At 36.2% G+C, this 72089-nt stretch overlaps 4 protein-coding genes across 5 annotated transcripts; 1 reads left to right on the top strand and 3 right to left on the bottom strand.

Moving 5' to 3' along the window:
- Positions 1–2461: 2461 nt before the first annotated feature.
- LOC144962580 (fucolectin-like) lies at positions 2462–7784 on the bottom strand. The gene is made up of 3 exons (XM_078895638.1): positions 7698–7784; positions 7052–7202; positions 2462–4786 (listed from the first exon to the last, which is right to left on the bottom strand). Exons 2-3 carry the CDS (start codon positions 7191–7193, stop codon positions 4137–4139), a joined length of 792 nt encoding a protein of 263 aa, XP_078751764.1. The 5' UTR covers positions 7194–7202; positions 7698–7784; the 3' UTR covers positions 2462–4136.
- Positions 7785–20473: 12689 nt separating this feature from the next.
- Positions 20474–22126, bottom strand: LOC144961736 (uncharacterized). Its single transcript, XM_078894852.1, has one exon. The coding sequence runs from the start codon at positions 22124–22126 to the stop codon at positions 20474–20476; it is 1653 nt and encodes a 550-aa protein (XP_078750978.1).
- Positions 22127–37719: 15593 nt separating this feature from the next.
- On the bottom strand, positions 37720–45471 carry LOC144965035 (fucolectin-1-like). Its single transcript, XM_078899909.1, has 3 exons — positions 45307–45471; positions 41017–41183; positions 37720–39004 (listed from the first exon to the last, which is right to left on the bottom strand). The coding sequence occupies exons 2-3, from the start codon at positions 41156–41158 to the stop codon at positions 38355–38357; spliced, it is 792 nt and encodes a 263-aa protein (XP_078756035.1). The 5' UTR covers positions 41159–41183; positions 45307–45471; the 3' UTR covers positions 37720–38354.
- An 8965-nt stretch (positions 45472–54436) lies between these two features.
- Positions 54437–59770, top strand: LOC144965025 (uncharacterized). 2 transcript variants are annotated; one of them, XM_078899891.1, is made up of 3 exons: positions 54437–54613; positions 57328–57558; positions 59351–59770. In XM_078899891.1, the coding sequence occupies exons 1-3, from the start codon at positions 54475–54477 to the stop codon at positions 59404–59406; spliced, it is 426 nt and encodes a 141-aa protein (XP_078756017.1). In that variant the 5' UTR covers positions 54437–54474; the 3' UTR covers positions 59407–59770. The 2 variants fall into 2 exon arrangements, 1 of the variants encoding a protein (XP_078756017.1); XR_013643964.1 differs by lacking the exon at positions 57328–57558 and having other exon boundaries at positions 54482–54613; positions 59351–59394.
- The last annotated feature ends 12319 nt before the right edge of the window (positions 59771–72089 follow it).

Below are 72089 nucleotides of genomic sequence, written 5' to 3'. Positions count from 1 at the left end.
AAAATTACACTTTAAGATCATGTAATGACCAAACGAAAATTTCGGAAAAAAGATCAAGAACAAAATTTGGTGATAGATCGTTTGCTTGTTTCGGCCCCAAGATTTGGAATGAACTACCACGTGGTCTGAGGGAGTGCAAGTCTTTACCTACTTTTAAAAAGAATCTCAAGACACATTTTTACTGTATTTGTTTTTCTTGACTCTATATGAATCCTTGATTTGGCTATGAATTGTTATTGTTGTTATTATTTTATTTTTTTTTTTATTTTTTTCACTTAAAATTGATATTTATATTGTAAAGTGCCCAGAGCTTGTGTTTTACACGAGAATGAGCGCTATATAAATGTGTATTATTATTATTATTATTATTATTTACTACTACTATACTACACTACTACTACTACTAATATTATACTACTATACTACTAACTAACTACTATACTATATATACTAACTACTATACTACTATACTATACTACTAACTAACTATACTACTACTACTATACTACTACTACTACTCAATATACTACTACTACTACTACTACTACTACTACTACTACTAACTACTACTACTACTACTACTACTACTACTACTACTACTACTACTACTACTACTACTACTACTACTACTACTACTATACTACTACTACTACTAAACTACTACTATATACTACTACTACTACTACTACTACTACTACTACTACTACTACTACTACTACTACTACTACTACTACTACTACTACTACTACTACTACTACTACTACTACTACTACTACTACTACTACTACTACTACTACTACTACTACTACTACTACTACTACTACTACTACTACTACTACTACTACTACTACTACTACTACTACCTACTCCTACTACTACTACTACTACTACTACTACTACTACTACTACTACTACTACTACTATACTACTACTACTACTACTACTTACTACTACTACTACTACTACTACTACTACTACTACTACTACTACTACTACTACTACTACTACTAATTTACTACTACACTACTACTTACTACAATACATACTACTACTCTACTACTACTACTACTCTACTAACTACTACTACTACTACTACTACTACTATACTACTCCTACTACTACTTCTACTACTACTACTACTACTACTACTACTACTACTACTACTACTACTACGACTACGTGGCACGCAACAATTTCCTATTATTCTTGAAATCAACCCTTTTCCTATTGGTTGAGGTTATTATTGATGTTCTGGAATGGGGCCCCAAGTCTTCTGAATTATGAATGACTTCATTCAAAATGCAGACATATGAAAATAGGCTTGGGTTTGACTTGACCATACCGGGAAGGTTGCTTAATATCATAAGAAAAATTAATTGAGATTAAGATTCATACTCCCTTAATCATGTAATCAAAAACAACAACAACAAAAAAAGCTCAAGAGAAAGGTAGAGTATTTAACTACACATTTTATTAACAATCTCATTTATCACTTGTTTCTTCAAACTGTGCAGCTCTCGTTATTGGTTTGATGAAATTGTCACTATTTAAATTTCCTTACATATCCTGACATGGTGAGTGCTTTTATGAGTACATTTTAAACGAAAATAATACGAGTAATGCGAAGGATAGAAACCGGAATCTTATCATAACTCCAAAAGTTTTGATTACATCCACTCAATCTCACATATGCTTGAGAGTCACTTTCAAGTTTTTTCCATGAAGATTTACGCGGTTTTGCCAACATGAAATAGCAAATAGATAACTAACCTGGTTGTGTCCCTCGTACTATCGAAATTGGATTATTGTAATGCTCTGTTGTTTAGCGTTTCGCAATACAATCTGAAACGTCTTCAGATTTCCAAAACAGCGCTGCCAGACTAGTATTTATGAAGCGTAGGTGCGACTCTGCCGGACCTCTACTTCATGACCTGCATTGGCTGCCTGTTGAGAAAAGAATTAAATTCAAAGCTTGTGTTTTAGTGTATCGTTGTCTTGAAGGTACTGCCCCTTCCTACCTTTCAGAACTAATTGAAAGATATTCAAAACCCCGCCCCTTACGTTCGGCCAGTGATTCCACAAAACTAGTTGTCCCTCGAATTCGGAGAAATGCTGGAATGAGATCCTTTTCTCATTTCGGACCCTCTATTTGGAACGCCTTACCGCAGAGCATTCGTGAAAAAGAATCTTTGTCTATTTTTAAACGTTCGCTTAAAACATATTTGTTTCGATTTTAGTAGATGGTATGAGAAGCAAGATAGTTTTGGTTTGTGTTGTGTGTTGTGTTGTGTGTGTGTATGTGTGTGTGTGTGTGTGTGCTTGTGTGTGTGAATGAGTATGTTTCAGCCAAAGTAATTTGTAATTTAAGCGCTTAGAGTCTGGTGTCTCGGAGTTATAGCGCTATATAAGTTTTCAGCATTATTATTATTATTACTAACCAAATTGATTGTTTATCAATCTCTTTGAACTTCCTCAACAAGATATTCTTCTGTCTAGTACCTTTTCCCACTAAATGGTGCTTTAAGGGACAAAACAGGCAAAAGTCGGATGGTACCAGATCTAGACTGTGGTAATCAAATATTCCAGAAGATTAATTTTTGCTTCACAGTCCCCATCAGGTCCTACAATGAGATGTGTCTGGGCTACACCGTCTCGCTGACACCGATCCAGAAGGTTTTAGGAAACTTCCACTCTTTGAAGCGTGTTTTCTTCTGTTAAAATATTCAGAACCCGCCGGCACAGACTTCCTTACACCCCTATAAGCCAAAGACACGTCCATGAATAATCCTTCTTTGAATTTCAAAATTGACGACCTGAACTGAATAGCGTTCTGATTTTTTGTGTGACGCTTTTGGTTGACCAGAAACCCGTGTTTTAGAGTTGAGCCAAGAACATCACCAATAATCCTGAGAGTTAGACCTTGTATTCTCACCTTCTATTTTGATGCTTTCAAATTAAATTTCACAAGGTTGTCTTTCTTTTGTAAACAAAACTCGAACAATAGCTATGACTACCAACTTTGACCATTCTTTGATTGGAGTCCCCATAATAAAAAACAATAGCATCCAATATTGCCATCATTGATGGTGCTGAAATTTTACAAGGAAGAATATATAAAATTTTCTTTACTTGGTTTAAAATTATTCCCATTTTCAGTTTCTTTTCGCACGCGCATTGTAACATAACAACATAATGCTGAAAAATACTAGTCTCCTGTGTTATTGGGTTTGGAAATAAGTAACTAATCACAGATGAAGTGACTAAAAAGGTCCAGCACCATCATTCCTTCTCATGGATAATAATATATTAAACTACAAGGAACGGCCCAAGATTCTCTGAGTGATAAGAAAATTAATGAGCTGTGGATTTCAGGAGTGAATTATTTGCTGCTTAATACAAAATCTGTTTAGGAAGCCATCGATACTTGTGAATGAGTAAAATCATATCTGATTGTGTTGATATTCCAAAATGAAATATCTATGCCATAATCATTTATGATAAGCTTAATCAACAGACTTTATATAGCTTATATTTGATATGATAAGAATATCATTTATCGAACTTGAAATAAACGATTATCCAGAATCATATTTAGAAAATTGGATCCCACAATAATCACAATCTATATTGAGAACTCTGAACCTGTTGCCATTAATGTACGTTTCCGGATACATTGAAGGCTAGGGGTTGACTATCAACATATACATTCATCATGATCCTCTCCATGCTGAATTATAACAATCAGTCACTCTTAAATTCCCTGATCACCCAGCCACTATCGATTACCAAATCAGTACCCGTAGTCGTCAACAGACTTATGAATATATTGACAGCGAGGGGTTGACTATCAGCATATGAAACATTCATCATGATCCTCTCCATACTGAATTATAACAATCAGTTTGGGCTAACCCACACTGGAGACTGACTCCGACGACCCGGCACTGGCGTCTTCTGCCGTCTTCCGAGTAAAGACGTCGGGCACGGACAAAATACTAAGAATAAAGAGAAGAGTCGCTAGACCTACCCATACTAAGCACCCAACGTCCTCTGTCGTTTTTTTCCCTCGGGATTTTCAGTGGTTTCTTAAGAGCATCTACATTTATCGTGATCCTCTTCATACTGAATTATAACAATCAGTTACTCTTAAATTCCATAAGCACCCAGCTACTGTCAATTACAAAATCAGTACCTGTAGTCGTCATTGGGCTTTTCTCAATACACTCACACAAACCTGTTGATTCCTGAAAATTTACAACTGTCGAAACACGTTCTCTCCTTGACGTGCACGTTGCAGCACATTTCAATTTCGACCGGCTATTAATAGTTTTAGAATAAAACGGAGACAAGAAACTTTTTCGCCCTTCCTTTAGGGCTAAGGAGAAACTATTCCCTTTGTCTTTAATCCCCATAACTTCAACCTCGCATAAAGTCAACGCATGAGAATTTGGTTTAAATACGTAAACGTATCGTCCAGTTATAATTTCACTACAAGGAAAAGTATGAGGTCCACTACCGGGTAAACTACCAGGGTAATCAAAGCACACTTGACCAATGAGACCCCCGTCGGGCTGTGGTAGGGGCATTGGATTTTGTTTTGAAATATAGACCTTGAAGCCTGAAAGCCGATTGGTATTTGAAGCTCTATTTGTGATGGCAACGGAGTGGATTTGGTATGAGCCCAGAAGATCAACAATCCACCATCTGTTTGGTGCGTGTGAAGTGTGAGTGCAAGAGTTGGAAAAGTAACGTGGGCTCCTGTTTCCATCCACTGCCCTGTAAGCATCTGAAAAACAAAACAGTATTAAAGAAATAACATAGATAATAGATTTGCTAGGCTATATAGCCAAAATTTGGTTTCATTTACCGTACTGTAATAGTAATCTCTCTTTTCTTTTACAAGATCCAAGTGATATTTTCGTATCGAATATATAGAAAACGTGGGGTCACAATATCTCAGTTGGTAGAGAACTTGCTTCACAGGCAAAGGGACCGATTTCGATTCCGGATGCAGTCGATTTTTTTTTTCTGAACCATTGTCCAACCTGCAGGGATTGGGTAGTTGGATCTTTAGGTTTTCTCGCGGAAAGTACTTTGCGATCGATTAACGACCTATTCAAATGATAGCAAGCAAATGATATGGTCCATTTCACGCTATAGAAACCGGGATAAGCTCCGGTTCCATGGGCTTAACGGTTATAAAGAACTACTTTTTTACTATGTATAAAACGTAAAAAGAATTAAAAGCAACTGTGATGACTAGAGATTACTTTAAGCTTTAAACAACCTCATAACTTATCTCCATTGTAAAACAAATGGAAACATGCGATAAAGAAAATCTTGTTGGTGACGATTTGTGAGGAAGAAAATGAATCACACAAATTATGTTAAGAACAGAGCTATCTATGTAAATGTTGCTGCTCGAAGCTCGAAGAAATAAATAACAATGTGAAATTGAATGTAAGCTTCAATTTAACTACGAAAACAGATAAATTGGACGTTGTTAACAACGCCACTACCACATTATCTCATTCGTCTGTAGTTTTTCATTCATCCTGTTTTGTTGATAAAGGGAAATCCCGAAACGTCCATTTTATCTGTTCGTAATTAAATTGAAGCTTTCATTCAATTTCACATTGTTATTTATTAAGAATAGAGCTACAATTTAAGAGAATTAAATAATAGGAAATAAAAATACAGGCTCACTTTATGAACGATTAGGAAAATTCATAATGACCATTAAAAAACGCGTTTTTCCAGAGTACGACAGTTAACTTGTTAATCAAACGAGAGGGAAAAATGCCAGTCCTTCAGAGTGGAAATACTAACGAAAGAGTGACAATGGAGAGGCTTCGAATAGGAACGATACGGACAATGGACGTTTCGGGTACAAATCCTTCGTCAGCATAACAATACACAAATTAACGTGGAAAACAAATAAAATAAAAAGCAAAATAACGTGTATCGTCTGTACAGACGATACAAATAATTTGCATTTTATTCATTTTATTTGGGTTTGTATCCGAAACGTCCATTGTCTGTATCGTTCCTATACGAAGCCTCTCCATTTTCACTCTTTTGTTAGTATTTTCACGATCACAGGCTTCAGGCAGCCCCTACCGTGTGGACACTTTTCTTTGAAAGGAATCACAAAACTATTCTTATAGAGATAATATAGAAAATCATTTATTTTAGGAAATGTATCTTTGAGTTGTGATTAAACATATAAAACCTAAACGTAATAATAAAATGAGTAATTTGTAAATTTGAATAATTCTACAAAATTGTTCATAAACTACAATTCTTATAAAAATTGTAAAGTAAATTTTTAACACAACAGATGACTATGTTAATGTATAGCAGAAGTTAAAAACAAATCGTACCAAAAAAATAGGCGAACATCCTACGTGTACATAAATACAGGTCTGACTTCCGAACCCGCTTATGGGCCTAGTTTAACAGTGTTGTAATGGACAATATTTTGCGTCAGTTTTTGAGATTTCCATTACAACAACGAGCCCATAGGGAATTGGGTTATCAGACCTTCAAATTTGTGCACGCCGTGTTCACTCAATTGAATTCCAATTTGTAGGACAAGTGGGCCTAAATATGCGATGACATTATCCCTGTACTCACGTACTCCGTTGATATAATGTTGGCATGATTACTCGTCCTTCAAATATCAAATATTAGGGGCAGCAAAGTTCAGCGGTACGGTCTTTTCTTCGTACCCGAAAGGTAACGAGGTTGATCACCGCCGCTGCACTGTGTGGCCTTGATCAAGTCTCCTAGCCCTAGTTCAATTTGAGGCGCTGCACTGCACTGCACAGCAGCAGACGCCAGGGTTATTCCAATCTTCCCTTGCAATAGACCCTAGAGACAAATTATCCCTGTGGGATCATACCATGGTACTTTCTTAAAAATTCAAGTTTTAAGAGTTTTGAAAAGATGAGGGACATTTTTATCGATCAGTTTTTGAAGGACGAGTTTTCTATCCTAAACTTTTAAAACTTGTGTTTTCATTTCCAAAATACGGTAATATTATACTTACATCCATTCCAGGTGGTAGACGTTTGTTTCGCTGGTTTTCCTTTCGCCACATTTGAATAATCGGTTCCATCTATAACTTGAAGAAGACTGACCATGGACAAGACGCACAATGCAAATGTCCATGCCCTCCGTATCCAATCCATAATTCTACACTGTAAAGGTGTGTATGAAACAGTGCCAGATAAAGCAGAAATGTAAATTTTGCCGCTCGAAGCTCGAAGAAATAAATATCAATGCGAAATTGAATGAGAGCTTCAATTTAATATACGAAAACATATAATGTGGACGCTTCGGGTTTCCCCTTTATCAACAAAACAGGATGCATGAAACACTACAGACGAATGAGATAATGTGACAGTGGCGTTGTTACCACATTACCTCATTCGCCTGTAGTGTTTCATTCATCCTGTTTTGTTGATAAAGGGGAAATCCGAAATATTATCTGTTTTTGTGTATTAAATTGAATTTTGCATTCAAATTTGCATTGTTATTTATGACAAAGCAGAAAGCAAAGTTAAAAAAAAGCACACCCCCCCCCCCCCCCCCAAAAAAAAATCATCCTGCCCAGCCGAGTTTGGCTGACATTTTGGGATGGTTTTTTGTCGGTATTTTTCTATCTGTTATGACTGGCATTGTTTCATACATACCTTATCAAATGTTTCTCCTAACACCAGTACTTGATTCCTAATTCGTCATGTCTTAATTTTACACTGAACCATTCAACTAAAAGTGAACTTGTCTTAAGTTTAACCTAACTATTTCAATATAATGAGTTGTTTCACGTGTGAATTAGAACAACACCATACTAGTTTGACAAAGAAAAGGTTTTTTCTAACATTTCAGTTAAGAAACGATTACTTTATGATATCGATACATCGATCTAATCAAATAACTTACCAGTTTACCCCAAAAAACATGAAATCGAGACTTTAAATAAAGTATTCTCGGATTTTGAAATATTATTTTGATAAATCGAGGGTCTACAGAACAATCGACAAAACAGATACTTAATTTCTGGCCAAAATTTTAATAAGACGTTTTCAGTATTTGTTACGGTACATCTTTTTCTTTGTTTCCTTCGGTGGTTTGTTGAATTGCTACAGATATCGATTATTTAGCCCAAGTCCCGTTAATTAAATCAGTAAAAAAAAATAACAATAAACAATGTAAAACAGCTGCATTGTTCTCTGGGCGATGACGGAGATACTTTCGTACTTCTACAAAATACATTCGTGGCCGTCGTCTCAAATCGGTATGATGTCAGGGTGAACCCGGATTCTTCGAATTGAATTTTAAGCAAAACTTAAAACGTGTGAGTAAAGATAGAAGCTTTCCTTAAGGAGCGGGAGTTTTAATTAATCTTCAATATCTGATGATGATGATGATGATGATGCTGATGCTGATGATGATGATGATGATGATGATGATGAGAATAATGATGAGGATGATTTTGTCCATTATTATTATTATAATTATTATTGTTATTATTTGTTATTATTATTATTATTATTATTATTATTATTATTATTATTATTGTTATTATTATTATTATTGTTGTTATTATTATTATTATTATTATTATTATTATTATTATTATTATTATTATTATTATTATTATTATTATTATTATTATTATTATTATTATTATTATTATCATTATTATTATTATTATTACTATTATTATTATTATTATAATTATTATTATTATTATTATCATTATTATTATTAATGTTGATATGACACCGGTTTTGAAACTTTGAAACTAGATCATCAAAGTACATATTTTGTTTGTGGAAACTTCAGAGAAAAAAAACCCCCACAAACAGAGAACGGAAATTTCACCTGATACTCAAAGGTCCGCTTCGAAGAACAAAACAGGATTAGAAAAGATAATGGAGACAAACGTTCTTCTGCCAGCATTGTAAGTGTCTTAAATAATGTAAAATTTGTCTTATTTATCTGAGGTGACAAAATAAAGAGAAAAACCAAACTGAAACTGTACCATGTCTCTGTAAAACCGGTACTTCTGTATAACTGCGGCACTTGGGCGTTGACAAAATCCGAAGAAGAACATCTGGATGCCTTCCATCGCACACAGCTAAGAAGGGTACTGGACATCAAATACCCCAAAAAGATCTCAAATGAATCACTCTATAAGATCACAAAAGAAAGACCAATCTCCCTTGACATTTTACAACAACGATGGCAACTTTTCGGTCACATACTACGCAGGGACAAAAACATACCAGCAAACCAAGCCATGTCGGGATACTTCCAAAAACACGGGAACCTTTTCAGAGGAAGACCGATCACAACACTCCCCGTGATCCTAAACAAAAACCTCACAACACTTGGACAAAGCATTAGTCTCATAACGGCAGGGGACCTTGAAAATCTGAGAACCCTAGCAGAGGACCGGCAATATTGGAGACACCTCACACAGGAAATACTGGAAACAGCCAAGGCGACCCGATCTTTCGGTCGAGACGCGAAAGGCATCTAAGTAAGTAAGTATCTGAAATACACTTTTGTTTTGTTTATTTATGTTTTTTTTTCTTTTGTCTCTTCGTGTTTTTTGCTGTTGTTATTTTTAAAATGTTCAATTTGTGCGTAATTTGACAAGTCAATATCAAGTCATTTGATTTATCATGTGGCTATGGCATAATATTAAGGTTAATGTTAAGATAGAACAGTAAAGTTGGTGCAATAAAATAAACAACATCACGTGACCGGATATTTGACATCAAACGTGGCCCAGATTTTTTTATAAATGACCCGAACTATGCTGCAATTGACCTTTAGTAATGTCATGCGCATCCAACCAACTTTTTGTTTACATGTTGCTAAGGCAGCAAACTGAAGTTGGCGCGAATAAATTCAAGCTGTTTACTCCGAGTCTGAGATAGCTAGGGAGTCCACGATCATATTTTTTTTATCGCCAAAATACCCCTTCTTTTATTTTATAGGAAAACCATAATCATGGTTCCCCCTCCTCCCGTAAACAAAACCATATCTATGTCCAGGGAAACGAAGATGGTTGCTTGTCTTTGGTTCAGGCGGACCATACTTTTTTTTTACAGCGTATCAAATGATCAAAGTCAAAGCATACGGTCAATGTAATGAAGAGAGTAAATTCGAATCTATCTCCTATCTCTTCGCTCAGATGACCCTTTTGACAGAAGACAACTACTACTTCTACACTATAACTATAACTGCACTACCACTACTGTATTATAACCACTGATACCACAAAACTATAGACTTTTATACTATCTAGAACTAATGGACCGTATGGCTTAGCGGTACGGTTTTCGTCTTGTCACAAAAGTCGAGCAATGCCAATGCTAAGTGTGATCAGTAATAGGATGGGTGACTAATCGTGAAAAATTATACACACATTTCCCCACTCGATTGAATGAGTATCTGGCTACAGAAATGGCGGTTAGTGTAGTGACGGTTTAAGTACACAAGGGTCGCCTAACAGGCTGTATGACAAAGAAATATGGTTCCACACGGCTTGTTGAAGTGGGGGGATAAATATGAAACATTGTGAAGCACATTGCTCACGGCTATCTGTAGAAATGCGCTGTATAAATATTCATATTTATGTACTTGGTCCAACGGATACTATTACTATTTCTACTACAAGACCTCTACTACTACTACTACTACTACTACTACTACTATTACTAATAATAATAATAATAATAATAATAATAATAATAATAATAATAATAATAATAATAATAATAACAATATAATAATAATAACAATAAAAATTATTATTGTTGGTGTCAGCATCACCGTTTATTAATGATTTTAAAAAGTGTTAAAGATACTTGCAAAATGTTGGTGTTGTGTGTGTTGTAGTAATCCAGCGACGCAACTCTGTACTGTCTACAACTACAAGAGACGCACAAGACCGTGGCACTAAACATCCCTGGCATGCATTTAGTCAAACAACATGAAAGCAACATTCACGGTAGCGTTAACTACGTCAAAGTCAAAGTCAAAGACAAAACAATAGTGACATACAACCAGGACATGACAGTAAGTGAGGTGGAAATTCTCAGAATTGAAAGCAGACACTTCAATGTGATATTACTGTCAACAAACCTCCACCAACGCCATTCAGGTGGCCAGTTACATCCACCATTAGTGAGAAACCAATGATTGTGATAGGTGACTTTAACTGCCACAGCACCAAATGGGGATACAATGAGAACAACAAAGATGGAGATACTGTTGAGGAATGGGCTGACCAATATCATCTGACACTCTTCTATGACGCATGAAGCATCCTTTCCAAGCGCTTGCTGGAGAACAGGCTACAACCCAGACCTTGCATTTGTGTCTTCCAGATATGCCAAAAACTGTCGGCAACCCCATTCCAAAATCAGTATACAGACCTATCGCCATTGAGGTAGGATCAGTCATCTCTACGAGAACAAACAAATTATATGAACTGTGTTCGTGGACCTGGCAGCTGCCTATGACACAGTAAATCATAGGAAACTGCTCCTAAAGGTTGCAAGGGTAACTCGTAACACAAAAATAGTTGCAATAATAAAATTCCTTATGTCAAACCGTCACTTTTTTGTGGAAATGGATGGGAAGAAAAGCAGATCACAAAAGAACGGACTCCCTCAAGGATCGGTACTTGCACATATCCTTTTCAACGTTTATACCAACGACCAACCTCATTTTGAGAACATCAGGGGTTTCTATATGATCTGTGTCTTGTGTCCCAGGCCTCTGATTTCAAGACCATTGAGGAGAGACTAACGGATGTCCTGGAGCCACTCTCTGAGGCCACATTTAAAGAACTCACTTGCCAACCCAGGAAAAACTCAAGTGTGTGCTTTCCATTTAAAGAACCGCCAAGCCTAAAGAAAACAGGAAACTGAACATCTGGAATGGGAACATATTGGATAAAAACACATTTCCCATGTACTTCGGTGTTACCGTAGACCGCACAATGTCCTTTTCTCAGAACACAAAGAAAACAAAAGCAAAGGTGGCCACAAGAAACAACTTCCTAAGAAAAGAGGCAAAAACTTACACGCCATGGGGAGCAGATCCGAAAACAGTCAGGACAACCATAGTAGCCCTCTGCTATTCATCAGCCGAATAGGTCTCACCAGTCTGAGTAAGATCCTGCCATGTCAAAATAACACCTGCCGGATCATTAGAGTAACTTGAAACCGACTGCAGTTCCAGTCCTCCATCGGCTGGCTGGCATTGCACCTCCCTACATTCAAAGAGCCACTGATTCCAAAGCCCAGAAATATGAATAGAAAATGGACCCAAGGCACCCAAGGCACAGCCCATTGACAAGTAGACTGAAGTCGAGAAAGAGCTTCTCGATGGAAGAAAGCATCAACCCTGACCATGCAGCTGTATACAGGCGTTCCACGTTGAGAGAGTTGAACAATCATGCAAATGAAGCTGTTGGAGACCTAAGAGAAGAACTGTCCTACGGAACTGAGCTCCCCAGGAATGAATTGGTAACACTGAACAGAGCACAGGCAAAACTTGTGAGAACAACTGGAAGCATGAAAAAGTGGGGGCTGGCTGAGAGTAGCTTGTGTACATGTGGGTGCCCAGAGCAGACATCCTTAGAGAATGCCAGGATGCGCTCAGCTGCACTGACCATGACCCAAGAGTCTGCTCCCCAGATGCTGTGGAGTGGGTTCGGTGTTTGTGCGAAACTGTGACGATGATGACTTGCAAAATTAATAAGTCTTACACCTGCCAATATATAAGTAAGATGACAGGATGCTGATCTTTTTAACATCAAAGTACTTTTGTAACCCGGCAGTGCTAACTTTTATGTGTAACCCAGAATGAAAAGTTATTACAAAAGACGATTGCAAGATATTTAGATAAATTGCTAGTTTATCATTGTGGTAGACGTACATATATGTATTAAAGTTACATATCCAATAACCTGTAGGTTAACAGAGAAGGAAGGGCGCACAAGTTCATTGTAATTTGAAGTTGAGGAGTTGGAACAAAGTTGATTTGCATTGAGTCAGAATTCAATCAAGTCTTAGACTTAGATTGAAAGAAAAAAATCTTTTTTAAAACAAGAAACAATAAAACAACCCTACAGCGTTCACCAGAATGAATAAAAACAGGACAGTCTTTAAACTGTATCAATGGAAATCACATCTTGCATATACAAGACCTCTAGTGCTATTGTGAGGATTGGTTCTCAGTCTCACCCGTCCTGCTGTATCTGAGTGCCATAACACAACTTGTGAAATCCTCCAAATAAATTAAAAACAGATTATAAATTTATATCATATTTATTGTCATTTCATTCATATTCATGTTATTCACACTGAAATCATTAAAAAAATATAGATATGATGTTTCTCCATTAAAGGTATGCTTGTATTCTCATCCTGTGAAAGAGAAAGAAAAAAAAAAGAAAAAAATTGATAATTATTACTGAAACTGTGTAGTTCCATTTTTAAAAATCTGTGATGTAAGAGCCTCAGCAAAATCTTTGGTTAAAAAAGGTTCTGATTCAAGAAATGCACTTCTTAGGCAGAACATGCGATTAACCTGTGTAGACTTTAGTATTATGGTCTTGCATATAATTATCAAGTGCAGAAAGTTTGCCATTAAAATGATTATTTAATAGAATTTAATATAATTTGATTCGAGAAATGGAACACAAAGGAAGAATTTGCGATTAACCTGTCCAGTCATAAGCATCATGTTCTTGTTTATAAAGTGCAGAAACTTTGCAAATAAATAGAATAAATAGAAAAGAATTTTATTCGAGAAATGGAATACAACGGCAGAATTTGCGACTAACCAGTTAAGACAAAAGCGCCATGGTCTTATTTACAAAATACAGTAAGCTGCTTTTAAAATTAAGAAACGCTCGAAAGCAAAATATGGTCCTGTTCTCTTAATCACCGCTCTCTCGTCTCTAGATTAGGTCAATAAAGCTGAGAGGTTTTATGAAGAATATAGAATATAAAAGAAAAACATTAATTCCAATAAAAAAAAAGAAGGGTCCATTATGATATATGAGGAATTCTATAAGATACAGTAACATGAAAGCCATTTTGATAATCTTGAAGGATAAGACTCAATGATGATGATGATGATGATGATAATAATAATAATTATGATACTTCTTCCTGAATATAAATTGATTAATTCCCATGGTACAGGCAGGCCAATGCTTCCAGAGCAATTAAAGGAATGCAGAGACTCATTCTTGTTGTAATGTTATTTAGATCTGAAAAAAATAGATAAGCATGGCATTCTAAACCATTTTCCATGGTCCCATAAAAAGCAATATCATCTCACACAAAATCATAAAGTAAATTTCATATAGACCAAACAATGAATAAAAGTTATAATTACCTTATTTTATCAATTATTATCATTGGATTTATTTAACTTTATATGTATTAATTAAATGACAATTCAAAATTAAGATACCAATGTTTGAATGAATAACTGGATCTAACTCTACAAGTAAAATGTAAATGTGCAACTTATTTAGATTTCAGCAAGCACTTGTTACAGTCTGTCGCTTCATGTTACAGGAAAAACTCCAGTTCCATGAGCCTTATGACTCTAAAGGACCAATTATTTCAAAGTAAAATGAAATACCATTTATTTTTTAAGAAAGTTATCAAGCACTATTTAAGGTCTGTTGCTTCATGCTACAGAAACAGGAAAAACTCCAGTTCCATGAGCCTTATTACTCTAAAGAACCACTTATTTCAATGTAAGAAGAAATATCATTCAATGTTGAATATATAGACATGACCTATTTCTTAATGGTTTGCTTATATTCAATAAAAACATTAGAAAACATAATGGACCTGGAACTCAGATACCACAAGGTTGTTAAAACCGTTGGGTCAGGTCTAATTTTATCAGAGGTTTATGATCATGAAGGCAAGATTACATAACCAATGTCGATTAGCTTTTAAAAAATGGGCTTTTATTTACCTTCCGGTGAACTCATTTGATCAATATTTCCTGTATTTAACTTTCTGATCACATAAGAAAAGTCTAATAAACATTGAATATATTTTAATGCCTCTAGATTTCACTTTAAAGTCAAATAAAATATCTGATCACAAATAAAATTTTTGATAATTCGATCAACAGAGAGAGCTTTTCAAAATTGTTCGCTTATTATTCCTGAGGCAAAATTTAGATAAGACATCATTTCACATATCATGGTGATTCCTATGAATTACAAAATCCTAAAAAGCTTCTTCTTCATAAAATGCAATGTGCTTCACAATGTCTTTTCCCAGACATTCTCATTTTTTCACCACCCCTTCCTCCCTCTCTGCCATTCCTTCTCCCATCGACTCTCAGCAAAAACAATAACAAAAAGTCTTATGTGGCAAAAACGGCTACCAACTTAAATCCCTCAAACAACACAAGATATTGAAAATCGGTGGCAGAGACCCTTTGCCTTTGTCTTGTTCCTTTTCCAGTTCCAGTCATGAACAGATAATGAGAGAATGAAGACCCAAAGGTTGTTTCGAAATCTATTATCAGTTTAGGAAAGAGCGAGAGTCAATAAAATATGACAAGCGATGAAAGCTTCGCACCACGAAAGATGAGGATTAAAAAAATACAACTTTTGTTGAGATTCCACCTGCTGAGGAGGGGGGTGTCTGCTTTTTTTTTTTTTTGTTCCTTACTGTTTTCTTTTTCGGTCAAGTTATGACTGACACACGTTCTAGACTGTAAACGTTACCCATAAAATGTCATAAATTACGAAAAATGTTTTCTCTCACACAGTATTCGAATCACTCACTGAATGAGCATGAAGCAGACATAAGTGAAGGAAACGTAAACTCTGTAAGTGAGAATCGGCGAGTGAAGCTGTACTGTAATGTCACTGTCAGTGTCAGTCAAATTGCGAAGTGAAATGAAAACAAATAAACAACGCATTCTAAAATTATGCCGGTGAGACATCCAAAGTTAAATACCCGAACGCTATTATGGATTAACATTGAACTAAATCGTTTCCTGCTCTCAAAACCAATTGATACAAATTACAAACTCAAACACTGAAATTGGAATCTTACCTTTGCATGAGTTGGACTGCCATTCTTTGCTGGTGATAAGGAACTTTAGCAGCCGGACAACGTTGCGCACAAAACAGGTCTCCCGTTTTTGTCGTTCAAATTGTAGATAATACACATTCAGTTAAAAACAAACACGTACAATTAAAATTGTTATTTAGTTAAATTCTTTGTATACGGCTAAATTATTCCGAAAACCAGATTTCAAAGAGTTCTTGTTTTGTTCACACAAGCGCATTGATTTTGGTGAATAATCTTGACCGTGGTCTAAAAATAGACCGACAGTAATTTTTGATAAATTTTACCATTTGTTTAATAAAAAATCAATATTTAGATATTATTTGACGCGTGATCGAGTATTTATGAATATGTGTTTCTTTTGACACCTAACAGACATTTTTTAATGGTTATTTTTTTCTATAATTTACATTAGAAGGTGAGCTGTCAAAGCCAGGAACATGTGTTTTGCCACGTGCTTCTAAAATGGTCACGTGATGTTGTTTATTTTATTGCACCAACTTTACTGCTCTATATAAAACGAAACGAGACAAAATCGATACCGGATGTGGTGATATCAGCATAAAACAAGCGATTTAATCAACGACCTTACCACGCCCAGTTCTAAGCCAAAGCCTGCCTAGTCAGAGACTAGAAAACGCCTATAAGAACGGATTTCTTTAGTCACATACTTCGCTTAAGCTTAAGACGAGTAAGTCTTTTACGAGACTTATAAAGGACGAAATATAATCACCCGACATAAGGATGGGCCCATATCAATATATTTAGGGGGCAGCGTGGCTCAGCGGTACGGTCTTTGCTTTGTACCCAAAAGGTACCGAGTTCGACTACCCGCCTCGTTATGTGGCCTTGAGCAAGTCACTTTGCGGCGCTACTCTGCGGCTGACACCTGGGTTATTCCAGTCTTCCATTGGAATAGACGCTAGCGATAAATTTCTCCTATGGGATGAATGAAAGGAATTTTATTTTTCTTTATTTTTTATTTTATATACACCAAGATAGGACATAATTTTTACGTCATGACACAAACACCAAAGGGCTAGAGCCCTGCTGATCACAAGTTTAGTTACGCACTTGATTTTCATTTTCAAATTGTTTATTAATAGATTTTGGCAATAGTTTTTAAAAATTTAAAAACACCAAACATGATGGTAATACATATGATAGTGATAAAAAATGGTACCAGAAATTATAACAACTACAATAATGGTTATAATGGCAATGATAATGATAATAATAATACTGATAATGATGATGATAACTATGATAGTAGTAATAATAATAATAATAATAATAATAATAATAATAATAATAATAATAATAATAATAATAATAATAGTAATAATAATAATAATAATGATAATAAAAATAATAAAAATAATAATAATGTTGATAATAATAATGATAATTGTTGTATTTTTGGTAAGATGGTGATGATAAAAAGAGATATAAATCAATGGGACACAAAACACAGCTTATTCGTTTTCTATTTACAACGGAAGACGTTGCTCTTTTCACCAAAGGTTTCCATACAGTCACAAGAGTTACAAAAGTGACTCGTCATTCGTACATTCATTCATTCATCATTAATTTTTTAATACATTACATTCCCCCAACCTTAAATAATGCTAATACAGAAATAAAAGTTAAGGTGTACATATATCTCATAAAGTAAGGTGTTGCTGATTTTCTCTGAAAAATTATTAATAGTTATTTGATGGGTGAGTTTCTTACCGACTATCATAAATTTAGAAATTGTTTGATGAGAGATAAAGAACAAGTGACGAAACAAGGTCACATAACAATTTATAAAGATAAGTGGCTCAAATCCCTTGAGCAAGAAATGGTCATGGTAAAATTACAAAGTTAACTTTTCTGGTGGTTTAATTGTTCTGTGTGATCTTCTCAACACCGGTGTGGTTCGAACATTACTTTCAGATGTGGTCGGCGTCAGACTGTTTTCATCATCTGCTGACTCATCTGTGGTAGAAGTAGTAGTCGTGGGTTGTGTTGACTGATCTGCCAAATCAACTGGTTTGCTATTCATTGCATTACTCATATCCATTTGTTCAGTGTCTATTTCCCCTTCCCCCTCTTTAGAAAAAGATGCCCCAGCAGCAAGATCAACATGAGTTGGGATAATGTGATCTGCATAAAAGCGTTTAACTTGATCAGTTTCATACATTTGAACTCTGTAAGACATGGGACCTGTTTTCGCAACAATTTTGGCAGGCAAAAAGTTTGGGTCAGATGGATTGGTATTGCCTTGGTTTTTAACAAAAACATTGTCATTAATGGTAAAGTCTCTAAACTGAGAATGTTTGTCATGGTAAGTTTTCTGACAGTCCAAATTCTTTTCAACAGTTTTGTGCACCTGATCATGAATTAAATCCAAACGAGTCTTTAATTTTCTACCAAGCAACAGTTCAGCTGGGGTGAGGCCTGTAGTTGTTTGTGGCGTTGATCTGTATTTCAGAAGAAATCTGTTTACGCGTTCAGGAACACTACCATTGTTCATTTTCTTCATCGCCGACTTGAAGGTGGCAACTGATCTTTCAGCTAGGCCGTTTGTAGATGGGTGGTATGGTGTCGATTTGATGTGTTCTATGCCGTTGAACCGAAGGAAATTTTGAAACTCTTCGCTGACAAACGATGGACCATTGTCCGAAACAATTTTATCGGGTAATCCATGAGTTGCGAACACATGACGAAGTTGAAAAATAGTATCCGCTGAGGTAATCCGTTTCATAATGCGAATTTCTAGCCATTTAGAGTGCGCATCCACAATAATTAAAAACATATGACCTAAGAATGGGCCAGCGAAATCAATGTGAAGACGACTCCAGGGTTTGGTTGGCCAGTTCCATGATTGTAGGGGTGAGTGAGCAGGTACGTTCCTAAAACTCTGGCAATTGGCACACGATTTCGCACAGAATTCGATATCCATATCAATTTTGGGCCACCACACGTAACTTCTGGCAAGCATTTTCATCCGAACAATTCCGATGTGATCCTCATGGATAAGTGAAAGAATATCCCGTTGAAGAGACGTTGGAACGATGATACGCGTACCCCACAGCAGACATCCATTGTCGATGGTCAATTCGAGCTTGCGTGCGAAATAGGGTCTAAGTTGTTCGCTAATTGTAGTGGGCCATGGATGACCATGTGCGACGATTTTATACACCTGACGAAGTACAGGGTTAGTGGTGGTTTCCGATGCGATGGTGGTACTGGAGATGGGTAGGTTGTCAATGACCTGGAAGATCTGGTGAAGATCTTCAGGAAACGGCGTAGGTGCTGCTACTTCAGGCAGCGGTAGACGACTGAGTGCATCTGCGTTGTTGCGTTGACCTGGGATGTGTTTCAGTTGGTAGTCGTACGCGCTCAGAATGACCGCCCATCTCTGTACTCGCGATGATGCGTGATCAGGTAATGGTTTGTTTTCTCCGAAAAGACCCAATAGTGGCTTATGGTCGGTGTTAATCGTAATATGTCGTCCAAAAACGTATTTGTGAAATTTTCGTAATCCAAAAATGATAGATAACGCTTCTTTGTCCAGTTGGGAGTAATTTCGTTCTGCTTTATCCAACGATCTGGAAGCAAATGCGATAGGTTGTTCATTCCCATTGTTAAAACGGTGCGAAAGAATCGCTGATACGCCTCTTGGTGAGGCATCGCAGGTAACGACAACAGGGATGTTGGGGTCGAAATGAACCAGTAGCTCCGTGGACATTAAACACGATTTCGAATTGTCGAAGGCTGATTGCTCAGCTGATGTCCATTTCCAGGTGCTTCCTTTCTTTAGTAAATCGTATAGTGGTGCAAGACGGTGTGATATGTTGGGTAGAAATTTGGAATAGTAGTTGATCATTCCAAGGTAGGCTCGTAGTTCCTGGATTGAGGTTGGTGCAGGTGCCTTTCGTACAGCTTCAATTTTCTTAGATTGTGGAGCGATGCCATTCTTCGTGAGGCGGTATCCAAGGAAATCGATTTCATACTGCAGGAATTCACATTTAGCCCTTTTTACGTTCAGTCCCCTTTCTTCACAGCGCTTCAACACGGCTTCAAGGGTTTCGAAGTGTTGTGCATCGTTGGCGCCAGTGAGATACAGATTGTCGAAGTAGATCACCGTGTTTGGGATATCCTTGAAGACAGATTCCATTACCCGTTGATAGATGGCTGGGCACGAAGATATGCCATATGGTAGTCGTTTGTAGCGATAAAGACCACGATGCGTGTTGATCGTCGTGACGTTTTGGCTATCAGGGTCGAGAAGAAGGTGAGTATACGCATGGCTGAAGTCGATGGTTGAAAACTTCTCACCATGTGCAAGCCTGTTGGCCAACTCTTCTATCCTCGGAATTGGATGTTTCTTCCTTTGCAACCATTTTGTTGACGGTCACTTTATAATCCCCACATATGCGGAGTGTCGAATCAGATTTGAGAATGGGTACGATTGGTGTTGCCCAGTCTGAGTAATTGATCTTCTCAATGATGTTGTTATTTTCTAGACGTTGTAATTCTCTTTCAATTTTGTCCCGAAGAGCAAATAGTGGATGGCGTGCTTTTTTGAAGATGGGTGTGGCGTTTTCTTTCAGGAAGATGTGTTGGGTGTGGTTGTTTAGTAACCCAGCATTATCGTTGAACACGTTGTATTTGGAAACGATTGATTGGAGTTCCTGTGCGTGTGTTTTAGCGTTGGTGTGGAAGATGTTGTTCCAGTTGAGTTTGATGGTCTCCAACCAGTTTCTTCCAAGTAGTGGTGGACCAGCGGTTTCAACGATGAGTAGAGGCAGGTTGGTTGTTTGCTGTTGTTGGTACTGGACATTCACGCGACATTGTCCGCAAATCTGTACGGTGTCTCCTGTATATGTTTTCAGGACAACAGTTGATGGTTTTAGAGGTGTATGTAACAATAAGTTGTCGTATGTTGTTTTCGGTAGTATAGTTGCTGATGCGCCTGTGTCAAGCTGGAATGACACTTCCTTCCCTTCGATTTGAAGCGGTATCCACACCGGTGTGCGTGTTTTTAAGTCCTGTTCCATGTTGAAAAGGTCGTATGCATTTGGTTCAGGGTGATCGACATTGTGATGATGTTGATGATGAATTTGGTCTTCTGATACATAATACGATCGATGATTCTTAGTGTCGCTTTTAGCTGTGTGTGACGATGGTTTATGATGCTGAGGTTGGTGGTTGGGTCTGTTTTTCGATTTACATACCTTGGACAGGTGCCCCACTTTATTACAATGAAAACACTTCGCGTTGATCCATTTGCACGGAGTGCCTCGGTGGTCACTGCCGCAGCGTTGGCATTTCGATGATGTGTGAGACTGTGACGTTGAACTCGGGTTGGTGAAAGTTTTGTGTTTAGGTTTGTTGGCGTGGTCATTGTTGTTGTAGCGGTGTTGACGAAGATGGTGTATCTTATGGTCTTGGTGGGGGCCTGTTGTTAGCAAATCTTTTGCTCCTGTTTCTGATGTGGTCACAGCTTGGGCGATTGTGACTGCTTTCTGGAATGTGAGATCAGTCTCAGAAAGTAGTCTGCGCTGAATCTTTTCATCATTGATCCCCCTCACCAGTCGCTCGCACAGACGTTCATCCAGTGTTGTGCCGAATTCACAGTATTCACTCAGTTGCCTCAGTGACGCAATGTATTGATTGATGGATTCTGTTGGTGCCCTGATCCTATTTTCGAACCGGGTACGTTGCACATATTTCAATGGTTTTGACTCGAAGTGATTTTTCATCAGCTGGCAAAGTTCATCTAGTTTTAGTTCTTTGATGTTTCTTGGTGTAGCCAGATTCCTTAGTAGCCTGAAGTTTGATGGACCGATAATCGTGAGGAATATTGCAGTTTGTCTATTTTCGTCTTCGATCTGATTTGCCACGAAGTATAGTTCTACTCTTTCGAAGTATTCCGAGAAGGACTCTTTGCTAACGTCAAACTGCTCTATCTGGCCGAAATTCATCTTAGTTTGCTTGAAATATGGTCTAGGAAGGTTAAATCTAATACCTTACTTGTTGATCCTCGTCGCCAATGTTGTATTTTTGGTAAGATGGTGATGATAAAAAGAGATATAAATCAATGGGACACAAAACACAGCTTATTCGTTTTCTATTTACAACGGAAGACGTTGCTCTTTTCACCAAAGGTTTCCATACAGTCACAAGAGTTACAAAAGTGACTCGTCATTCGTACATTCATTCATTCATCATTAATTTCTTATTACATTACAATAATAATAATAATAGAACAACAGCAATAATAGTATTGTTTTTGTAAATGAGGACCACGTTTTTGGAATTGGTTTGATTAGGCACTGGCAATTATGAATGATTTTCTATCATGCATGAAAAATAGCCACTTGGACCTTGTTCAGTCGCGATTTTGTAGGCGTTTCTTAATAATAGGCCAAACATTTTCAATGTGGATGATATCTAGTAAATTTTCAAGGCATTGAAGTGCATTCAAGTTATTTTCTTGAAAATATTATTTTATTTCCTTTGAAGTATGGCATGGTGCAGGATCTTGCTGCAATATGCTGGATCCATCGGGTAGCGTTTCATCGTTTCTAGCACTACTACACTGACCAGGATTGCGATGTATTTCTCCGAAATCATCATATCATCTACACATGATTTAAAGTTTTTGGAACCCAAAGAAACCAATTGACCCCCCCCCCCCCTTTTCTCCACCCCCCCCCCTCCTCCCCAAAAAACATGATCTTTTGAGGATATTTCACATTTGGAATAAAGTGTTCTTCTCTGATCTTATTCTGTGACATATTTTATTACGTGCTGAGTCCTCTGACGTGGGCGTAACAATGAGTTTCATCCAAAAAAAATTCATCCGTTTCTAATTATTCAGTCCAATGTTTATTTTGTTTTGCCAAGACACAACACATTTTTCCTTGTCGCTGAACAGATCAAATCGTCTCTTAATTAACTCTCTCGGGTTCATAAGCATGTAAAATCGAACAAATTTGTTATCAATAGTTATCAGTGAGGATGAACTCGCTATAGTTAAAGGATCGATATAGTGAAGAAGACGCCTTATTGTATATTAAGAATTAGAGACCTTGTGATTTTGAAGAGTCGTATTTAAATCATGTATCGACATTTTTGGATGGTTTACACATTTTTATACGCATTAACCCGTCGACCATCTTCTCACACAAGCTTTCTTCACACGACACGAACAGAGACTGAACTCACAAATCACTCAAACAAGAACTGTGGCTTTGGCACGTGACCATATGTGAGGACAACTCTAGATTTCGTTAGGGGATGAGATCAAATAATAATTATCTCTCTTAGACCATATCAATCACTGTTGTGAAATTCTCATCTCTTGATGCGGCGACCATTGGTATTAAGAATATCAGTGATGTATAGGTCTGAATTAAGCTATTCTTTGATTAATATTCGCTTAGGTTTTCTACCCCAATTATCACTCCCCACACCATTACAGATCCATATGCTCGATTTCTTATTTCAATGATGGTTCTGTTGTTGAAACGTTCACCTCGACAATGATAGCACGAAGTTTGTTTGTCTCTCGAATTAACTTTTTTTAAAAAAGCGATTCACCTATAAACAAAATGCCGTCCCACATATCCCAGGTCTGGAGTTCACGTGCCCATCTCAGTCGAACACCGTTGTGCAAAGTGGTCATCTTCGGTCTCAACATTTAACTTTTTTACCGACCTGTTTAGTGGTTTGCATCTGCTCCTCACTTGTGCCTTTAAAGGCATGCGATATATCAACAGAGAAATATTGTCTACTTTTTAAAAATATATACCACGTACAAATATGTTTTCTCTTTTGTGAGATAACAACAAATACAAACTGTCTAGTTCCTTTTGTAAATGACTATAATATAATAATTTCACCCATATTGACTTTTTCCTTTATGATTAAAATTCGTGAGGAAATGTTTTGCGAAACTTGAAATTATGCAACTTAAGCTAAACGACTACAATGAACATGCTACTTTTGCTGGTAAAAGCCAATCTGCCACTTCATCTGTAAAAGACAGTCGGACTCTTAAACAAAATGTTGGCCAGGTGGTTTAAGGTCAGGATCAAATTAAGGAGAGAGAATTATGATCTAGTAGCCAAAAATATTTTTTAAAAATACTAATGATAATGGTCTAGCAGACTTTTATAATTTTTTATGTTTGCAGTTAATTCTGTACTCGATGATAAAACAGTTACGGTACATCGTTGACAGTCAACCCTATCTAAAAGAATAGATAAAGTATTATCCTACCCCTCTCCCTAAATAGCAACGCGTAATGACAATATGTTTACAATAATAATTTGAGACGTCAAACGTTAAAATTCACTTAAATTAGATTGTTGAAAAAAGTAGCTAGTCATTTAAACAATTTGAAAATGTATTTTACTCAGAGAAAACGAAATCAGAATCGATTGAGGGGTATAATAATATATCTTACACTCTTGCTTTTTGGAATTCGAACTTTGTTCCCAACGCGCACTCGTGCAGCGGTTGGAAATGTCCGGAATTCTAAAAAGCAAGACTGTAAGAATCGGAAATTATTCCACCCCTTTCAGCGGAAAACCCTATCATTTCTATGTAAATACGTAATTGTTGAATAATGAACATGTTGAAAAAAAAATTGCCGAATATTATCGCACATGTTATTGGTGCAAAAGACAGCTGATTGGAGATTAAATATAGTCTTTTAGTGCGCATGAATACAAAGCCAACTATATTATTATTATTATTATTATTATTATTATTATTATTATTATTATTATTATTATTATTATTATTATTATTATTATTATTATTATTATTATTATTATATTATTATCATTATTATTATTATTATTATTATTATTATTATTATTATTATTATTATTATTATTATTATTATTATTATTATTATTATTATTATTATTATTATTATTATTATTATTATTAATTATTATTATAATTATTATTATTATTATTATTATTATATTATTATTATTATTATTATTATTATTATTATTATTAATATTATTATTATTATCACAATTGTGATTATTATAATTTATATTATAATAATAATTCTTGTTATTTAGGTTCATGTTGAGAGACCCATAATTTTTACAACTAAGATTTTCCAAGTTTTCTGCTAAGACTCTAGTTCAGACTTCGATATTAATCTTTCGAATGGAAAAGAAATCAACATTGAGTTATATTCAAATATATAGAAGAATTTAGCTTTCATCAGGATTGATAATAATATAAAAAAATCAAAAAAATAAGTTTGGTCTTAAGAGGGCAGCTATATTATTATCTTCAAACATTTAAAGCACTATAATATACCACATGATATACATATTATGCTTACCTCCGCCATATAAAGTATTTATTTGTTTTGTTGGTTTTCCGATAGCCACATTTGAATAAACTTCTCCATCTGAAACTTGAAGAAGACTGACCATCATCAACAGACATTTCACGGTCCATGCTCTCCTTGCCCCATCCATTTTCACACTGGAGAGTTCAGGCTATCTGAGGAGATATACAGAAATACTGTCTCGGTCCGCAAGGAGATTAGTCATCCAATCGGGTCTACTCACATTATTTTATATACTTTTTGCCCCTTTCAAGTGGAGCAACAGTGTAAATTAAATATTTCCTGTCTTTTGATTATTTTCCTAATGAATAGCTACCGATATCAACTATGCAGAACGCGAGTCTTGATAATGAATATAATTGTAGATAAGTAAATAGCATGAGAAGATGTGCGTCATCCCCTCAAAGAAGGCGATTTAGGTGCTGAATAATGAATAATAGCCAGCTATTTGCCTTACTCAGAAAAATTGTCTTTCAAATATCGATCGATTTAAATGACACTCATTTTAGCAAAAGGATTTCAAATTACATAGATAACCCAAATTTTCTTTCACGATTCTCTCATTCTTCTTCTTCTTCTTCTTCTTCTTCTTCTTCTTCTTCTTCTTCTTCTTCTTCTTCTTCTTCTTCTTTTTATTTTTCTTCTTCTTCTTCTTCTTCTTCTTCTTCTTCTTATTTTTTTGAAGGTTAATAACCCAAATGCTTATGGACTTATTGTGTTATGGAAAAAGTCTAAAACCAATGCAAAATATTGTATAATACTACAATGCTAAAACATGCCCATAATTGCGTCCGGTTATCGGACCTGCAAATATGGCCACCTGGGATCGGCCCTATCGTAGTTTATTGATTTAACAACTGTCTTGAGATCAGAAGCAATGTTCATTTAGACCACCGAGGATGGTTGTTATTGTTTGTTATGATTCACATTCGATGCCGTTTTTATATATTATAGCTTGCTGTGCCTGATTGATGGATTCCAAAAGTAAACATTGGGGATGATTTTAATATTATGTGCGGCTATGTGGTCTAATGGTAGGATACTCGCTTTCGGATCGGAAGGTCTGGGTTTGAGCCTCGCTCGGCGCATAGTTGTGTCCTTTGAAAAAGCTCTTTATTCACATTCTCTCACCGTATTCAGGTGTAAAATGAGTCCCTCGTTGTCTCTCTCAGACATAATTGCAATATCGCCTAACCGGCGTCATGTCTAGTTCTACATGTTACATGTTGCTGTTGATCAGGGGCCCTTTTGTAAAGCGCTTTAAGCACTTCAGTGGATATGACTTACTGGATTTATGCCTCTTGGCTCCTGGCGAACCATAGGGCCTCAACAACTCTTCCATCTTCTGCTGTCCTTGCCACAGATCCGTGCCTCACATCAGGTACGATTGGAGACGCACAAATCTTAGTGAAGGCCTCTCCTCCAAATCTGTTTTAGACCCCGATTCCTCTTGTCCTGCGGGTTCCATTCAAGAGCCTGCTTGGTAATATTACAGGGCTCTTTCCGCATGGTATGACCAACCCATCGCCACTTTCTGCGCCTGACCTGAGCATCCATTTGCTCTTGATTTGTTCTTGTTCAAAGGTCAGTGTTTGGTACTTTGTCAAACCAATTCAACTTGAGGGTTTGTCGAAGACAGCTATTGACAAAAGTTTGTATCTTGGCTGATGTGGCCTAGGTTGTTTCGTGGATATAGCGCTTTACAAAAATAAGCTCAAATCTCAATAGTATATCATTATATATCACATAAATAAAAAAGTACGTAGTCTTTGATTAATTCCCCTGCTTTGTTGTCTGAATTTTACAAAAGTCCTATCTTGTTGTCAGGGGCTTTTATGAAAGCCATAACGTATTAGCAACCTTTGCAAAATACCACTGATCGTGAATTTATGGGTTCATAACTCACGCAAACGTTTAGAAAGGAATTTATATGAGTGTTAAAATTACCAACTTAGTAGTCGAATCGCCTGTGTCTTGAAATCTTCATATTAGATTTTAAAAAAAACCATAATATGCCATTTGACCTTTATTTTCTCAAGTGAACGTTGCCTTTTGGGTCAAGATCCGTCATGCATGTAAGAGCAGGTATTATAAAAAAAAAATGTAACAATAAATTCATCGCATTGAAACACATTTGCCACTACAGCTATCTTGAATTAAATATTAATTGATTTATAGTAGTGGACGCCAAAAGACGTCTGATGAACATCTCCATGGAATATATCGGGTGGCCACAAAAAAATGAGACATTTTTCAAACAATATATCTTTTAAACCATTCAACTCATTTTCACAAAGGTATACACAGATAATTTATTAAATTATTCTATTTTTAAGGAGTATTTTTAAAATAATCACAATTGATTGAAAAACAAAAGCGCATTTATGCCCTGGTACTGGTTGCTGAGCATCAAGGAATTACCTCTGTCTTTCTCCTAGTCTTTTCTTTATGTTGACGTTTCGGGCTATATGGCTCTACGGAATCTCCGCGAGTTGTCCGAACCGTCACACTAGCCAATAGCAGCACTTAACATGTAGGGCGACTGTTAGGCTTTTTATACGTAAGTATTTATATACTTGAGCGTTTCTATAGCGCAATATCCACTAAACGTGCTCAAAGCATTAGAAGTGGTCCTAAGCCAACAGCAACACTTGATATGTGGGACAACATATAACGCCTGTTAGGCGATATTACAACTTTTCCTAACAGAGAACGGTTAGGTACTCATTTTACACCTGAGTACGCTGAGAGAATGTGAGCAAAGAGACTTTTCAAAGGACTCAACTATGCGCTGCTTAGAGCGTTATGCGTTTGTCAGTTTCACGTGTAAATCACGTTGCATTTCTTTTGGACATAGACAACACTGACTTTTCGGACATAGACAACACTGACTTTTCGGACATAGACAACACTGACTTTTCGGATATAGACAACACTGACTTTTCGGATATAGACAACACTGACTTTTCGGACATAGACAACACTGACTTTTCGGATATAGACAACACTGACTTTTCGGACATAGGCAACACTGACTTTTCGGATATAGACAACACTGACTTTTCGGACATAGGCAACACTGACTTTTCGGATATAGACAACACTGACTTTTCAGACATAGACAACACTGTTTACGGCCATTTACACCTGAATACGGTAAGATTTCCAAGGACTCAACAAGGCGTCCGTAAGGACTCAAACCAGGACGTTCCGATCAGAAAGGGAGTGTCTTACCACTAGACCACACATTAACTTCGGCTGACAGTATCTTAGAGAAATCAATTCTCGTTCTTCCCTTCCAAGAAACACCAGCAGACGCCATGATCCCTAAAGCACTTATTGTCTTCATGATAAAGACGTTTTGCACGAATTTCCTTTCATGGCTGCAATAAACAGTGTCATTTTAATGACTGTGGATTTTACGGAAAATGGAATTGTCTCAATATTTCATTTTAGCGGTCGGCTTTTAAAAAATACCAACGTATCTTCATGATTCCAACAACAACTGTATTATTAATTTTTATATACAGAGATAAGTTTTGTTCTATTACTTTGAACAACAAAACTAAAATATATGGAAAACTTTTGTGATTGTATACCACAAAAGTGTCTCATTTTCTGTGATCATACGATATATATATATATATATATATATATATATATATATATATATATATATATATATAATTACTACGTATTTGATAAATTGGATTTCTTGAAGCGTTAATGCTCCAAGGTCTCTTGACCATTCATCAGCAAATTTTGTATAGCTATTGTCAAGTTACTGTAGAACGAGCTTAATGGAAAATTAACTGAAGGTGACCATGAGTTGTTATTTTTCAAACCTGTTGCTATGCTATTTTGTGTTGACAACGCCTCTCAGTCGTCTAATGAATACTAATCACCATGGGTATATAAACCCATGGCAGGCCGCAAATCGTCACTTGCCATTCTTCGCACAATGCAGGGTTGATTGTGTGAAAAACTTTCGGGGCCGGAAAATAGCAAGGCATAGTACAGGTTACTGTACTGTGTAAGTCCTTAAACGGGTAACCAAAAAACATTGCATAAAGAAGGCAAATTTATGCAATATCAGTTTGATCAAAAAAGAGATCAATAAAATCATAATACAGAGAAGGCAATTATGTTACTATGCATATGTCCCAATAAAGTATATCTCGGACAAGGCCGAATTGGGTTATACTGGCCGGTTCGGAACAAACTAAATATAGCACACGAAACCAAAAACTGTGTTATAAAAATATTAAAGGCTGGTCGGTTTGGTGATGAATTAAAAGGCGACGTATGTCGTAGTAATATCACATCTCCATAAAAGAGTGTGATAATAAAAAGGTGTCTGTTAAAATTGAGTCGGTCAAATCTCTATCCAGATCCAAAAGGATGGTGCAAAGTCTGGGACGTAAAACAAATTTGAGAAGCACGGTTGTTCTCAATATTTGTTGGGCCGTGTCCAGTACAGATTGAAGAAGTTTCTACATTACACATCTTCACGAAAAGTCAGAGCAACTGTGTTACAAGATTCCAGAAGAGCAAACAACAAGACAAGATTTGTTTGTGTGTATTGTATTGTTTTTACATGTTACTGAATAGGTAGGTTTTTATTGTCAAACCCTTTTCATTTCATTTTTAACATTTTCTTTATTTTTTTAAATAAAGTTATAATTTAATTAAATCAACAGACTTGTTTAATAATTTAAACTTTATTTTTGTAGGGACCTTATTTGAGGTTTGAAAACAATTGTATGGATGCCCTGAGAATTAAAATAATATTTTTAAGTTGAGTACTTACTGTTAGTGTAAAATAATTAGATAACCTCAAACGTATTAGATTATCGGTAATCAGAAGGTCTGAGGTTCGATCCCCAGTCGAGGAAGAGTGATTTTTGGGATGTTTTTTTTTTTCGTTTTTTTTTCTCTCTTGCTTTGTCCGGCGCAGTTTCATACACACCTATTTGGATCTTAGATAAAGGAGACGTATTGATGACTTTTTCTCTTTCTTAATGATTAAAATAAATGCTCATCCAGTCTTAAAGATAAATCTCATTTGATTTGCAATAATATAACAACAGTGTAACGATAATGATTCTGTCAAATCCATAATTTCTTATAATGAGCTTGTACTCATTGCATGCAAGATTAATTACTGCAAAGCAGGCTGATCAGTTAATAGAGGCATGTAATCGATGTGTCATGCCCACGAACTAGGTACGCGTGTATTGTTATGACATTGCCATTTTTTTTACGATAACTACTATGTTACTAGTGTGCATCTTGTGTGATGTGTCTATGTCAATATTGTATTGTTATAAATGTTTAACCAAATGACAAATTGCCACTTTTTTGGGGACAATAAAGATATATTATTATTATTATTATTATTAAGTATAACAGACCAACACTCAAAACCATGTGTAACCTTAGACGTTTATAGTATAGTCTGGTTAATAACATGGATGGCAAAAAACAATAACAAAGACCTGAGTGACGTCAAATTCGTCCTATATCTATATTGTTTTGCATCAAGAAACTATGATTGAGCTACAAAGTAAGATGGCCAAATGACTAGTCATATTTAGATAGTGGGCATGTGATGATTCTGTGTCTAAGTTTGTATATGTGTGTCAATACGCTTCAACAGTCGTGACGTCACTTCCCTCGTATTGACGCATGGTAACTTAGTAACTGGCTCTAAACTATCGGAACAATGGCGGACGCCCTTATGAAATATTTCTCCGACGAGCATAAAAGCGTATGCAGAGGGAGAAAAACATTATAATTCTGATCATATTTTGACTTTTACACATTCTGATCACAAGACATATGAAAAGTTCCAGCTAGCATGAAGAATACAAAGTACAGATTTTCTTTGTTTAGAACCACGATGGCCGCCATTGCTGGGCGACGTGACATCAGACAATTGAATCCAATTCCAAAGTGACAAATTACGTAGCAGGAACTGATATAAGATAAAGATCTGAAAAAGTATGCATGAACCAGTACCAGAGAAAGCAAGAAAGAAAAAGGCTGATGTGGGATTGTTTTTGTTTTTTTAATTGTATTTTTCTTCCTTGTTTTGTTTTGCAAGATTTCATGCACGCTATTTATACGTAAGGATTTATATACTTGAGCATTTCTATAGCGCAATATCCACTAAACGTGCTCAAAGCATTAGAAATGGTCACAAGCCAACAGCAACACTTAATATGTGGGACAACGTATAACGCCTTTTAGGCGATATTACAGCTTTTCCCAACAGAGAACGGTCAGGTACTCATTTTACACCTGCACCTGAGTACGCTGAGAGAATGTGTCTAAAGAGCCTTTTCAAAGGACTCAACTATGCGCTGCTTAGAGCTTTATGCATTTGTCAGTTTCACGCGTAGATCATGTTGCATAAAGAAAATGAGGTATAGTTACAAGGCAAAAAATACCAAAGTCTAGACACATGTAATCGGTAAGTAAGTTTTATGTTTTTTAATTACGAGTATCAAGTATATTTTGTTTTCCATCAAGAAATAGATAAAGAATGTCTTCAGGAAAAAAAAACCCTCTCTTCTCTCGGCACGTATTGTGTCTGTGTTTAAGTATGCAGTATGCCGGATATTATGAGTGTCATAATTATAAAATTAATCAATAAATAAAATAAATAAAATTCCCTTTATTCATCCCGAAGGGGAAATGTGTCTTTAGAGTCTATTCCAAGGGAAGACTGGAATAACCCAGGCGTCAGCCGCAGTGCAGCGCCGCAAAGTGAGCTAGGGCTAGATGACTTGTTCAAGGCCACACAATGCAGCGGCGGGTGATCGAACTCGTTACCTTTTGGGTACGAAGCAAAGACCGTACCGCTGAGCCACGATGCCCCTCGATATGTTCGATGAGTGACAAGTCTGAAGAGGGGTGTTTCTTTTTTACGAAACCCGCCGAAACCCACCGAAATCCGCCGATAACTATAGTCTCAGATTCACTCCCCACTGGTGCACACTTCCCTAAGTCTCAGGTTCAATCCCCACAGTTGTCTACTTCCCATAACTTTGCCAGAGATTGTCGGGTTTCTCCGGGTTTCGTCGGGTTTTGGCGGGTTTCGTAAAGTAGTAATTTTTTTTACGAAACCCGCCGAAACCCAGTCTCAGGTTCACTCCCCAATGGTGTACACTTCCCTGAGTGCCAGGTTCACTCCCCACTGCTACCTACTTCCAATAACTTTGTTGGATTTCGTCGGGTTTCGGCGGGTTTCGTAAAAAAAGAAACACCGTCCAAAGAGTCAGAAGACAAAGCGTGATCTGGTCAGAAAATCTGGATCCACTCTTGTCACACGGGGTCTTTCGTTATCCTGCTAGAAGAAAGTTGCCTGAAAAGCTGGCTCACATGTTGTGCGAACATTAGGTCAGCAGTGCTGTTACGGAGCCCTCAATGATATGCTCGATACGCCGACATAGCTGAAGACTTATTTCACTCATTTATGTGCTCATATAGTGCGGCTATGTGGTCTAGTGGTAGGACACTCGCTTTCGGATCGGAAGGTCCTGGGTTCGAGCCTCGCGCTCGGAGCATAGTTGAGTCCTTGGAAAAGGCTCTTTACTCACATTCTCTCACCGTACTCAAGTGTAAAATGAGTACCTGGCCGTTAACAGCGTTGTCTTTATCCGAAAAATTGTAATATCGCCTAACAGGCGTCATGTCCCGTCCTACATGTTAATTGTTGCTGTTGACCAGGGCCCTTTGTAAAGCGCTTTGAGCACATTTAGTGGATATTGCGCTATGTAAAGCTCACTTTTCATTATTAAAAAAAATATGAGCTTTTATATAGAAGAATATCTACTAAACGTGCTCAAAGCACTTTACAAGGGGTCCCTGTCCAACAGAAATACTTGACATGAAGAACATGACATGACGCCTGTTAGGCGATATTACAATTTTGCAGTCAGACACAATGCTGTTAACGGCCAGGTACTCATTTTACACCTGAGTACGGTGAGATAATATGAGTAAAGAGCCTTTTCCAAGGACCCAACTATGCGCTGAGCTCATGCTCGAACCTAGGACCGAAAGCGAGTGTCATACCACTAGACCACAAAGCCGCACATTTAGCAGTGTAACGATCACATACCTACCCAGAGCTATATTATTTGCAGTCTATCAGCAAACGAAAGTTTAATTTTGCTTTCTTCAGAAAATATGAGCACTGTCCGATAGGGGTTGAAACCATTATTGTTCTTCAGCATTAGCCCATTGACGCCTTTCAAGCATGTGGTGTACATTGAGCAGAGTAGATTTTTTTTTCAGATCAAAAAAATATGTGTATGGTCGTTATATTTTCCGCATAACGTCATGTTTCTTCCCAAAAGTGATGAACAGTGCGCAACGGAATGCGTGTAGCCTTCGACGCCTTCATGAACCAAGCAATGTTAATTTTTCACTTCATTTAAGCTGTCGACCTGTCTGATGTCTTTTGTAACTTTGATAAAGATACCAAAAAGTTTGTTAATCTACCAGATTTTTATTATTATTTGTGTAGAATTTTATTGGGTTTCGCACTATAGTCGGCATTAAAAAAATGAGCTTTTATGTAGCCCAATATCCACCATCGGTTTCCTAAACAAATAGGATTTTTTGGATTAAAACTTAGTATATATTAACGTCAGGGTTTGTTTTTGTTGGTTTTAAATTTTAAGAGCAACACAAACATACCCTGATAATTTAAAACAAGGTTTTACACTTTAAACGTGTGGCTATGTGGTCTAGCGGTATGACACTCGCTTTCGGATCGGAGGGTCATGAGTTTGAGCCTCGCTCGGCGCGTAGTTGAGTCCTTGGAAAAGGTTCTTTACTCACATCCTCTCACCGTACTTAGGTGTAATATGAGTATCTGGCCGTTAACAGCGTTGTCTCTGTCTGAAAAAAATGTAATATCGCCTTACAGGCGTCATGTCTTGTCCTAAATTTTATAAGTTGCTGTTGGACAGGGACCCCTTGTAATGCGCATTGAGCACGTTTAATGGATATTGCGCTTTATAAAACCTCTTTTTTATAATGCATTCGTTTAGATTAAGGGGAATAATTGGTAAAACATTTCCTTACGTTTTAATCAAAGTAGGTGAACTCATTTTCTTTCTCCAATCTGAACAAACAGTTTGTCAACAGACTTTAGTTTCCTCCAGTCGTCTGCAAAACAATGATTTACATTGTATTCGATTCGGCAATTAAAAAAAAAGTGTACTGCATCCAAACAATTACATTTTTTCTTTCTTTATGTACTTAGATTTTATAAACGGATAATATATAAATATATTTCAAAATTACAAAAGAGTACTGGCGGTCTATTGAGTATTTTTCATTCACGTAATCCGTCGTGTTCAGCTCATTTTATTTTTAGAATCTCAGTTTAAAAAGGATTCAACAGTCGTGACGTCACTTCCCTCGTAATGACGCATAGTAACTTAGTAACTGGTTCTAAACTATCGGAACAATGGCGGACACCCTTATGAAATTTTTCTCCGACGAGCATAAAAGTGTATCCAGAGGAGAAAAACATAAATCTGATCATGTTTTGACTTTTATATATTCTGATCACATTACATGTGAAATTGTTCTAGCCAGCATGAAGATTACCAATTTTCTTTGTTTAGAACCAAGCTGCTCGTTGTTGGGCGGACGTGACATCAGACTATTGAATCCTATTTTATAGGCTCACTTTTCCCCACTTTTCTTATCCTCAAATGATGTCAAAACTAGAAGTCTAGATTAAGTCATGGATGTAGGTATGTAGCATAATAGAAGAAAATATTCCAGCAGATCTGGAATTCCCTGTCCCCCACAACCAGAAACTCTCCAACTTTTAACTCTTTCAAGTCCAATTTAAAGACTGAACTTTACTTAATTTAGTTTAATGTTCTTCAAACTAAGCTTTCAGTGCTGTAATTTGTATTTTATTTTCCCTTTGTGAATTCATGTTTTACTGTAAACCGCATTAGAGCATGAATTCATGGAATTTGCGCGCTATGCAAATGATTTATTATTATTATTATTATTATTATTATTATTATTATTATTATTATTATTATTATTATTATTATTATTATTATTATTATTATTATTATTATTGTTATTATTATTATTATTTATTGATGATAATAATAATAATAATAATAATAATAATAATAATAATAATAATAATAATAATAATAATAATAATAATAATGTCAAAAACAGAGGTCTTGATTGAAACAAGATGGTAAAAAACACAACAGCAACAATATAGTAATCTAATCATCAGACTTTTAATTAGCAAACACTGGTTGTTGGTGATGAAGACGAAACCTCTTTTTCAAGAAATGTTCATATATTTATTTCTACAGTGTTTCTTTCATAGTCTTTTAAGATATTCCATAGCGACGCAGAGGCAGTCGACTAATATATATATATATATATATATATATATATATATATTGAATCGTGTTGGATACAAATATGGTCCGAATAGTGTTCGAAATGTATCAATGGAGCGAATTATTATTTTAAGATTTACCACAATGTTGGAGTCAGTCTACGAGGGCTCTTTCAGAAATAACCGAAAAATGCCCATTGCTCAGCAACCAGTGGAGATTTTTTAATTCTGTAAACGACATGATATTCCTTATTTCCTTACGGATATTCCCAGAAATTATGAAGTGCATCATTTTGCACAATGAATTTCTAGACGATTTTAAAGATGGCGGCCCACCTTGAAACTTGGTCAAAGGAGGAAATCAGAGCTGTCATACGTTTTTTGAACGCCAAAAGACTGAATCCTACCGAAATTCATAAAAAAACTTCAGAGTGTATATGGTGAGCATGTTATAAGAGGTACACAAGTCTATCACTGGTGTAATTTGTTTGAAGCCGGCCATTCCGACTTGACAGACAGGGAAGGGAGAGGGCGTTCGATAACTGCGACGTCAGAAGACAATGTGAAGCGAGTTGATGAGCTTATTCGTCAAGACAGGAGGTTGAAACTTCATGAAATCGCAAGCAGTCTTGAAATTTCGGAAACTTCTGCCCATAGAATTGTATTTGATGAACTTGGCTACAGAAAAGTCAGCACAAGATGGGTTCCTAAGCAATTGACAGACAATCATAAAGAACAAAGTTGGACATCTGCAGGGAACTTTTGAGAAGAAGCAAAAGCTCACGCAGGGTTCACGGGCATACTGCCAACGCCGGCGGAGACTTTCTAGGGTACGACGTGACTTTTCTTGACAGCATAGTCACCAGTGATGAGACTTGGTTGCACCACTGCACCCCAGAAACAAAGCAAGATTCGATGACATGGAAACATCCATCCTCACCTGTCGCGAAGAAATTCAAAGTCATGCGGTCAGCAAAGAAAATAATGGGAGCTGTTTTCTGGGACAGTCGTGGTGTTATTCTGTTCGAAACCTTACAACCTGGAGAAACAATCAATGCTGCAAGGTACTGCCAAACTCTTGACAAGCTTAGGGAGGCCATTCGCAGAAAGCGCCCAGGGCAGTTGACCAACGGGGTCATTTTGCAACACGACAACGCTACACCCCACACAGCACGAGTGACGCAAGGTTGGCTAGAGAAATATGAATGGGAGATTTTGCCACACCCACCACACAGTCCAGACCTCGCACCATCTGATTATCACCTCTTTGGGCCACTGAAACGTGAGCTGGCAGGAAAGCGCTTTGATGTCGATGAAGAGCTTGTTGACCATGTGCGGAAATGTCTACAAAACCTTGACGGACATTTCTTCCGAGAGGGTATCTATTCCATGGTGCGGCGTTGGCAGAAGTGTGTCGACAGACTTGGCTGTTACGTAGAGAAATGAAGGACGAGTCAAGGTATGAACACGTGCAAGAATTTTGTTGATAGCATAAAAAACGCAGATTTTACAGGCATTTTTCGGTTAATTATGAAAGAGCCCTCGTACATCGATGTTCCAGGCCTTTTCAGCCATCGTCAGGACTGTGTGTTACATGAGTTTTGTTTGTTGTGTCCAAACTAAAGTAACACACAGTCCTGACGATGGCTGAAAAGGCCTGAAACATCGATGTAGACTGACTCCAACATTGTGGTAAATATTAAAATAACATATATATATATATATATATATATATATATATATATATTTGTGTTTATGCATGTGTGTGTGCGTGTGTCCGTCTGTGTACAGAACTGTGCAATCCTTGCCATACATCATTCCTATTTGTGAAAAAAGACATCCATGTTTTTTTCTCTTGAATTGTGAGATGATTCCTTTACTATTCCCATCCACTGTTGAGTTCATAGTTATGTTGACTACATCGGCATCTACAAGACAGCTAAACTTAACATTCATCGTAATCATTTCCACATTTACCTAATAACTTATCGGAACCAGCGACCAACTTAGCTCTAGCCCTAAGTTTTTTTTTTTTTTAACGTACAGTTAGACATCATTTTTGTTCAAGTTCAAGTTCAACGTCTTTATCTGCTAATGGCGAATTGCCCATCACTGCAGATTTTATACAATTATGTGGTGGCTTTCTCCATTATGGTGTTATTGAGTTGAAAGATAATACATGTTTAATAGTTGACCAAATTTGTTGTTGGTAATATAAAGGATTTTTGGTGGGAGAGTCTTGTTGTTCCAGGTGACTATACAGCGTGGGACTGATGCTTGGATTTAGTGGCAGGAATATGCACCTGAGGTCTTCAAGAGGTTGACACTCAAGCAAGTGGTGTGTTACTACTTCATTGGGGTGTTGACATAAGGGACAGGAAAGAGGTGTGTCTTTTGATATTTTATTGAATTATAAACGTCAATTATTTGTGGACATCATAAGCGTCCAGCCACTGTCGTTTACAAAATCAGTAGGTTGCATTGTAAATGAACTTTTCAGAATACACTCACATAAACCTGTTGATTCTTGAAACTGTATAATTGTTGATAAATTCTCTTCTCTTGAAATACACATAGTTGCACATGACGTCTTTGTACCCATATGCATTACCTCTGAATGAAATGGAGAATAAACACTTTTTCTCCCTGCTTCTAAAGTGTATTGGTCTTTTTCATTCTTGATTTGAATTCCCATAACTTCAAATTCGCAAATTGTTAAGTACTCTTTAGTTGGTCTATGCAAGTATACGAATCTACCAGTGGTGATTTCATTGCAATAAAAAGTATGAGGACCACTTGCGGGCACAGCTCCTGTGTGGTTGAAGCATATTTCACCAATGAGGCTGCCATCAGTCTTCGGTATTGGCAGAGGGTTCATTTTTGAGATGTAGACGGAGAAGTCAGCCAGCCTGAAGTCATTTAAATTTCTATTTACGATGGCTACGGACTGAATTTTGTAGAGGCCCATAAGATCAACAACCCACCATCTGTCGGGTTTTTTTGAAGTATGAGTGCAAGAGCCAGAGGGATAACTAGGGCTCCTGTTTCCATCCACTGCTCTTCCAGCACCTGAAAATGGATAACAGTTTAAATTATAATATGAATATTTCCAGCAACTAAAATTCTTAACAGTTAAAAGTATAATATGAATATTTATAATTTTGATTATTGGGCAAAGAATAAAATACAAAATATGCATACTGGTTCGGAAGACCATATACTATGATTAACTAAATGAGTAAAAGTCATGATTCGAATGTACACTCCAAAGAAAAGCTTACGTTGAATGTATAATCACTGCAAAGGTGCCGGCGATCTTTTATATTTTCGACTCTCCATTTCTGCATTCACTCTTAAAATTAGGGATATTGTCAGTGCGGTCCTCTTTTATGTTTTTTATAGTTTAAATTTATAAATAGTCTAAATTAACTTTACTTTGGCAATAATCGCCTGTGCATGAATCAATGTAGTGTTTTGGTAGGACGGCTTTATCACAATGTAAAACAAATAATCAAATAATATGAGAGAGGCATTACAATCATCATACAAAGCACGGCAGAGGACCAAAAAAATCACTTCTAAGGGAAACGGATGATTTGCTACTTGGAATGGACAACAGGAAGATTGTCGTACTTGTCTTCTCGATTTATCTGTTGCCTTCGACACGATCAATCATACAATTCTTGTTGATCGATTCCAAAACAATATCGGAATTTTAGGGAACGACATAAACTGGATCCATTCATATCTGACATGTCGTATACAGAGAGTGAGAGTACAGGAAGATATATCAGAGGCCAGGGACCTGAAATATGGAGTCTCGCTAGGTTCAACATTAGAACCAATCCTTTTTTACTTTATATACTCAGCCAATCACCAAAATTCTAGGAAAATATAACATCGCTACAATCTATACGCAGATATTTATGGCAAGCGAACCAAGTGTTCTAAGCCAAAAGTAGGTTGCCATCAACAAATGAGTACATGATGTCAAAAACCAAATGACAACAAATAAATTAAAGTTAAATGATAGAAATACTGAAATCGCCGTTTTAGATCAACCCAATACTATAAACTATTGGAACTATCAAATGTAACATTAATGGCTTGATAATGCAAAGCTTATCTACTAATTAAAATCTTGCAATTTTCATGGATGAGAATTCCAACGCAAGCACATAAAAGAAATTTCTTAATGCCTATATTTCTATCTTTCCAGAATTGGTAAAATTAGAAACTACATATACAGATGCGACGAAAACCTTGATTACATCATTGCTTCTTTCAAAGCTTGACTATTGCAACTCTCTCTTTCAACAGCACCAGCGAGAGAATACTCAAGCTGCAAAAAAATCAAAACGATGCTGCAAGATTAGTCCTTAAACGCAACAAGAAACATCATACGTCACCTCTGCTAAAAGAGCTTCATTTGTTTTCAGTTGAAGAGCGAATAGTAACAAAGTTATGATAGTGTGCTTTAAATGTCTTAACACGTGTCAACCAAACTATCTTTAAGACGAACTGATAATAATGATGATAATAATAATGGTAATAATAATAATAATAATAATAATAATAATAAATAATAATAATAATAATAATAATAATAATAATAATAATAATAATAATAATAATAATGATTATGACAATAATATAATAATAATAATAATAATAATAATAATAATAATAAAAGAAGAAGAAGAAGAAGAAGAAGAAGAAGAAGAAGAAGAAGAAGAAGAAGAAGAAGAAGAAGAAGAAGAAGAAGAAGAAGAAGAAAAATAAAAATAATAATAATAATAATAATAATAATAATATATAATAATAATAATAATAATAATAATAATAATAATAATAATAATAACATGAAAACAATAACCATCTATCATACACACTAACGCGGGTACACACATACAACCGTACACTCAAACTCATATAAGGAAACTTCTCCGCATACACATAGGCAAACTCTTTAGACACACACACACACACACACACAACACACATATATATATATATATATATATATATATATATATATATATATATAGTACATATCTGTATTACACATTTATTATACTTACCTGCGCCCCATTTGGTGTTTGTTTGTTTTGCTGGTTTTCCTACAGCTACATTCGAATAAACTTCTCCATCTGAAACTTTAAGAAGACTGACGATCAACAACAGACAAAATTTCACGGTCCATGCTCTCCTTGCCCCAGCCATTTTCACACTGGAGAGTTCAGGCTATCTGAGGAGGTATACAGAAATACTGTATCGGTCCGCAGGGAGATAAGTCATCCAATCGGGCCTATTCCCACTTTTATATATACGTTTTTCTTTGAAATAGGCCGAAAGAAGAGGTCTAATAATTATCAGTTATGTTCATTGTCCTAATGAATTGCAACTCATATCAATAATGCAGAGGAAGACTTAGAATGAAGATGTTTTTAAAAAAGTTAAAACAATCAGAAAATAATATGCGTCATCGCCTCAAAGCGGAATCGTAAAAGACAGACCTACCCAGTACTACGAAACAATCGTAGAATTACGAATGTTTGGATCTATCTACAGAACTGCATACACGTCTTTGACTCAATAAATCTTGTTTTAAAAGGAAAGCTTAGTTCCTTGGAACCTATATTGGGGAGTTTGGAGCATTTTTTTGAGAATGATGAGTGTCATTGGTCTTATGACATTAAAATATAAAGAGATTTCCAACCACAATTGGACTAATGATATTACATAAATGTCCCCACAAAAGTATAGATTTAAATTATTAAACAAGTCAGCTGATTTAATTAAATTATAATTTTATTTTAAAAAGTAAAGACAATTCAAAAATAAAATGAAAAGGTTCCAAACGTACCTATTCATTAACTTTTAAAGACAGTACAATACACACAAATAAATCTTGTCTTGTTGTCGTCCCAGGTTTGCTCTTCTGTAATCTTGTAACGCCGTTGCTCTGACTTTTCGTGAAGATGTATAGTGTGGTTACTTCTTCACGCTGTACCAACAAATATTGAGAACAACCGTGTTTTTCAAATTTGTTTTACCTACAAGACTTTGCACAATCCTTTTGGATCTGGATAGAGATTTGGCCGACTCAATTTTTGACGGGCACCTTTTTATTATCACACTCTGTTATGGAGATGTGATAATACGACATACGTCGCCTTTTAATTCGTCACCGAACCGACCGGCCTTTAATATTTTTATAGATAGTTCGAAGATGACGTCACTCAGGTTTTTGTTATTATTTTTTGCCATCCGCGTTTATGAGTAATGCTCACTGAACTGCATTAACGTGACTATAAATGTTCATGGATACACACAGTTTTGTGTGTTTGTCCGTTATACTTCCGGATGGCAATGTTATGAGCTTCTGAGCCAAGCGCATACTATCTATATCACAGTTTTTGGTCTCCTGTGTTATATCGTAGCCACTTATAGCCAGCCTGACACTGACCAAAAAATGACGTCAAAATGCCAGTCTTTGGCCACAAAAGAAAACAAATCGTGAGTTGTATTCAATGGTTCAACCAATGAGATCACTTGTTTCCATGAGCACTACTAACGACAACTCACTAGGCGGTGCAAAAACAAAATAATTACGTAAAAATGCCAGTCTTTTTCAGTTTCAGTGTCAGGCTATAACTTAACTATGGCTACGGTTATAGATAGATCGAAGATGACGTTACTCAGGCCTTTGTTATAGTTTTTTGCCATCCGCGTTTATGATTACTTCTCACAAAACTGCATTAACCAGACTATAAACGTTTAAGGTAACACATAGTTTTATGTGTTGGTTCCTTATACTTCCGGATGGCAATGTTATGAGCTTCTTAGCCAAACGCATACTATCTACATTTAGTTTGTTCCAAACCGGCCAGTATAACACAGTTTCGGCATTCTCTGTGTTATACTAAATTGGGACATATGCATAGTAACATATTTGCCTTCTCTGTACTATGATCAGACTGATATTGCATACATTTGCCTTCTTTATGCAATTATTTTTTGGTCACCCGTTTACGGATTGTTATTTTTCAAACCTGTTGCTATGCAACTCAAGCAAGTAGACTGGCGGAAAACCGTAATCTATTTCGAAAGAAAGTTCGGGAAGCAACGTCCTACGCAGGATCAGCTGACTAGATGATGTTGCTATGCTATCTTGTGCTATCAACGCCTCTCAGTCGTCCTATGAATACTACTCACCATGGGTATATAAACCCAGTCAGGCCGCCAATCGTCACTTGCTATTCTTCGCAAAATGCAGGGTTGATTGTATGAAAAACGTTCGGGGCCGGAAAATAGCAAGGCATTGTGCAGGTTACTGTACTGTGTACATCCTTAAACGGTTGTCCCCTCCAAAGAACTTTTTTAATACGTGTCTTTCCGGAGTACGGCAGTTAACTGATAAGTCACTAGAAATATAAATCTCGTGTAAAGACTATATTATGTATTATGAGCTGATAATAAATTGTCCTTTAACCCTTTCCTTACCACCCATTGGAAAATGGTCACATTTATTACGATGGAACTGTCACTTTTCTCATCCAGATTTCATTTCCATTTGCTATAGCTATAAAATCTTGACCTTTTGTAATAGAGCTCATGTTATCAAACAATATTATGTACAGAATGTTCTTGTTGCTTTTCTATTTGAGTAAGAAATGTCTGTTTTTGTATTGGGTGGGTTTGGAGTTTTGGGGAAAGTTCTGAAAATGGCTGGTAAGGAGAGAGTTAGTGCTAGACACTAAAAGTTCATATTTCTGACAACAGTAACTATACAGGTTTATCCCAACATAATACCGGATTTAGATGGTGAGTCACAAATGTTTTATGTGTCGTCCTAGTTTGTGCTGTGACTCTCTAAGCAGATATCGAGTATATTCTCTATTTTGTTGTATTAGATCTTTACAATAAAGCCATTAGGCTCGTTCTTATCGGGATAAATAAAACCGGATTTTGTTTTGACCGAATCTCGTTTCAGCACGTCATTTGTAGTGTTGAAAAACTGCTTTCATGTTTAAAAGAATAGAATAGGATATCGAAAAGAAGGAATCAATACTTTTTACACGATCATTACCACCACCATCATCATCATCATCATCATCATCATCATCATCATCATCATCATCATCATCATCATCATCATCATCATTATCTTCTTCTTCTTCTTCTTCTTCTTCTTCTTCTTCTTCTTCTTCTTCTTCTTCTTAAGCGAGAAATATAAGAACTTTATATAGCGTTGACAATAATAAAACGTGTTGTTTTCGGGCACTAAGTATTGACTGCGCATCAATACCTAGATAGTGTCGAAGAACAGAAAACGTTGAAAATTTAATTTATAGAAATGAACAAGTGTGTACGAAACGGTCCGGGACTAAGGTCCGGGACTCATTTTTTTATGGGGGGGGGGGGGGGGGGGGGAAGGGTTTTTTTGTCTTGAATTTACTTTCTTGCTTTGTCTATCACCGTTTCATACACACTTGTTCATTTTTTTATCTTTCACCTGTGCTTGTTCCCTAATTTCTCAAAAATTACAATATCACACTTTCCCATTAATAAAGATTAGTCTGGGGAAAAAAACCAGTCCATTCTATACTGGCTATTTCCTGGCACTAAACTGTATTCTTTATCGCATACTTGGCCCGGCGTGTACATATTTGTAAGTCTGATTTTTTTTTAAATTAAAAAATGAGCTTTTATATTGCGAAATATCCACTAATTGTGCTCAAAGCGCTTTACAATGGGTCCCTGACCAACAGCAACACTTAACATGTAAAACGAAACATGATCCTGTTAGGCGATATTACAAATTTTTTTTCTGACAGAGACAACGCTGTCAACGGCCAGGCACTCATTCTACACCTGAGCACGGTGAGAGAATGTGAATAAAGAGCCTTTTCTAAGGACTCAATATGCGCCGAGCGAGGCTCGAACCCAGGACCTTCCGATCCGAAAGCGAGTGTCATACCATAAGACCACATAACAAATGGTTATTATGTGTTCATTGTGTAATGGAAATACGTACTCTCAAAACACCGCAAAGTATTGTCCAATACAACAATATTAAAACAAGCCCATTATTGAGTCCGGTTATTGGACCTGCAAATAATTGCACGTGGGTTCTGCCCTATCATAGATGATTGATTTTACTACTGTCTTGAGATCAGTAGCAATATTCATTTCAGACTGCATAGGTTGGTTGTTATTGTTTATTTTGAATCACATTCGATACCATTCTATATATAGATTGCTGTACCTGATTGGTGGATTCAAAAAGTGAACACTGCTGTGATTGTAAAAATATTGATCATTACATCTGGCATAGATCAATCAGAAAGTAGTCTTCGATTACTTACCACTGCTTTGTCGTCTGAATCTTAAAAAGTCCCGGTTGGCTGCTAGGTGCCTTTATGAAAGTTATGATGTACCTATTAGCAACCTTCGTAAAACACTGCTGATCGTGAATTTATGGGTTGATAACTCACACTTACGTCAGAATAAATTTATATGAGTGTAATGATATTTCCAACTTAGGAGTCGAATGTTGTAAAAGATGAGATAGAATTCACATTAGATCAGACCTGCCTACTTCTACGAAAATTAATAAAAATACAAATTTTTGGCTTCAACAGCAGAAATAAATAGACATTTTTCATTCAATACAATGTGTTAAAAAGAAAATGGTGGTGCCACAAATCATCTATTCAGAGTTTTGAAGGCATATTTAATACTGATAAGGGTAAAATATAAATTTGTAAATTTAATTATAATAACTTCTATTTCTTCCCTCTGAAAAATACGAATTTTTAACATTTCAAGTAGGCAGGTCTGCATTAGACATAATATACAAGATACACATAGACTTTATTTCCTCTAGTGGACGTTGAATTATGGATTAGTGTTACATCCTACAAATAAGAGCGCGTATTATAAAAGAGAAAGATAATAAATTCGTTTCATTAACTCAAATTTGCCACTACAACTATCGTGAATTTAAGATTTAAGGATTTACAGGATTGAACGCCAAAAAGACTCGTAGAATCTCCTTAGTAAATAGCGTCGTATGTTGCTTTTATACTTTTTTTTCTATCAACGGATTCTAAATGCAATAAATAATCCATTTGATTTAAGTCCTGTGATTGGAGTGGCTATTGTTCTTTTGGGATAAAATCAGAGTTTGTTGGATGTTAAAAAATAACTGCTGAGTGCACTTACTGGTTTGTGAGGATGCTCCATCCTGATAGAATTGTTTAATGTTTATTAAGCCCGACAGTCCATCAGAAGTTTGATTTCTAAAACTAAAAGCTGGATGTAAGAAACCTCTGCTGACTGTGTTTGATTGAAGCGAATTCCCTACCATCATATGCCATAATCCCTAGAGTACCTATAATATTGTCTTCCGGATAAAGACGTTTTGAATGAATTTCCTTTTATATCTACAATAAACAAGTCATATTACGGAAAATGGAATTCTCTTTTTTTTCATTTTTGTGATCGGTTTTTTAAAATACTGCCGTTTCTTTATTTTTCCATCAACTATAATGAAATTTTCTATAGACAGAAACAATGTATTTTTATATTACTTTGTAAAATAACGATAAAATATATATATAAAACTGTTGTAGCTGTTAAGCAACAAAAAGGTCTCATTTCTTTTGCGCCCCCCCCCCCCCTCCTTGAAACTTATTCGCAAATACCACCTGCCCTTCGATTAAATTTCAGCTCATGAAATGTGTTGAAGAGAAAGATACTCTCTATGCTCTGGTTGTTATTTTATTAGCAGTAGATTGATTGAAAGAAAACCATTTATACATCACATCTCGCCTCGCCTAAATTAGAAAATGCGCAAAAATGTGCATTCCACCCCCGCCCCCCATACCCTTTCTATGGATTGGTCAAATTCGGCACCCCCTCCCCCCTCCCCTTCCTATCCTATAGTCACGTTACGCAGCCCCCCCCCCCCCCACCTTCTATTGCAAACCCCCCATTTATTGAAGTTTGGCCAAAGTGCACAGACCCACTTCTATTACGATGCCCCCCCCCCCCCTTTCTATTTGATATACTAGGGTACTGTTTTAAGATGACGGGTGATAAATAACCAGAATTAGGAGAATTATTACTGTGATAGAATTACACTTAATTTATTAAAAGTTTGCAAGTTACTCGTATATCTGTAAAATCTGTTTATAAAAACCCTTGTAAATCTGTAAAAAAATAATATATAATATATAGTCATATAATTTTTGCCAGTATTTTTTTGTGATGAGAAATAGAGTTGTTTATATTATAATTGTATCCTGCACTTTATACTAGTCTAAATCATATCAGTTGCTTATCACTCACTGTCACAGGGCATCAAAGGCTACACCATTCGCATAGTTTAGCCCCGATTAAATATTGTATTCTATTTTATCGTATCGTATTTAATATGAAGTAATTTTGTGCCAAATTAAATTTTGTTGACACAGAAGGTGATTCCACATTCCTTTGCCTTGTCACTTGCTGGCCAGTTGTTAAATAAGTCATAGACGTCTACCTAAACACAGTTGTTTTTAAAATATTTTTTTCGCTATAAGCATCGATTGGACACCCCCTTGAAAATGAAGATTCTTGACAAGGTAATAGTGATACTAAGCTGCTAGAAGCTGTGGACTGTAGAAAGTAATATACAAATATGGATATAACAGCTTCAAACAATTTAAAAGTAGAATGTTCTGGGCTCAAAACCCCTCTTCAGCCAACAACAACAACAACAAAACACTATAAAAACACAAATACATTATTTAAAAATCAGATCGTCGAAATGGTTTTTAAATAATGTATTTATGTTTTTATTTTGGTTATTTCCGGCTGGCGAATAGTCTGAGGTTTTTAACTGCACGCATAGCATCAACATTGATTAGCATAAAGAAAGTGAGAGAGCTACATAGTAGGATGACCAATCAATGTCTTGACATAGTTAGTGTCATGTATTGATTCTGTGTCTAAGTATGTATATGTTTGTCAATTCCAGTGTGACAACGTAGGGAGCAGACACGGGCATAAGATAAAGATCTGAAAGAGTATGTATGGAACAGTGCCAGACAAAGCAAGAAAGAAAAATAGAGGGGAGAAAACATCCCAAAAAATCTGCCTGCTTGCTCAGAAATTTAGCCAGCCGAGGGAGGCTGATGTTTAAGGATGATTCTTTTTTCTTGTATTGTTCTTTCTTGCTTTGTCTGGGACTGTTTCATACACACTTTTTCAGATCTTCATATGCATTTTAGTTTCACACGTATTTCATTTTGTATCAACAAGGGAGGCTGATATTTTAGGATGATTCTTTTTTCTTGTATTTTTCTTTCTTGCTTTGTCTGGGACTGTTTCATACACACTTTTTCAGATCTTCATATGCATTTTAGTTTCACGCGTATTTCATTTTGTATCAAGAAGCTGTGGTAGAGTAACGAAATAAGATGACCAATGTCTAGGTACCTGTAATCGGTAAGTAAGTGTATGTTTATACGAGTAACTTATTTATATTGTTTTCTATCATGAGACTGTGGTAGAGAATGTCTTTGTCTAAGTTTGAAGGTGCTTATGGATATCATAAATACAGTTCCAGACCAAAAAAGAACGAATCACTAATGATGCATCGCTTTGTCCCACCAAAGGAACACGCTATTGGTATGTCAGAATTGCATCAATACGAAAATTGAATTCAAAGTCTTGATGGTCAACAATAACAAGACATTTTAGTTTTTGAAACAAAATTCAGTTTTTAGGGGTAAAAATCTAAATTTTCTTCATTACGATGTTTATTTCTTATCTAAAAGTTTTAAGACGTTAAGCTAAATATTTTATTTTAATCCCGTTCTAATCTGACTTGGGGGTCTCGATAGTTCAGTTGGTAGAGCACTCATACCACACTCAAAAGACTGAGTCTCCACCCTCCCCCTGACCCCCCAGCAGTGATTGGGTTGCTGGGTTTGTTAGATCTGGTGGAAAGTACTTTGCGTTAGGCTCGGACTCTATCCAAAGGGTAGCAAGCAATCGCTATGGCCGTTTCACGCTATAGAAACCGGAATAAACACCGGCTCCATTGGCCTAAAGGCCCAGAAAGGCTGCTACTTACTAGACTTAGTTCAAGACCCGCTCTGAGCGGTGCATAGGTTAGTCCTTATAATGGCTCTTTACTCACAATCTCTCGCTGTACTCAGATCTAAAATGTGTACCTGGTCATTAACATCGTTGCGTCTATGGAAAAAATAATATAGCTTCATGTTTCGCCCAATATGTTAAGTAGTAGTAGTAGTAGTAGTAGTAGTAGTAGTAGTAGTAGTAGTAGTAGTAGTAGTAGTAGTAGTAGTAGTAGTAGTAGTAGCGTATGGCTACATCTCCACTCTGGAAGTATCCAGCCAGTCATTAAATGTTAAATTCTTCGCCGCAGTTGAGGACATTCTTGAAACACCCTCCAATCTCGTCACAGTGAAGGACAATGACAATGTGGTCTACTGTCTCTGGCGTTCCCTGACAGTGGGGACAGTCGGCTGACTCTCTCAGGCCTCAGACCCCATCGATGCATGTTTGCAGTCAGTAGTCCTGTTAGTACTGGGTTTGATGAAACGCATGTTGGCTAGGGACCCCTTGTAAATCGATTTGAGCAAGTTTGGTTGATATTGCGATATGTAAGTGCTCAATTCTTTTTTTTTTCGTGAAGCTGTTGTATTCATTTTTGTATAGCATTATTTGGTCACCTAGTATAAAGCTACAATTTTGATGTTTATAGTTGAATGCTCATGAAACCTGTAAAGCACATTGGTAGGGAGTTATAGTTATCAAGCAAGTATCACATATCAGTGCTAAACTGATAGCTATTATTTGTCTTACATGACTTATTCCCACCTCTCTTCGTGGAGAATTGGGCCATGCACAAATCTTCTCCAGGTTTTCCTGTCGTTGCATTAGTAAAGACCTCCGTCCCTCTAGGATGCAAATCATACTTCTTCTAAACTGTCATGTTCTATGTTTCCATTCCTCTTTTTTTTCTTCTTCTTGCTGCCGGATGCCCATGTTTGTGACACACAACGGGCTGGGGGGGGGGGAGGGGACTGTTGACATATCCTATCCATCTCCATTTTCTGAGGCATACCATTTTACCGAAAAAAGGGATGTTTACTCTATTCCTGATTTACCCATTTGACATTGGCTATCCTGACTTGTCTAATTGACACCCTCAATAACCATTATATTTCTAAAAGACGACTCAAGGCTTATTATGCTAGTTATACAATATGTAGTACATGTAATAATTTATTTATAACGCGAAAAGTATATATATATATATATATTATATATATATATATATATATATATATATATATATATACGAAATGCTCTAAGACGCTACACATACAACGGTAATACGTAATACGAGACACGCCTGTATTCAATTACTGCTCAAAGGGTGTCTGAATAGGAATGTATTCGAAAGTTTCCTGAAATTGCTCACCTCGGTTGCGTCTTCGATTTCTTTTTCTATAGCAAAGAACATTTATTAAACAACATTTACATAAGATACATGCGGACAGGATGACGGTTTGGATACAAAAGGACACCCATTAAGGTAGTCACTAGAACAGACGCTTGTTGTCACCGACGCTACATTAGATCGTCGATGCAAGTGACGATACTTGAATACAATAACTTTCATTAACAACAAAAATATATCGTTTTACACTAATGGGTGAAAATTAACTGACCTTAAGAAATACACCGATCATTATACTTACTTATTCTGCCCTTTTGCCCCTATGGGAAGATAAGTCATCAACGAAGGTCTTCCAATTTTTTCTGTCCTGTGACAATACATCCAAACCTCTCCATTTATGTTCCAAACGCTGGGTGTCCGCTTCTAAATCTATTCTCCGTGTGTTTTTTTGATCGGCCCTTCTTCCAGGTCAAAGCTTGCCGGGTGACCAATCAATTTTCATTTTTTCTTCAACATTTCTTTTTCAAAGGCGTTAAAACGAAACGCTATGTTAAAAGCCAGAGTGGTTCTAAAACAAACCTGTATGCAAAGGTCCCTGCTATCAACCCGAATTCGGACGATTTAGCCCAATTCCCCTTCCAATATTTATAGCTTTCATTCAACTCATCATTGCTTATGACTTTGTGGTTAACCAAGGGAAGTAAATATGTAAAAAGACCAAAAATTCTAAAGCGATTAGATTTCTTTCCCTTTGAATGTCAGCTCAATTAGACATTTTCTCTCTCTCTCTCTCTCTCTCTCTCTCTCTCTCTCTCTCTCTCTCTCTCTCTCTCTCTCTCTCTCTCTCTCCAAGGTATTGCTAGTTACAGAGGCAGTGTGAGTACAGGATTTTGACTCTAACCGCGGGTCTTTGTTACCGTTTACAGCATTTCTAGAAATAGAAATAAAAAATCGTTAAAAAGAAAATAAAGAAACGCTTCTGATTGGCAAATCATTTTATCTACTTGAGAAAAAATCTTATACTTTCAGGTATAACAAAGAAGCAATTACTCATGCCGTTAGTTCTAGTGGCGGTCTGAGCGCAAGATTTAGAACCTATTCACGAAGCTCTCTTGCGATGTACGATGTACGCTGTATCTGGAAATGCACTCACGCCAAATAAAAAAAATAAATAATTGAGAAATTTGGAGGCAGGCACTGGACCAGGATAAAATATGAAAGAGTGACAGACGAAGCATGTAAGAAAAATACAATGTAAAAAACGATCCCAAAAATAATTGTCTTCCTTCTTCGAGGAAGATGATTTTTGTGGGATGGTATTTTTTTTCTTTATTTTTCTTTCTTCCTTCGTCTGGCTATGTTTTATGGACACTATTTATATCTTTAAAAATAAAATAAATGAACCATGCCTACAGCTGTTGATTCCTTGTGCGGCTAAGGGGTCTTGTGGTATGACCCTCGCTTTCGGATCAGAAGTTCCTGGGTTCGAGCCTCGCTCAGCGCAAGTTGAGTCCTTAGAAAAGGCTCTTTACTGACATTATCTCACCGTATTCATGTGTAAAATGAGTATCTGGCCGTTAATAGTCTTGTATCTGTCCGTAAAGATTGTACTATCGCCTAACATGCGTTATGTGCGTCCTAAATGTTAAGTGTTGCTGTTGGTCAGGGACCTCTTCTAAAGTGTTTTGAGTTTAGTGGATATTGCGTTATATAAAAGCTCAATTATTATTATTATTATTATTATTATTATTATTATTATTATTATTATTATTATTATTATTATTATTATTATTATTATTATCATTATTATTATCATTATTATTATTATTATTATTATTATTACTATTATTATTATTGTTATTATTATTATTATTATTATTATTATTATTTATTATTATTATTATTATTATTATTATTATTTATTATTATTATTATTATTATTATCATTATTATTATTATATTATAAAAGAATAATTACTTAGGCATTTATTACAATTCAACCCGTTTTAAAAATTAGATATGGAAGATATCCCCATTAATCGTTTTGGGATTTTTGTAATGTGTGATTCTATTTTTATTTAAATGGGGTGAATTTATAACTTAAAAAATAAATAAATAAAATAAAATTCCCTTTATTCATCCCCAAGGCAAAATTTGTCTTTAGGGTCTATTCCAAGGAAAGACTGGAATAACCCTGGCGTCAGCCGTAGAGCAGCGCCACAAATGAGCTAGGGCGACGTGACTTGCTCACAACGCAGCGGCGGGTGATTGAACTCGGTTCCTTTCGGGTAAGAAGCAAAGACCGTACCACTGAGCCACGCTGCCCCCCTCACCCCAAAAACGATAATCAATCTAGAATTCACCAAACGATAGTTCCAGATATTGTGTGATTGCAGGATTAAGGGCAGGTCTTTATCCTATCCATTGACTATACACTGTCCGGAGGACTTGCTACACACTTCCAATGAGTTTTGAACCGGAAAAGAGGTAGGTGTTACGCCACTATTTCTCTGCCCAATTGATACTAAAATCGTGTATGTTAGACTCTTTGGTTAAGTGCATAGCCAACTGAAATACTCGTCTGATACCCGAAGCATTCCGTCACAAAGTTTGTGAGTGTCTATCTCAAACATTTTGAAATGCCGATGAGAGAATTGCATCTCTACACCTGACAACACTGACGAACAACATGCATTTTCTTCAATCATCGTAATTGGATTCAATAGCCTGACGTCACGTCCGCCCAGCAACCAGCAGCTTGATTCTAAACAAAGAAAATCGGTTTTTTTTTAAATTCTTCATGCTGGCTAAAACTTTTTCACATGTCATGTGTTTAGAATGTATAAAAGTCAAAACATGATCAGATTTATATTTTTCTCCTCTGGATACACTTTTATGCTCGTCGAAGAAGTATCTCATAGGGGCGTCCACCATTGTTCCGATAGTTTAGAACCGGTTACTAAGTTACTGTGCGTATTTACGAGGGAAGTGACGTCACGACTGTTGAAGCCTATTAGTGTGGATGATTGTTTCGGGTAACAGCAAGTGCTTATGATGGTTATGGTTAAGTGTAATGATGGATATTCATATCTCTTGCTGGCAACAATGTTACTTCAACTTCAATTGCACATCGTCAATAACTGGAGATTTTTTTATATAGAATGTATGCAAGTGTTTGACTATCTACGAAAGTTTAAAATTACCTTCCCTTTATTTTCAATTTCGTTGAAGACAGTTATTTTTTAACTCTATCATTTGGTATTTATATCACGAAGGAGTATGCGGCATTTAATTTGTAATCGTTTGGATTCCTTGGACTTTTCCCATAACCCAACACCCGCGCGCGCACACACACACACACACACACACACAAACTCTCTCTTTTGTATGTCTGTCTATCAGTCTTTTCTCATTTTCTCACCTTATTTTTACGCTGTCAGGCTAACAATGAGGTGATAATAATACAATAACTTTTAGGTTCCAATAAATACTTAAAAAGGACGTCCTTAAAATTTTGGACAGAGAACTCGCCCTTCAACTATCAATATATTAAAATGAACCTCATCATAGCTATCTATCTATCTATCTATCTATCTATCTATCTATCTATCTATCTATCTATCTATCTATCTATCTATCTATCTATCTATCTCTGTTAACGCGCGCTTGTGTTACAAATTTAATTGATTTGTTTTTTAATGAAACGAATTTATCATGCCAAATAAATCATTCATGCGGCCTTTACACACGAATACTGATTTTAATTTACTGACAGATATCATGTGCCTTTGAACTGCAACGTGTAAATTAGTGCAAAACGCAAAAGAAAAAGAAAACTAAGTGTATATCAAACATCTAGCCCACGTACCTCAATTGAACTCAATTAACCCCATAAAACATTTCCTTTATGATTGTTTTAGAGGTAGTTGAAAATTGCTTCATATTAAATAATAGATGATACAGGGGGTCCTTGAACATATTCCTGGGAATCAGCGGTGAGATATAAATGAAAAAGTTTGTGGCAAGTAATTTTAGTAAGACTTCCACTGTTACCATGGAATATTATTCTAGGGTTTTGATTTGTGTGTCGGTGCTGACATTATATTATAGTTGTTTTGAAACAAACGGAGACGAATATGTAAATGTTGCGTTGGGTAAGCCCACAAGACAAAAGCACACGGGTTGGAATGCGTGTAAGTACCATAATAATGATAATAATAATAATAATAATAATAATAATAATAATAATAATAATAATAATAATAATAATAATAATAATAATTAATAATAATAATAATAATAATAATAATAATAATAATAATAATAATAATAATAATAATAATAATAATAAGAGAAGAAGAAGAAGAAGAAGAAGAAGAAGAAGAAGAAGAAGAAGAAGAAGAAGAAGAAGAAGAAGAAGAAGAAGAAGAAGAAGAAGAAGAAGAAGAAGAAGAAGAAGAAGAAGAAGAAGAAAAATAATAAGAATAATAAGAATAATAAGAATAAGAATAAGAATAACAATAATAAATGGCATTTATATAGCGCGGTACACCGTTGTCACAGGCTCTATGCGCTTTACCGTGATATAAAACAAAACATATTACAGTAAGACAAGTTTGATGGAAAAGTGATACTAATTCAATTTAACAACAACAGAATATGATTATAATATTGCAACATTATGACATTAAAACTACTTACTACTTTACAAATTAATCTTTAAAAATGGTGTATGAATTTTTAGAATAGTCTAATACTATTAATTTTTACAATGGTGTTGCTGGATTTTTGTGATTCCAACATGGCTTGACTTTAAATCAGCTTTTGATTATAATCTATGACCTACCACATCGAACTGGTACCCTGTCCGAGCGATCTGGATATTGAATCGACGAATAAATATACATGCAGATCTGAAATTCGAACGTAAGTATGTGCCAAGTTTAACATTGTTGTAGGGGAAAATATTTGGCTTCATTTTTATTTTTTAGATTTACATTATAAGATTGAGCCCATAATGAATTAGGTTATAACAGCTGCTTCAAACAAGTGCATATTGCGTTACATGGATATCACGAGTGCCGCTACGATCTCAAACACAGGAGTTCAAGAATAAAATAATAATAATAATAATAATAATAATAATAATAATAATAATAATAATAATAATAATAATAATAATAATAATAATAATTATTATTATTATTATTATTATTATTATTATTATTATTATTATTATTATTATTATTATTATTATTATTATTATTACCATCATCATCATCATCATCATCATCATCATCATCATCATCATCATCATCATCATCATCATCATCATCATTTTCGTTGGGTGTCAAAATCTATATTCAGTAAAACCGGATCAGTGGAGAAAACAAATATTCTTGTACCGCTACGTTTCTGTTTGTATTTGTTGGGGTTTTTTTTGTTGTTGTTGTTTTTTTGTTTTTTTGTTTTTTCGTTAACTTTTTTTTCTTTACAAATTTTGAAAGGGACGCCTCGTAATATTTTTACTATTACACGATAATAAAATCGGGGTTTCCCTAAAAATATCCTAAAGGGGAATAATAATACAGATAATGATCAAATAATTTCCTATCTCCAATCATTTCATTTTAAATTCGATTATCGCATTTTCCTTCCAACGAGATAGTACTTGATAAAATGATGCATCTATGTGTACAGTTATCGCCTCTAAAATATATGAAAATGAAACTGGGAATATTATTACCACCACCATCGTACTACTACTATTATTACTACTACTACTACTACTACTATTACTACTACTACTACTACTACTACTACTACTACTACTACAACTACTACTACTACTACTACTACTACTACTATACTACTACTACTACTACTACTACTACTACTACTACTACTATTACTACTACTACTACTACTACTACTACTACTACTACTACTACTACTACTACTACTACTACTACTTCTACTACCAAATAAAACAAAAAACTTGAGCTTTTATATAGAGAAACATCCACTAAACCTGCTCAAATCACTTTACAAAGGGTCCCTGACCAACAGCAACGGCTTTTAACGACCAGGTACTCATTTTACACCTGAGTCTGGTGAGAGAGTATGAGTAAAGAGCCTTTTCCAAGGACTCAACTATGCACCGAGCGAGGCTCGAACTCAGGACCTTTCGATCCGAAAACGAGTGTCATACTAAAAGACCACATAGCCGCATACCTCTACTACTACTACTACTACTACTACTACTACTACTACTACTACTACTACTACTACTACTACTACTACTACTTCTACAACTACAACTAATACTACCACTACTACTACTACCACTACTACTACTACTACTACTACTACTACTACTACTACTACTACTATTATTATTATTATTGCAACTACTAACTACTACTACTACTTCTACAACTACAACTAATACTACCACTGCTAGTAGAAGGAGGAGGTGCCGGAGGAGGAGAAGAAGAAGAAGAAGAAGAAGAAGAAGAAGAAGAAGAAGAAGAAGAAGAAGAAGAAGAAGAAGAAGGAGGAGGAGGAGGAGGAGGAGGAGGAGGAGGAGCTTTGAGTAAACATATCTTACCTATGGAATACTGATTATTGTTTGTATCCAGTATTCATTTTAATATGTTATGTGAAGCGCTCGTGGGAAATAGTCCCATGTCGCTGGAACTACTTTTTAAGATTTTTTTATTAATTAAAAGGCAACATGTAGACAACATGTAGATAATGATCTACATCTTAACCATTAACTCAACTGTCATTAATGCAACATGTGGACCAATTCTTTAGATCGACCTACATGAATTGTCATTAATGCAAAATGTGGACCAATTCTTTAGATCGACCCACATAATATTAATCTTTTCTCTTCTCCCAGATTCCAGTTTTGCCGTCGACGGCAACAAAGACCCCGACTTCAGCTCGAAATCTTGCACTCACACATCCAGTGGTAATGACCCTTGGTGGGCCGTGGATCTTCTCTCCTCATATCTCATCCATTCCATCGTCATCACCAATAGAAATCGCTATCTAAATCTCAAAGACTTCTCCGTCTACGTTTCAGAATATAATCCTTTACCGATTCCAAATGGAGACGGGAGTTTTAACGGTCAGCTTTGCTTTTATTACGCGGGAACTCTGCCTGCTGTCGGTCCCTTTAATTTTACTTGCGATACGGTTGTAACTGGAAGATACGTATACGTCTTCAAAAACACAATATATATATCAATCTGTGAATTTGAAGTCATGGTAGCGCCGATCTATTCGCGTTATAAAGAAACAAATTTCTATAGCATGGACGGAGTAAAAAGTTCTTTATCTCCATTCTATTCAAAAGATCTGGCAATACCCACGGGTTTAAACTGTGCAAGAACTTGTTTATTGCAAAAGACAAATGTAACTACAATAATTCAACTTGATCGATCGACAGGAAGATGTGAGTCAGGGGCGGTTGCTGGCTGTTTATTTAAGGCGGCATGGATCGAAAACATTTTCTCACCGTCCTCAGGTGTAAAATGAGTACCTGACCGGAAACAGTGTTGGAGGAAAATGTTATCTCGTCCAAAAAGACATCATGTCTCGTCTTCATGTTGCTATTGGCTTAGGACCCCTTTTCAAGTGTCTTGAGCTCACTCCGTTGATATTGCACAATATCAATGTTCTACTGGGTTCAATTTTTAGAATGTTTGTATATACTGTGTAAAGGGGGGGGGGGGCATGTGTGGTTTGAATTTTAAAGAGTTGTACTCACGTAATTGGCATTTACGACGTGCATAATGCAAAAGAGGTCCATTTGTCGACCTAACCCTTGAGAAAAAATAATTGTATATCACCCGATCACTGAATTCTATGGATTCTTTCATATTTGTATTGGTATTGCACGTCTGTGCATTGGGATTTGTGAATAACATCTTTTTAAAAGAACAACATGACAACAGCAATTAGGCTGCCGTATAAAATTTCTTCCTTTGGATATCAACTGTGATAACAGTCAATAATAGAAGGATAGAAAATCCAACCTCAATGCACTACTTATCTACTCCAAAGACAATAACATTACAATTACAAGTTGAACTGCTCTATTTGTCGGGTTAATGGACTGGGATTCTTATTTATAGCATCATGGGGCTCTACTCGGTGAATGATTTGTGTAAGATTCGCATTGATGAATACAATCTATTTGAACAAAACGAATAGCAACAAAATCTATATTTATTGTAATTTTCTTCATCCGTATGTTTTGATTACAACAAACCTGTTCTTCCAATGATAAAACTGATATGGTTTTGATTTCTCCCAAGTCAGGCCTCAGGGTGTGCAAAACTAAATTTGCCGGCCTGACGTAGTTATTTTAGCAGTAAAGAGTATCAGTTGTTTGTGGGGGTAGGTGGGTAACCGTAGTTTTAAAACAGAAGAAACTAGTCTTTTATATAAAATACTTGGGCGGCCTGTTGACTTTTTGGCTCATGGTAGCCCCCATACCCCACCCTCAGCTCATTGTCGCACATCATCTCGCCGCCTCGAGTTGGGCAACAAGAAAAAGAGAGCCGTCTGTGATGACGCACAACCTTCGTATAGTATGTATCTATTCTGGCTCGAGGAGAGATGCGCGAGTGTTAACGAAAAGCGGCATTTTCAAAAACTGAGACGAAAAGCAGTATCTGCTAAATTTGAAAAATATAGGGCGGCACAAAACAACTTCGCTCAATAGACCGACCGCCAAAGATGTGAGTGCATTCAAAATAGTGGGCTGGAGAATGCCAATATTACTTTGAACAACGGCTAGATTTTAATGAAATTAACGAACAACTGATAATTTACCTCACTGAAGCTGACTCAATATAAAGTGTAACAGTGTACAGTCAATGTAAAATTTTCATAAATCCAATTTTCTTTTACAGATGCCTCTGCACAGAAATTGAGGAAGCCGGTCGACGATGCTAGCGAGCAGCTTTAAGTCAGTAAATCATAAAGAAATGAATCTAGCGGCTTAAACTGCAAAATAAAAAGATGTGCATTTTTATTGAATCTGATTTTAACTTTAACATTTGACAACTGCTTCTCTCGGACATTAAATAAATTCCAAGTGGTAGGTTAAACACTGGAGATTTATATAGCACGATATCAACTAAACTTAGGTACTCCAAAGGCATTAAATATGTAAGACGAGACATTTCGTTTGTAAGGCGATACTACTTTTTTTTTTCAAAAGAGACAACGTTTGACTGATCATGTAATCATGTTGTACCTGAGTGCGATTAGAGAAAGCGAATAAAGAACCTTTTTCCATGGACTCAACTTTATACGTCGCCAAATGCGGAACTCGAACGAGGGAATTGTCGTTCCATAATATCACAAAGCCTCACAAGCATAGTGCCCGTGAAAGACATTTATGTTTACTAAAATAAAAATAAAACATAGATAAAATAAAATTCCCTTTATTCATCCCCAAGGGGAAATTTGTCTTTAGGGTCTATTCCAAGGGAAGACTGGAATAACCCAGGCGTCAGCCGCAGTGCAGCGCCGCAAAATGAGCTAAAGCTCGGTGACTTGCTCAAGGCCACACAAAGCAGCATTGGGTGATCGAACTCGTTACCTTTTGGGTAAGAAGCAAAGACCGTACCGCTGAGCCACGCTGCCCTATAATTCTTTCTGATATTTAATGTCAGCTTTCAACAAGCGAGGTGTACCATCGTAAAATGGGGCATCGTGGCTCAGCGGTACGGTCATTGCTTCGTACCCGAAAGGTACCGAGTTGGATCACCGCGTGGCCTTGAGCGTGACCTTCCTTAAGCAAATTGCCTCGCCCTAGCTCAATTTGCGGGGCTGAACAGCGGCTGACGTCCTTCCCTTGGAATAGACCCTAGAGACAAATCATATTATATCTTTTATCTTCAATTATTTTCTAGAAAGTTCCTGTCTTTCCCACACGCTGACCTGCTCTTATCATTCCAATCACACCCCTGGGACTCCCAACCCACTAACCCATGCCACGCAACCGTTTCATTCATACTTCAACCACCATTGAGTACAGACGATACAAGCTATATTGCATTTTAGTTTATTTGTTTTCCACGTGCATTTGTTTATTTTGTGCTGACTAGGGATTTATACTCGAAACGTCCATTGTCTGTATTGTTCCCATCCTAAGTATCTCCGTTATCACTCTTCCTTAAAGTACGGTAGTTATCTGATCAATTGAAATCAAGTACAATATCGTTCAAGCAATAATTGCAGTACATTGAGTGCGTTTTAGATCGACGTGCATTATGAATGAAGTGTGCAGTCACTTGTTTGTCAAGAGTGCATGCTGTAGCCACAGCAACATAATTTGAGAAATCGACAAGTAAAAAATAAGAGATTTTATATAGCGCAATATCTTCTAAAAGTGCTCAAAGCGCTTTACATCCACCAGCAACACTTAACATGGAGAAAGGGACACGATGCCTGTTTTGCACTGTTTTCGGACAGGGACAACGCTGTTAACGACCAGGTACTCATCTTGCACCTGTGGACGGTGAGAGAATGTGAGTAAAGAGTCTTTTCCAATGACTCAACTATGTGCTGAACGAGGGTCGAACCCAGGACCTTCCGATCTGAAGGTCAGTGTCAAACCATAAGACCACATAGCCAGACTTAGTATGACAAGTCGGCGTGAGTGAATTGAAAATAGTAGACTTGTGAATTCTTCCCGTTTTGAACAATGGTTGGATTCTCATGGACGTACGAGTAGGTAATTCATTCTTTGTTACAACCATAAATATGTTGTTGTTTTTTGTTGTTTTTTTTTTTTTTTTGGCTTTGTTTCCAGATACACCGCAGACGATGATATAGACCGGCGCTAGGTGTCAAATCCTATAAGCACAACCTCCCTGGATATATCGCTAGGTTTAGGCTAATCGATTCTGTGTAACGACCGAATTTGTTTTTCATGTAAATTAAAATAAATCGTCAACCAGGAGTATTTGTTCCGTCCTTTGTTTAAAACAAAAGATAAATACTTTTATATGAAGCATTCTAAGATATCCTTTTAATCCATTTAGATTCAAGAAACGAACTAGACGGCAACAAATACCTGCTCTAAATTCCTCAATCACACCCTACTTGGAACTAACGTCTGTTGAATTGTCGATCTTTTATCCTCATTCAACCCATTTTTTAAAAAAATTAAGAATTACACATTACAAACGTCTCAAAACGATTGATGGGGATTTCTTCCGAATCTATTTTAAAAACTGGGTGAATTGTAATAAATGCTTAAGCAATTATTCTTTTATTGTTACAGCTGCAGGTATGGTTCATTTATTTATTTTTAAAGATGAAAAAGTGTGCATAAAACATAGCCAGACGAAACTAGAAAGAAAGAAAAAAAACCATCCCAATAAAACAGTCTTCCACTAATTGTTTTGGATCTTTTTTAAATTGTATTTTCCTTTCTTGCTTTGTCTGGCATTGTTTCATAGATACGTTTTCATATTTCATCTTTCTCCAGAGCCTGCTCCCCAATTTCTCAATTAAAAAAAAAATTGCCGTGAAAGCATTTCCAGATACGCCCTAATCGTAAGAGAGCTCCGCGGTTAGGTTCGAAGTCATGCGCTCAAACCACCACTAGAGTTAAGGGCACGATAAATGATTCTTTGTTAGAACTGAAAGTATAAAATTTTTTTCTCAATTAAAATAAATTTGCCAATCAGAAGCGTTTCTTTCTTTTCTTTTTAATGATTTTTTTTTTATTTCTAGAAATGCTGTAAAAGGTAACAAAATCCTGCACTCACACCGCCTATGGAACTAGCAATGGCTTAGAGAGAGAGAGAGAGAGAGAGAGAGAGAGAGAGAGAGAGAGAGAAAGAGAGAGAGAGAAAGAAAGAAAGAAAGAAAGAGAGAGAGAGAGAGAGAGAGAGAGAGAGAGAGGAGAGAGAGGAGTGAGAGAGAGAGAGAGAGAGAGAGAGAGATGTCGTCTAATTCAAGGGGAAGAAATCTAATCGCTTTAGATTGGTTGTTCTTTTTACGTATTTACTTCCCTTGGCTAACCACAAAGTCAAAGAGCAATAATGAGTTGAATGAAAGCTATAGAAATTGGAAGGGGGAATTGGGCTAATTCGTCCGAATTCGGGTTGAAAGCAGGGACATTTGCATACAGGTTTGTTATAGAACCACTCTGGCTTTAAATCATAGCGTTTCGTTTTAACGCCTTTGAAAAAGAAGTGAAGAAAAAACGGAAATGGATTGGTCACCCGGCAAGCTTTGACCTGGACGAAAAAAAAAAACACATGGAGAAGAGCGGACACCCAGCGTTTGGGATCGACATGGAGAGGTTTGGATATAATGACACAGTACAGAAAAAATTGGAGGACCTTCGTTGATGGCCTATTTTACTATAGGGACAAAAGAGTAAGTAAATAAGTATAAGTATAATGATAGCTTTGCCAAAATGATGTTTCTTAAGGTTTGTACATTTTCACCCATTGGTGTAGAAAGGATACAGGTTTGTTGTTAATGTAAGTTATTATATTCTAGTATCTTCACTTTTATCGTGCATCTAATCTGTTATCGGTCACAACAAGGGTTTGTTCTAGTGACTACCTTTTGTACGGAGAGAGCACATGTGTTCAATTAGGACAAAACATGTCTTACTGTATAACAGAAACACTGGTGCGTATCAATGTTGTGTATTGTCTGTATATTGTCTGTATTGTCTCCTGTATTATTCACGATATACACGAATGACTGCCGAAGTCAAAACCTGAGTGTACCATTAATAAAGTTTGCAGGTGACACCGCTCTTCAAGGCCTTATAACAACGGCAACGAAGTGGCTTATAGACAAGAAATTGATAGATTTGTGTCTCCTATCGCGTTTTAGTGAGCAAAGATTGAGAATTTATTTTCCATGCCCATTGACGGGCAGAGCTAGAGATGCTATCTCGATCTCCCAATGAGCACGATCTATATTAACTTTCCATGTGCTCGAGGTCATTGGTTACATTGCAAAATGTGCTCAAAGTGATCTACATAGTGAAAATGTTCACAGATTTTGAACTATCTAACATTACGATTGGTCATTGTGTTCAGCTTGACACATGGGTATGTTTACAACTTTCATAAACAAAGCGGCGTGTTTACATTTGTTCAGAAATGTCCAATCGTTGGACAGCAACAAATCACGTGATTGATGACTCAGTTGGACGAAGACATGAATATAGATCGCTCCCATTGAGTTATTAAAAGAATATGATCTGCGTCAGTTGGTAGAGCACTCGCTTAACACGCAAAGGGATCGAGATCAATCTGGGGTACAGTCGAGATTGTTTTCTGACCCAGCTGTCCACCCAGCTATTGTCTATTTCACGCTATTGAAACCGCGATAAACTTCGGTTTCTTGGGCCGAATGGCTCTGAAGGACTACAAAAAAAAAACATTCGCCGCAAACATACTCCTACTAATATATTTTGATAAACCAAGGAAGGAAGTCGTTTACATTAGTTATATAAAAAAATAATAAACCAAAGTCACACGATCTAGTAATAATAGAATAACAGAAAATAAACGAGGACAAAGCTGAAATTGTATTGCCATATTTTTGACACTTAAAAAAGCACCAACTACATTAGTTTTGAAATTAGATTTCGGCTTTTAGATGCTGTGCACTTTGCTAAGAAACTCACAACATTGCCATCCATAAATATAACGGACCAATACACAAACCTATGTTTAACCTTGAATGTTTATAGTCTGGTTAATACAGTTTAATGAGAATTACTCACAAACATGGATGGCAAAAAAAACAAACAAATAACAAAGACATGATTGACGTCAACTTCGTTCTATCTATATTTCATGAATCAATCCAGAGAAATTGATGAAAAAGAACATCCTCCTTTGTTTTTCAAAATTATAAAGTAAATCATTTTTGGGGTGAATGTTACGAAAGCAACATTTTGGCATCGTCTATTTCCCATCATTTTGACTTTCCATCCTCTGTTCTTTGTCTGCTTCATCTTCAAAAACATAATACCAGATAGCCAGATATGACCTTTGGGTCACATATATCATAATATAACAAATAAATTAACAAATTAAAAATCCCTTTCTTCATCCCATAGGGGAAATTTGTCTCTAAGGTCTAATATAACAAATAAATAAACAAATTAAAATTCTATTTCTTCATCCCATAGGGGAAATTTGTCTCTAAGGTATAATATAACAAATAAATTAACAAATTAAAAATCCCTTTCTTCATCCCATAGGGGAAATTTGTCTCTAAGGTCTATTCCAAGGGAAGACTGGAATAACCCAGGCGTCAGTGCAGCCACATTGCAGCGCCGTAAATTGAGCTAGCGTGAGGTGACTTGTTCAAGGCCATACAACGGAGGGTGTACTAAGCAAAGACTGTACCGCCGAGCCACTCTGCTCCTTAGTCACGTACCATCGGATCGGGGAGGAGAATAGGGAAGAAAAGTCTTGACATCAAACATTAAATCCATGGGAGTGTGTATGTAACCAGTCCTTCTGGGTATTTTTAATGAATAGGTTACATAAAGGTGGCATAACTATTTTAGCAGCAGGATGTGTACAGATTTTAGAATAACGGGGAGTAAAAGAGCGAGGATGGATGATATTTAATTGAAGACCAATATACATATATATATATGGGACAAAGTGGCCGAGTGGTTAAGGCATTGCACTGTGGGCCGGAAGGTCCCGAGTTCGAGCCCCGCTTCCGGCACTTTCGTTTTCTTCCTTGAGCAAGATTATTAACCCCAAATTTGCTCATTTGGACAACATGGGTGATTCCTGTTGACATCAGACATCTAGTTTGATGAGTCATTTCGTGGAATGCCTAGGCGGCGATATCTTATGATGTCTTGGCGGAAAAGGCATAATTATAATATATATATATATATATATATATATATATATATATATATATATATATATATATATATATATATACATATATATAAAATTAGGCTAGAAACTAAGATGCCATCACTCTGAAACCAGAAGATGAATTACTCAAGGTATGTAACCGATCCTCCGGAACGGCGGTTTTATAATTCCAATGAAATAGGAAACAGTCTTTTGACATCAAACTTTTCTTCCACATTTTTCCATTTGTCCTGGAGGGTGTAGTAGTACGGAAATTATATGTACTGTGGATAGTGGAAACCAAGCAGCACTTAAACCCTTAAAGGACGAAACTAACAATTTATAAGGTATTTGTTTTGTTGGGGTTTTTGTTTGTTTGTTGTTTGTTTTGTTTTTAAGTTTTTTTTTTACGGCACTTGCGACACATTTATGTCATATCAGCGCCAGGAAAAGGAAGAAAATGGAATAGTAAAAATATTCTTGATTTACAAACAAAGCACCCAGGAAAAAGTAAGACCAAGGGGAATTGGTTCTAATAGGGAATAGATGTAGATTCCAAGAGCATAACATCAATGTACTTAGTTTGAGATCACCTAAAGGTCTCACCCAGACACCAGGACAGGATCCCACTAAAAGAAAAATACTCAAATGTTTACAGAATACATAAGTAACAATACACAACAGAGAGATGATTTACAAGGAGAAAAAACAAAAACTATAAACATACATTTGTCTGTTTCCATCCCAATCAAGGACTCCAGGCAAGGCTGTCAAAAAATTAAGTAATCCCATTCCAAGACAAAGACAGAAAGCAACTCGGAAAACAGCTATAAAGGGATAGATGACATAACGTGACCTCCTGCCCAACATGGGAGGTCAAAGGACCCCGCCCAGAATTTATAAGGTAGCAAAGCTTAACGTTTTCACTACGGAACCGCTCGAATCAAATCAAATCAAAATCATTAGAAATAATATGATTTCGCCATAAGTATATAATTTGGTGGCAACATCAACTAAAGAAGCAATATAACAAAGATTCACAACATGATGATAATGACGACGACGATGATGATGATAATGATGATAATGATGATGATGATGATGACGATGATGATGATAATGATGATAATGATAATATGACATTAAATATACTGAAAATGATAACAATAATAATAATAATAATAATAATAATAATAATAATAATAATAATAATAATAATAATAATAATAATAATAATAATAATAATAATAATAATAATAATAATAATAATAATAATAATAATAATAATAATAAGGTTAAAAACGACAACAAAAATCATGTTTTATATATTCTTATGCTTCAAAATCATTCAGCAAAGACCTTTACACTGTGGTTATTGAGCCTATGACCAAAATGAGAACACGGTGCTCTCAAATGGTTCCAGTTGTACAGAAACAGAAATTGTGAAGTTGTTCCCGTTCCTTGGAAAACAATTTTCCATCTGTTGTACAATGAGCCATCACACCCCGAAACAGACAACGGTGGACCACAAATTTCGTGTGTGTGTAACTGGAAAAACTTAACTGATACCGTCAAAGAAGCCATGGAAACTCTCCAGATTTGAATCTCATTCCTAGTGTGGTCTGTTATGACTAGTACCAGGTCTGCTACCGAGAGAATAGCAGCCGCGAGGTCTCTTGATATGGTTTTCGTCAGATGGTCATATTGATAGACCAATGAATACGGTCTCGTCGATTTATACCAAATTAATTTCTTAAACCAGGCAGATTCTTTTAGAGTTTTGTATTTTTGTACTTCAAAATAATTGAGCTGTGTTCCATTTTTTCCAAACTCGTAAATATAATCATATTGATCCGCCGAAGACAGTGATATACCACATGACCGTTTTATATGACCTCGTATAAGCTCTATTGTAATCGCAAGTGATAAAACAAACAGGATTCCGGCTTTATGGGCCACGTTTCCTTAAATTATAGATTTCAGGATGTATACCGCTTTAACTCAGCTTTGATCTGTTGAATATTTCTCAAAACTCTTCTAAAATATTTATCCCATCTCTCCTCTTTGTATTGATTTGTACGGTTATGTGGTCTTGTGGTATGACACTCGCCTTCGGACTGGAAAGTCCAGGGTTCAAGTTCCGCTCTGAACGACGCATAGTTGAAACCTTTAAAAAGGTTCTTTACTCACACACTCTCACCGTACTCGGGTATATAATGAGTATCAGGCCGTTAACAACATTGTTCCGTCGAAGAAAAATATAATAACGCCTAATAACGATACGTGTTGCTGTTGGCTAGTCACCTCTTGTATAGGACTTTGAGCACGTTTGGTGGATATTGCGCTATTTAAAATCTTTCTGTTGTTTTTATATTTAAGATATTTCACTGAAGTACATTCATTCTTCGCCCTTTCCATGTGAACATTCCGTGTGCCGAGTAGGGTTCTGGTTTCTACTCGAGTGGTGTAGATGCTGGCTGGAATACACATAAAGTGTGTCCAATGCACAGATAATCTTAATCTCGAAATGTCATTTAAACGAAATGGGTACAGTTTACCACATCTCCCCGTTCTTTTCGGTAGATTCAAATTTTACTTTATGAAGATTGGCAAGTCAGAAAAACGAAAAAATCAGATTTGTTTCATCAAATGCCATCGACAACAAACGCCATCTTTTTATGTGTTGGATGTGAACCTTCCGGTTAGCGAGTATGACAATAAGTTTGGAACCATGTTAATCAATATAAACTTCAATTTGATAAAACAAATAACTTTTTGGACATATCAAGTTTTTCCGGGTTGAGAATGCCATTGGATATTTCTGGGTTGTCCACAGACAAAGCTTCACAGGCCGAATCGTTTAGTTTGCAGATTATGAGATCTGGTTCGAAAGTGATTGTCTCATATGGTGGTTTATGCCAATCCCCTTCCACAGTGATGAAGATACGGGCTGAGCTGTTAATAATTTCATTTTTTAGGTTTTCAAAATTGAATTCTGAGTGTACTTCGGTTCCCTTCACTTCATAGACTTTCTTTCGACAGCTTTCAGCGTACCAAGAAGGTGATTCTGTGAATGACAGTGTTCTTCTAGCATTGTTTAAAACATTTCTTATTCTGCACTCTTTTTTATTGACTGAGTGGAGCATATAAGTTGACCAGTTCGAATATGGGCTATATATGTAGTTCGCAGTTTTCTCGGGTCAGATCTCAAATGCAAAAGAATTTTTGTTGTGGCAGCAAACTGGTTTTTACGAGGATCATATATTGTAGAGGACAATCTAAAGATCTCAACCCAGTCAGTATCTCGTTTTGATGTGATTACAAATGTACTTGCTTTTCTTTGATCGTCTTTCCAAGATCTCATTCGATTGCTATCTCCAACACTACCGGATTGATACAATGGCCTTGCTGTTTCTCTCCCTTCACAAGCAGTTTGGATGTAAACTGCAATGTGTTGGGTCGAAGTGGTTTCCGAATTTTTTGTGGCGTTGTATATGGTCATTGTTCCTTCTGAAGAATATAAATATACCAAACGATGTTTCCCTAGTTGAGTAGGAGGCATAAAAAATATTACGGGACCAGAGAACTGGTGAAATACATAGAAAGTTGTCTCCTGCACGGTTTTCACAAACTCTGTTCCAGTGATTAAACGAACCTCGGGAGCTGTTCTTAGCAAGGCATGCTTGAGCTGTGTTAAATTGCTGTAAATGACGTCAGATGAAGAGATTACTTCGTACACCTTCTCCCAACCTCCAGATGAGCAACTATCTAATGAGGGGCATGTGGATATTCTATGAATGTCGAAGCCCGGACTTTTCTCACATTTTACACTGGACCATATTTTTCTGAAATGCACGATTCCTTCTTCTTTTTCCAAATCGGTGCAGCTGTTAGATGACCAATCAACTAATACACAGGTAGAGTTAATCTTTATGAAATTTATCCCTTGGCAGAGATAGTTTTCTGTGCAGTGTTTGGTACAGACTTGCAACGAAGGTACTCTTTTGGTGTCTAAAACAGTTTCAGGCGACTTGTAGTTCTCGAAACACGATCGCTGGACTGGATCGTATCCGGCAGCTCTACAAATTGGAGGTTCGCTGGAAACGGTTGAAGAAACATATGTGATGAAGAGCAAGACAAGAATGAGACGGTGAATCATCTTTTATGCTTTGCTTGTTACGCTGTGAATTAAAGGACAGACATTTGTGATTCATACATCATGAAATTTGTAATCCTAAGAGAATTTTTCTTCCTTGTGCATTCGAAATTATAGTCCTTACTTGCTTTTTTTTCCAAACGCTCTGATATATATATATATATATATATATATATATATATATATATATATATTATATATATATATATATATATATATATAAGGAAATAAGTTGACATTACTCATCTCTTTGTTATTATTTTCGACCCTCTTTAGTGGCTGTGTGTAACATTTAACGTTTATACTCTGATTTATCATATAATTTAGTGAGAACTAATAACTAAAAGAGGGTCTAAAATATTAACAAAGAGCTGGGTGACGTCAACTTAGCTCCTTATATATATATATATATATATATATATATATATATATATATATATATATATAAATGTCTTCCTGATAAAGAGCGAATGCTCGAAACAATATTGTAGAAGATGATCATAATTATACTTGAAATATGATATATATATATATATATTATATATATATATATATATATATATATATATATATATATATTATATATATATTATATATATATTTTATATATATATATATATATATATATAATATAAATTGTCACTCACATTATATGGCCAAGACGTTCGTTTCTGTGGCTTTCGTCCACGTCTTCAGTCGGCATAATGTCCCGTGGACGAAAGCCAAAGAAACGAACGTCTTGGCCATATAATGTGAGTGACAATTTATATTTTATATTAGCTCTGAGAAAGATACTCCCCTCGAGCACATAGATTTGTGGTGTCAGTGACAAACATTACACTTTATATAGTATCAAACTCAACAAGTCAGGACAATAACTGTCCAAATAAAATAGTCATCCACATGCCACATGACCGTTTTATATGACCTCGTATAAGCTCTATTGTAATCGCAAGTGATAAAACAAACACAGGATTCCGGCTTTATGGGCCACGTTTCCTTAAATTATAGATTTCAGGATGTATACCGCTTTAACTCAGCTTTGATCTGTTGAATATTTCTCAAACTCTTCTAAAATATTTATCCCATCTCTCCTCTTTGTATTGATTTGTACGGTTATGTGGTCTTGTGGTAGGACACTCGCCTTCGGACTGGAAAGTCCAGGGTTCAAGTTCCGCTCTGAACGACGCATAGTTGAAACCTTTAAAAAGGTTCTTTACTCACACACTCTCACCGTACTCGGGTATAAAATGAGTATCAGGCCGTTAACAACATTGTTCCCATCGAAGAAAAATATAATAACGCCTAATAATGATACGTGTTGCTGTTTGCTAGTCACCTCTTGTATAGGACTTTGAGCACGTTTGGTGGATATTGCGCTATTTAAATTCTTTCTGTTGTTGTTGTTATATTTAAGATATTTCACTGAAGTACATTTATTCTTCGCCCTTTCCATGTGAACATTGCGTGTGCCGAGTAGGGTTCTGGTTTCTACTCGAGTTGTGTAGATGCTGGCTGGAATACACATAAAGTCATAAAGTGTGTCCAATGCACAGATAATCTTAATCTCGAAATGTCATTTAAGCGAAATGGGTACAGTTTACCACATCTCTCCTTTCTTTTCGGTAGATTCAAATGTTACTTAATGAAGATTGGCAAGTCAGAAAAACGAAAAAATCAGATTTGTTTCATCAAATGCCATCGACAACAAACGCCATCTTTTTATGTGTTGGATGTGAACCTTCCGGTTAGCGAGTATGACAATAAGTTTGGAACCATGTTAATCAATATAAACTTCAATTTGATAAAACAAATAACTTTTTGGACATATCATGCCAACAGTATGGACGAGTCACAAGTTGACGAAAGATCAGAAAGATGACTTTCGACTATTTATATTAACTTTAAAATTTTGATCACGTTTTGCTGCTTTTTAATGCTTTGTGTTTGTGTTTCTTTGTTGTGTTGGTATTGTTTGGTTATTATATGTTGTCTACAATATTGTTGTTCTGTCTTCCTTTTTTTATTGGTCTTGGACAAGGACAGAATCTCATATGGGAAGGAACAAAAAAGTCACGGAATGAAGGAGAAAACATGCAGTCTCCCACACCAACGAGAGGAGGGGAAGTTCGCGACGCGTGGACAATGAAGGACTCCAACTTTGTGGTTTAAATAAATGATTTACAGAAATAGATAAATGGAAGTGATTCTTTGGCCCATTTGACCTCTACGACCTTGTTGTCGGTAATGTGGCCTGTTGACAAAAAGCTTATGGAAATGGAAAAGTTATTTCGTGAATAATTGATCATAAGTTGTTTTTTTCCATTGCTTCCATTCACAATAGTTAGTTTGAATAGGCGATTGTGACAATGGAATGTAAAACTTGTGGTAAAACGTGTTACAGACTAAATAGAAAAAATATCAAAAGTACTCCTTCTGAGCCAAGAGCCGGAGTTTATCCCGGTTTCTATAGCGTGAAACGGACAATAACCATTAATAGCTATCCTTTGGATATGAGGCTGGTCTATCGCAAAGTACTTTCCGCCAGATCTAACAGACCCAGCTACCCAATCACTGCTGGCTGGACCGGGAGATCCGAAAAAATCTCGACTGTAC

This window comes from Berghia stephanieae, chromosome 1 (genome assembly GCF_034508935.2).
Source record: "Berghia stephanieae isolate SIO BIC M18660-M18661 chromosome 1, UCSD_Bste_1.3, whole genome shotgun sequence".
Classification (NCBI taxonomy): domain Eukaryota; kingdom Metazoa; phylum Mollusca; class Gastropoda; order Nudibranchia; family Aeolidiidae; genus Berghia; species Berghia stephanieae.
Note: the sequence above shows the minus strand (reverse complement) of the source record. Positions and strands in the feature narration are given on the sequence as shown.

Coding starts and splice junctions, on each gene's coding strand:
- LOC144962580 (XM_078895638.1), bottom strand. CDS start 7,193: ATGGATTGGATACGGAGGGCATGGACATTTGCATTGTGCGTCTTGTCC. Junction 4,787..7,051: donor GTCTACCACCTGGAATGGAT/GTAAGTATAATA, acceptor TTTGTTTTTCAG/ATGCTTACAGGGCAGTGGAT.
- LOC144961736 (XM_078894852.1), bottom strand. CDS start 22,126: ATGAATTTCGGCCAGATAGAGCAGTTTGACGTTAGCAAAGAGTCCTTC.
- LOC144965035 (XM_078899909.1), bottom strand. CDS start 41,158: ATGGCTGGGGCAAGGAGAGCATGGACCGTGAAATTTTGTCTGTTGTTG. Junction 39,005..41,016: donor AAACACCAAATGGGGCGCAG/GTAAGTATAATA, acceptor ATCCATTTTCAG/GTGCTGGAAGAGCAGTGGAT.
- LOC144965025 (XM_078899891.1), top strand. CDS start 54,475: ATGGAATATTATTCTAGGGTTTTGATTTGTGTGTCGGTGCTGACATTA. Junction 54,614..57,327: donor GCACACGGGTTGGAATGCGT/GTAAGTACCATA, acceptor CTCTTCTCCCAG/ATTCCAGTTTTGCCGTCGAC. Junction 57,559..59,350: donor TGGAGACGGGAGTTTTAACG/GTCAGCTTTGCT, acceptor TTTCTTTTACAG/ATGCCTCTGCACAGAAATTG.